Source organism: Pleurodeles waltl, chromosome 1_1 (assembly GCF_031143425.1).
Source record: "Pleurodeles waltl isolate 20211129_DDA chromosome 1_1, aPleWal1.hap1.20221129, whole genome shotgun sequence".
In the NCBI taxonomy this organism is placed as follows: domain Eukaryota; kingdom Metazoa; phylum Chordata; class Amphibia; order Caudata; family Salamandridae; genus Pleurodeles; species Pleurodeles waltl.
Window position 1 is genome coordinate 531192427 of NC_090436.1, and position 72089 is coordinate 531264515.

General features: G+C 45.2%; 1 protein-coding gene across 3 annotated transcripts; it reads left to right on the forward strand.

Annotated features, from left to right (window-relative positions):
• Positions 1–18731: 18731 nt before the first annotated feature.
• Positions 18732–55714, forward strand: RFESD (Rieske Fe-S domain containing). 3 transcript variants are annotated; one of them, XM_069225653.1, is made up of 4 exons: positions 18732–18770; positions 39636–39824; positions 39929–39963; positions 42845–55714. In XM_069225653.1, the coding sequence occupies exons 2-4, from the start codon at positions 39647–39649 to the stop codon at positions 43115–43117; spliced, it is 486 nt and encodes a 161-aa protein (XP_069081754.1). In that variant the 5' UTR covers positions 18732–18770; positions 39636–39646; the 3' UTR covers positions 43118–55714. The 3 variants fall into 3 exon arrangements, with proteins under 3 accessions (XP_069081754.1, XP_069081742.1, XP_069081759.1); XM_069225641.1 differs by lacking the exon at positions 18732–18770 and adding an exon at positions 18775–18848; XM_069225658.1 differs by lacking the exon at positions 18732–18770 and adding an exon at positions 19585–19691.
• The last annotated feature ends 16375 nt before the right edge of the window (positions 55715–72089 follow it).

Consider the following 72089-nt stretch of genomic DNA (forward strand, 5'->3'; position numbering starts at 1 on the left):
GAGGTAAGTAAAACACTTACAAGTCTCAGTTCTGGGGCATAGGCAGCCCACCATTGGGGGTTGAAGGCAACCCCAAAGTTACCACACCAGCAGCTCCGGGCCGGTCAGGTGCAGAGGTCAAAGAGGTGCCCAAAACACATAGGTGCCTATGGAGAACAGGGGTGCTCCGGTTACAGTCTGCCAGCAGGTAAGTACCTGTGTCCTCGGGGGGCAGACCAGGGGGGTTTTGTAGAGCACTGGGGGGGACACAAGTAGGCACACAAAACACACCCTCAGCAGCACAGGGGCGGCCGGGTGCAGTGTGCAAAGCAGGCGTCGGGTTTCAGGTAGAAAACAATGGGGGGACCCGGGGGTCACTCTAGCGGTGCAGGCAGGCACGGGGGCTTCTCGGGACAGCCACTACCTGGGCTAGGCAGAGGGTCGCCTGGGGGTCACTCCTGCGCTGAGGTTCGGTCCCTTCAGGTCTTGGGGGCTGCTGGTGCAGTGTTGGTTCCAGGCGTCGGGTCCCTTGTTACAGGCAGTCGCGGTCAGGGGGAGCCTCTGGATTCTCTCTGCAGGCGTCGCTGTGGGGGTCGTCTCTGGCTACTCACGGGCTCGCAGTCGCCGGGGAGTCTTCCCTGTGGTGTTTGTTCTCTGAATCTCGAGCCGGGGGCGTCGGATGCACAGTGAGAAGTCTCACGCTTCCGGCGGGAAACTTGCAGTCTTTGGAAGTTGCTTCTTTGTTGCAAAGAAGTAGCTGGTTTTGAGGAGGGCTGCTGCTCACGGGAGTTTCTTGGTCCTTTAGTCCAGGGCAGTCCTCTGAGGCTTCAGAGGTCACTGGTCCCTGTTGGATGCGACGCTGGTTGCAGGTTTTCGAAGTTGGAGACAGGCCGATAGGGCTGGGGCCAAAGCAGTTGTCGGCTTCCTCCTTCTCTGTAGGCTTGTAGGTCAGCAGCCCTTCTTGTTTTTTCAGGTTGCAGGAATCTGATTTCCTGGGATCTGGGGTGAATTTAGGGGTGTGTTTAGGTCTGGGAGGGCTGTAGCCAGTGGCTACTGTCCTTGAGGGTGGCTACACCCTCTTTGTGCCTCCTCCCTGTGGGGAGGGGGGAACATCCCTAATCCTATTGGGGGAATCCTTCAAACTCAAGATGGAGGATTTCTAAAGGCAGGGGTCACCTCAGCTCAGGACACCTTAGGGTCCGTCCTGACTGGTGGGTGACTCCTCCTTGTTTTCCTCATTATCTCCTCCAGCCTTGCCGCCAAAAGTGGGGGCAGTGGTCGGAGGGGGGGCATCTCCACTAGCTGGGATGCCCTGGGGCACGGTAACAAAAGGGGTGAGCCTTTGAAGCTCACCACCAGGTGTTGTAGTTCCTGCAGGGGGAGGTGAGAAGCACCTCCACCCAGTACAGGCTTTGTTCCTGGCCACAGCGTGACAAAGGCACTCTTCCCATGTGGCCAGCAACATGTCTGGTGTGTGGCAGGCTGGCAGAAACTGGTCAACCTACACTAGAAGTCAGATTGGTATTCAGGGGGCATCTCTAAGATGCCGTCTGGGTGTATGTTACATCAGTGTGCATTTATTGTGCTGAGAAGGTTGATACCAAACTTCCCAGTTTTCAGTGTAGCCATTATGGAACTGTGGAGTTCGTGTTTGACAAACTCCCAGACCATATACTTGTATGGCTACGCTGCACTTACAATGTCTAAGGTTTTGCTTAGACACTGTAGGGGTATAGTGCTCTTGCACATATGCCCTCACCTGCGGTTTAGTGCACCCTGCCTTAGGGCTGTGAGGCCTGGTAGAGGGGTGACTTACCTATGCCACAGGCAGTGTGAGGTTGGCATGGCACTTTGAGGGAAGTGCCATGTTGACTTAGTCATTTTCTCCCCACCAGCAAACACAAGCTGTGAGGCAGTGTGCAGGTGCTGAGTGAGGGGTCCCTAGGGTGGCATAAGACATGCTGCAGCCCTTAGAAACCTTCCCTGGCATTAGGGCCCTTAGTACCAGGGGTACCAGTTAAAGGGACTTATCTGAGTGCCAGGTTGTGCCGATTGTGGAGAAAAAGGTACAGTTTAGGGAAAGAACACTGGTGCTGGGGCCTGGTTAGCAGGGTCCCAGCACACTTTCAATCAAAACTTAGCATCAGCAAAGGCAAAAAGTTAGGGGGTAACCATGCCAAGGAGGCATTTCCTTACAATAACCTATCCAGCTTTACCCCATGCACTGAAATTGTGTGTGGTAAGATGTCTCAAAGCTTACAAAGAGGTGACGGCTGAATTTTGGCCACCCAGAGAACGACAATTGTTGATTTCGCTGAAGAAACGTTTTAAGGCAGTTTCCTCTCCTTCGATAGCTAGGTTGATCAGATGGATTTTGGTGGAAGCGGGCATCAATGTGTGAGTTTTTGGGGCACACTCCAGTCGGGGTGCTATTGCCTCCAAAGCCATCCAAGTAGGTGGCAGGTTGGAAGACATTATGAATGCCGCTGATTGGTCGTCAGAGTCTACTTTAAAAAAATTATATTTTAAACCTATTCATGAAGCAGCCTCTTTGGTGGTTAGTAAGCTTTAAACTTGCATAATCCTCGCCTCTGGTCCTGACATAGAATGAGAAATTTCCAAGCAGAGAGAAGGAAAGTTACAATTCTATTAAGGACACAGAGGCGAGGATTGTCCCACCCTACACAAGGAATGTGTCTCCAACCCGGAAGCTGTTTGGAGGCATCATCTTTGGAGGTGGTATAGATGCTTACAGTGGATATATAAGAACTCTTGATTTCTTTTGTTACTAACTCGGTAATTGATTCATATACTTAATGTGGTTTGAAGGAGAAATGCATTTTATCCAGGGTATGCTTATTTAATCTGTCTCGTGTTTTCTTTAGAAAAGAGTCTTTCATTTGCTTAATATGTGATGTTGCTGTCGTAGGATCAGAGGCGGCAACAACCTCAGGATATCTGAACTTCCTTCCACAGTGAAGTCAAAGGCAGATGACGGCAGCAAGGGACATTTATAAATATAGTCAGAAGGAGCGATGATTGGACATTGGTTACTATGGGAACGTTGCCCAAGGGTGTTTTTGTTGAACTTTGAACTTGCTGTTAAATAAAGAGTGAAGAAAGATATGCATAATCCTCACCTCCGTGTCCTTAACAGAATTGAAACTTTCCTTCTCGCTAGCTAGGAAATTTCTCATTAACCCTCTGTGCCGCCACAAGTGCAAGCAATTGCATTTTTAAAGGTAACATGAACTCAGATTAAATCATGTGACCCCCATGTTGCATAGAAATGAACAAAATACCAAGTACCCATATAAAATGAATCACATCGAAAATCAAACACTATTATATTGTGCATTAATAACAACAGTCCTGCTCTTCACTGTTATAAACCAACAAATCATATATAATTCTAATCCATCAACCTGAAGTGTATGAAACATGTAAACACTACACAGTTATAAAAAAGCAATATAAATAATATAATATGTACATTGATCTGCTGAAACATTGGCGAATTGAAAGTTGCTCTGCACGGATGAACCACTATTTAAACTTTAATAAATAAAGAATGGCTCCTGCTGGTGTGCTATAAAACCTCAGAATATCGTTGCTTGACAATCCTTTCTGTCAAAGTATATTTGTCCATGAAAGGGTGCTGGATACTGGGTAAGAAAGAAAACAAACGATTCTTGCAAAAGTGGTAAACCACAGTCCTCTAGAATCCAATCTTATCAAAATTCATCTGATGCTCAGTGGCATGGACTTTCGGTGTGCTTTCCTGGTTAGTGCTCTGTGCCATTGCACTTGCAGAAACTTCATAACAAAAGCTGATGCATTAACGTGCAGCATTCCCAGGATGCAACAACCATAATATAATCACCAAACTTCTTTCAATTCAAACCATTTTATTCAACTTCTTCAATTTGTATCCATTCATCATGATTCTGATGTTCAAGTGCATGTAAAATGACCATCAAGGTGTTTTCTACAGCATGTTGAAATTTACAACTCTGCAACCAAACAGGAATCAAGGTAGACCCGAGGAAATCCCACGCCATCAAACAAGTTCGGGGGCCAAAAACAGTAACAGAGGTGAGGAGTTTCCTAGGTATGGCCACATACTGTGGGAGAATTATACCCAATCTGGTCACTCTTTTGGAGCCGCTAAGAGCACTCACTAAATCTGGTGCTCCCTGGGTATGAGGAAGCCGCGAAGATGAACCATTTCAAGCACTTAAAGAAGCCATGCTATCCGAGATGACCATGATATATTTTGACCCCGTGAAGAAAACTGAGTTGGTTCTGGACGCCAGTCCAGTGGGTCTGGGGGCCGTCCTTACCCAGGAACTGGAGCGGGGTCAGTGGGCCCCACTTGCATACATATCGACTGAAAAACGCTACGCCCAAATCGAAAGGGAAGCCTTGCCATCAAGTGGGCTTGCGGACACTTGCCCCTGCAAGGGATTCCATTCTGAGTGATCACAGACCATCAGCCACTGGTGCCACTATTCAAGAGAACAGCACCACATCCTTCTCCACAGACTGAAAGGTGGGCCATCCAGCTTCAGCACTACAGCATGGAAGTATCCTACTGACCTGGCGCAAAGAACCCAGCCGATTTCCTGCCCCGTCACCCGCCAAAGTCAGATGAAAAAACACAGCTGACAACAAGCTTCAAGAGATTGCCGAAGCAGTGGTGAAAGATGCTGTCCTGACAAGGGTAAAGAGGGCCTTCAAAAATGGCTTCTGGTATGAGTTCCTCAAGGATACCCATGGGTGGTCAAGCAGCGAAAAGGGGCAGGGTGACTCAGCTATGAAGAGTTTGGAATGAACTGAGCTCAACCTAAGTTGGGCTCATTCTATGTGGATATCGCCTTGTGATCCCTCAAATCCTGCAGCAGTGACTAATCTTTTTATCACATGGAGGACACCAAAGCACTGCAAAGATGGAAGCCTGCATGAGACAGAAAGTGTGGTTCCCTGGCCTCGAGACTGAGGTTGATAAGTTAGTGAGGCAATGCCCGGCCTGTCAGCTAACGCGCACCTCGGACACCTCGGCACCCATCCTGATGAAAGAACCATGCCCAGGGCCATGGTCCAAGGTCAGCCTTGATTTTGTAAGCTCCCTCGATGGCTGAATCACCCTGGTTATCGTTAATGGGTACTCCAAATTCCCAATGGTTTAAATAATTGACTCCAATGCTTTCAGCAAAGTCACTCTGGTGCTTGAAAAGACTTTTGCCATATTATGACTTACGGAAGAGGTCAAAACGGACAATGGACACCCTTTCATAGAAGTGAATTAAGGGTTAATGGAAATCTTAGTGTTAGACCTGGCAGCTCTTGCTGTGGTTTCCCTGTACTATTTTCTTCAGACCTCCTGGTTTTGGACCCTATGCTATCATTCGTTTTTTGCTGGTTTTGATACTCTGGGCACTTTACCACTGCTAACCAGTGCTAAAGTGCAAGTGTCTAAAAGATATTTGTAATTGGTTTCCCATGATTGGCACATTTGATTTACTGGTAAGTCCCTAGTAAAATGCACTATGGGTGCCCAGGGCCTGTAAATCAAATGCTACTTGTTAGGACATATACTGGTGTGTTTCACATTTCCTGATAGTGAAATACTGTCAAATTCATTTTTCACTATTGCAAGACCTATCCCTCCCATAGGTTAACATGGTGGCTGCTGTTAAATGTCTTTTAAGTGTAGTTTCCCATTGGGAGCAGATAGGGATGTGGAGTTTGGGGTCACTGAACTCACAATTTAAAAATACATATTTTGGTAGAGTTGTTTCTAATATTGTCTGTTTGAAAATGCCACTTTTAAAAAGGGGGCATTTTCTTGCATAACCATTCTGTGCCTCTGCCTGCCTGTGGAAACCACGTCTAGGTCAGACTGACAGTTGGGATTTTTGTAAATTCCCTCTAGACAGTGACACAAAGGGAGCTGAGGTGTGTCATGAATATCCTGATGAGTCTCCTGGGCTAGAGTGGGGAGGAAGGAGCTGACACATGCACCTGAAAGGACTGTGCCTGCCTTCCCACAATGCAGGCTTCAACCCCCACAGCGTGTCTGGGGCCAGGCCTGGGCAAGGCAGGATCTTGTGAACAACAGAAACCTTCTTTTGAAGTTGCCTACTTCAAAGGCAGAAATGAGTATAAGTAGTGGACCCAAAACTCCAGACTTTTTGATTACTTCTGGATCAAGAGGAACCTCTGCCAAGGAGAAGAGCTTAATGCTTGAGGAGGACCTGACACTCTGGGGGTTATTCTAACTTTGGAGGAGTGTTAATCCGTCCCAAAAGTGATGGTAAAGTGACGGATATACCACCAGCCGTATTACGAGTTCCATAGGATATAATGGACTCGTAATACGGCTGGTGGTAAATCCGTCACTTTTCCGTCACTTTTGGGACGGATTAACACCTCCTCCAAAGTTAGAATAACCCCCTCTACCTGTTGCTTTGCCGTGCTGGCCTGCTGCTACTGCTTCTGCCTGAAGAGGGAAAGAACTGGACTTTGCTTTCTGAATTTCTGCTTCGAATGTTTCTCCAAGGGCTTGGACTGAGCTTGCCCCCTGATCTGAAGTCTATGTTACATCAAAGACTTCATCTGCCAGTGCCTGGGCTCTTTTGCTGAGAGTCCTGACTTGCTATGTGGTGCCAAATCCAGTCCCTTAGAAGTGGAAGCTGGTAACCTGCGGGAGAATATCCACGCGCCACTGTGCACGTGTCAGAAAAATCAACAGAGGGCCTGACCCAAGGCTGAAAATTCGACACAGCACCTGCCTTGCGGCTGGAGAATCGATGCAGCGCCTGTTCTCAACGCAGACCCTTCACAAGGAGTGTTGTTATTTTCTACGCATCGACCCTGGGGGTCAAAATCTTCAGCATCCCCTCACAGACCTGCTTGTCTGGAAATCAATGCATCCTTTCCCTGAGAGGAAAGAATTGACGCATCACCTGCCCATCTGAGAAAGAATCGACACACTGGCTTACTTATGAGTAAGGAATCAACGCATAGCTTGCTTTTCTGATGCACACTTGCCCGTGCGGCTTTATTTTTTACACATACCAGGTACTTTGTGCTAAAACAACTCATCCATTAATTTCTATGGATTAAGACTCATTTTAGTTTTGTTTGATTTAGATAAATATTGGCTATTTTTCAAAACTGGTGTGGAGTCCTTTTGTGGTGTTTTCACTGTGTTACTCTGTGTGTTTGTAAAAATACTTTACACATTGCCTCTGAAATAAGGCTGACTGGTTGTGCCAAGCTACCAAGGGGGTGAGCAAGGGGCTATCTAAGCTATAAATCTCTCTTACCCTGGCTATAGTGAGGGTCCGTACTTGGACAGGGTGTAAACTTACTGCCAACTACAGACCCCATTTCTAACACTTAGGTGGTCATTATGAACATGGTGGTAAACACCATCGTCCGCCATGGCAACGGTGAACAGAATACCGCCATTGGTCAGGAACAGAAATCCACCATTTAAAGATGCCAAAAACAGAAACCGCCAACATTTTGTTTGCCACCAGCCACTGCCAGGGCCTTGTCGGCAAAAAAGCTGCACATCCCACCCGCCACCTCCAAGCACACAAATCCCCCGCCCTCCAAATAATGATGCACAAATCACAGCGGTGGTCAGTGGATGCTAAACGACCAATGGCGGTACAGACTGCCACAGCCAGCAATGGGACCCAACAGCAAGAAATGCGCACAATGGCAAGTTTGAAACCCACACACCTGACACACATCCACAACACTATAAAACACGCACAGACACACCCCACAATCCTTTGTACCACCAGTAGGAGAAGCCAGACTGACAGCACTACAAGCACACGCTGAATGCAACAGCACACAACTCACCCACCCAACCATACAACAGCACCCTCACCAATATTCACACAACATACCATCCACAACACACACCATGGCACCCCCTAAGCACCCACGCTTCACAGAAAGGGAGCTAAGAACAATGGTGGATGAGATACTCAAGGTCAAGCCACAAATATTCGGGGCACAGGTCCAGCACACACCCATCGCCAGGAAGATAGAGTTAGGGCAGACAATAGTCAACAAGGTCAACGCAGTGGGAAACCATCCACGCACAAGGGACAACATCTGCAAGAGATGGAGCGACCTGCACAGGAAGGTGAGGTCCATGGCATCGAGGCACAACATTGTGGTCCAGAAAACTGGGGGAGGACCTCCACCAACACCCCCAACTACACTGACTGGGAGGAAAAGGTACTGGCCATCCTGCACCCTGAGGGCCTCACTGGACTCACTGGAGGAATGGACTCGGGTAAGTCATCTACAGTTACCCATATCCACCGCAACCTGTAATGTATGCACCACCTCACCCCTCCAACTACCACCAGGACTACAACCCCACCCAGGCCACAATCACTACATCCAGTCACCCTGCATGCCCATAAACCCACCAACCCCTGTGCACAGCCACCTACCCCTGCAAGGAATCACAATGGCACTACACCACCCACAATGCACCTCCACATTCCATGCTAAATGCAATGGCAAGCTCACAAAAGGACCCTGCATGGCCCAGAAGTGGAAAACCTGCACAAAATAGTCCTGCCCTGTGCACCCCATCCGATTCTGTAAATGTAACATACATGTACATTCCCTCCCACAGGCACCACCACCCATGCCACCCTGACGGAAAGGGCAAGGAGTGCCAGCGCCCCACATGGAGAAAGAGGCACCATTCAGGACACTTGTGAGGGTAGTATGGGCAGTGAGGAATACCCTGGCCCATCACACAGCCCTGGACTGTCTCCATTTAGCAGATCCACCCAGGAAACCACTGACACCCCTACAACCCAGCCACCAACATCAGCTCTGGCCAAACGACCCCACACCAGTGTATCCATGCCACAGACTGGTGGAACACACGGACAAGGGCCAAAGTCACCATCTACCAACAGGCAGGATGGCGATGGCCCCAGTACAAGTGGTACCGCCAGACCTGTGCAGAGGACACAGGCACAGGGGGCTAGGCCCAGTAGGAGGGAATCCGTGGCCACAGGGGAGGCCAAAGGATGGATGCTGCAGCCCAGGAGGTGATCTCTGAGGTCCTGGGAGCATACCACCATACCCAGGACAGGATGGGCCAGGTTTGATCCTTTTACCTAGTGATCTTCCTCACCACTGGGAGGCCTTCGGATAGCCAACTGGACTGGTGCCACTATCTAAGGACACACAGGAGACCAGCACCCTTAACCATACAGTCCAACAACAGGCACTTAAACGGTCCCTCAGGCCCAGATATGGTACTGGTACACCTGCACAAGACCAAGGCACCGTCAAAGAAGTGACTCTGACACGAACTGTCTCCCATGTGTGCCACTGAACCACCATCCTCACCGGCCCATAGCAACTCAACAACCTGCAAGGTACAGATGGACATATTACCACTGCCACCAATAGCTGAGACCATGTAGCCAGTATGGACATCCACCATCAGCCCACTGCCATCACTGGAAAGAACAACATGGCATCCCTGACACCTATTAAAACACATGTACACCAATGTCAATGCCCTCTGTAATTTTGTTGAATCAAATCGAAGTGTGAATGCATTTGCCATTGAAATCCAATAATCAGACCTTTATTGCAAGAATGGCACCCCACGCACAACATGGTGTGGAGTAAACAGAAATGTCTAACTAGTTGTTCATCATGTCACATGACACTTGAAAACCTTGTTACAGTGTAAATGTCTACAGACCCACACCCCCATAGAGAATAAGTCAGACCGACAGTATGCAGTACAGACAACAACATCAGCAAACAGTATCTCTTAGTTACTGGAAGTATAGTTGAATCAGCTAATTCCTGGAGTGTACATCTTCCCGCTCTTCATCATTACCATCACTCTCATCCCCTCTCAGAGGAAGCTGGTCTGGATATACAGCACCCTCCTCCTCCAAGAGGGGAATAGATTTCCTCACAGCCATGTTGTGCAGCATGCAGCAGGCCACCATTATTCTACACACCTTCTCAGGGCCATAGCACAGGGTACCCCAGAGATATGGAGGCAACGGAATCTAGCCTTCAGGAGACCTATGGTGCGCTCAATCACCCTCCTAGTACGCCCATGGGCCTCATTGTAATTCCTCTCAGCATCAGTTCTAGGATTCCTCACTGGTGTCAGGAGCCAATGCATGTTGGGGTAGCCGAAATCGCCTGCAAAAGTGGAAAAAACATGCTGATTCCGATTAGCCGGTCTCAGTGCTGGATCCAGTAATGCACAAAGTTCATGAATAGTAGCACGAGTGAGTCTGTAATTGATAATGATGTGACATTCCACCATGGTCTCCAAATCAACAAGTGGTCTGTACACAGATGGGGCCCTCCCTCGCCACATGGGTCTGTACCTAGGAGGAGTGGAAAACACATGTGAGGTACACAAATTCATTTGCACAACATGTTGTGTATGCAACACTGCTGTCAATCAAGTGGGTGACACATAAGCATTGTAGGATGTTGAACTGTAGTGACATATTCTAACTGATACATCTGGACTGTTGTGGTGAGTAAATTGTCTTTTGGCCATGCTTTTGAGAGCTGGGGTCCATAGGGCCAGCATGGGGCCAATGACCAAATAATAACTGCGTAGTTGTTCGCAAAATGTCAGCGTCCTGTCATCCACATATGTAGCAGTGGAAGTGAACTCATACCGCTATCGGTTGTCGTAATGGCATAAGGCAGTGTTCTCCACCGTGCACCTATTCATTAGTTAACATGGTTGTCAATGGGGAATATGGGCCTATCATGATCGCTGCCGGCGGTGACGGTGCACACCGCCGCGGAGCGTACGCTATTTCGTCACCCCAGCTTCACTTGACTCCCGGATTCCGTGCGTGCAAGTACTCCACTGAGTGTGCTGCTGAGTCCTGACTCTGGTCCTGTAAAATGGCACGAGCCACAGGGGAAAGGGCCCCGGCCTTCACCACAGAGCAGCTGGACAAGCTGGTGGACGGGGTCCTACCCCTGTATGCCAAGCTGTATGGTTGACCAGAGGTGCAGGTGAGTAGGCGGATTGGGGTGCATGGATGTGTGTGATGGTGGTGGATGCCTGTAAACATGTGTGCACGATTTGTAACTGCACAGCCGTTTAATGCAGGACAATCTGCGTGAGTGAGGTGCTGTAATGCTGTCTTAAGTGTCTGTCCCATAGAGGATGTGTGACCAGCGGTATCACATGTGCTTTTTCTGACCTCAGTGTTTCTTTCCTGTGTGTCTACTACAGGTCAGTGCCCATCAGAAGAGGGTACTCTGGCACACCATCGCCAGGGAAGTGCGGACCCTGGGGGTCTACAACCGGTGGAGCACCCACTGCAGGAAGCAGTGGGAGGACCTGCAGCGCTGGGCGAGGAAGACCTGCGAGGCCCAGCTGGGGAAGTCCTCCAACGAGGAAAGGGTGCCCGTCGGGCCCTGACCCCCCCTAATGCGCCGCTTTCTGGCGGTGGCATATCCAGACTTGGATGGGCGCTTGAAGGATGCACAGCAGACACAAGGGAGTGAGTACCAAGACCATGGTATGCCTCCTTGATGGATGTCTGAGGGTGCTGTATTACGTATGCTGTCTAGTGGCATAGACTCTGACTCATGTCATTTAGCATAATGGCCCCTATGGGCAGTTAGATGATAAGGGGCAGGTCTGCAATTCTTCAGGTCCTTCTGTAATGTTGGAGATGGCTGTATACCAGGGTTGTGGCCACTAGTCAGGGGCATAGACATGAGTATAGCTGTAGGCTGCATGTTGGTATATTTGCTGGGTGGGAGTATGTGTGAACCAGATATGTACATCCATTCAGCTATTTACAGATGTCTCTCCTGTTTTGTCTCCCTGTTGTCTGTGTACATCAGCATCATCTGGTGAGGGAGCAGTGGCACCGGCGAGTGGGTATCCAGCGGCTCACGGTTCCAAGGAGGCATAGTCGAGCAATGCCAAGGGAACCAGTGGGTTAGAGGGCGAAGGGAGTATCCCGGGGGAGGCAACTACCACTGGAGGTAGTGACTGATACCTTCTCCGATGGGAGCTCCCTGGTGGTGGTGGACCCTAGTTGCCCCACCCATTCTTTGACATCTTCTGCCACCCCCCATACCATCACAGCCCTCCCAGTTGCGCCCCACCCAGTTGCCCATGCCCACTCGCCCAGAAGGGTGGGCGTCTCCTTTGTCCCAGGCAGCTCATCACCTGCCCCAGTCAGCCCTGCTGCCCTCACGGAAGAGGCTATTGACCTCCTGAGGACCTTCTCTGTAGGGCAGACAACCATTGTGAATACCATCCAGAGGCTAACATCCCAGATGCAGCAGTGCAATGCATACCTGGAAGGCATTCACGGTGCCATGTCTGGCCAACAGAGATCTTTTCAGGCTCTGGCCTCCTCTTTGACAGCAGCCAGTGTCCCTGTCTTTCCATTCCCCCTCCAACCCAACTCTACCCCTTCCAGCACCCCACTCCCTTCACCCATCCCAAGCACACGTTCAGACAGCCATGCTCACACCTCAACACACAAGAAGCACACAGAGAAACACAGGCACCACACTTCCCACCACAGGCATACACACAGCCAACATACGAAGGCACACACAACAACATCTACTTCCTCCAGTGTGTCCACCTTTCCCGTCTCCCTGTCTGTCACTTCTACATGCACACTCACAGTCACTGCACGTTCATTCACTGTTTCTGACCCAATTCTTGCAGTCACCACAACATCAGACATCCAGTCATGCACCCTAGACACCACACCTGCACTCACCACAACTCTCAGTACCACTTGCAGCACACTCGCCAAACTTGCAGACACCCAGAAAACATCCATTTACACTGGCAGCCTTTCTTGTCCCACTGTGTCCGCCCCCCCTCCTCCCATTACACTCAGATGTTCCCAGACACTCACCCAACACACATCCACCACACCTCAGCATACTGTACAGTCACCTGCATCCACGTCATGCACACCTACACCTGTTACGACCACTCTCTCTACCTCCACTCCCACACCTTCCTTCAGGTCCACCCCGACTGCCCCTAAGAAACTTTTCCTATCCTGTGTAGACCTTTTTGAACCCACTGGCCCACCCAGTCTCGTCCCTAAACGTGCATACCTCCTTGCCCTGTCCACTCCTCCCACATCCAAGTCCGCCCCAGTCCACCCTTCCCATTCCCGTGCACCTTCCCCTTTGAGTAAGAGGCCCTGTGCTGGCCCAGGACCATCTGCCGCCCCCGGTCCAAGCCCGCTCCCCAAACCTTCCAAGGCTGAACCCAAACCCCCTCCACCTCCCAAACGTAAGCCCAAGCCCCCCCTCGCAGACTTAAGTCCCCACCCGCCACCCCCTGACCCTGTTCCCTGAGGTGCCTGGCTGCCACATTGATGCCCCTTTATGGTGGAGTACCATGTGCACATGTGGGAGTCAAGTTCGGGCCATTTGGGCCCATCTGCCTTTTTGATATGGACTGGCCAATGGCCTCATTTGGACAATCTGTTGCTCCTGGAGCTTTAATAAAGTTTGTGTGCCCAGTGTTGGTGTTGGCACACTCTGGATCCATGGTTCCTCGTTTCATTGTGTCGGGTATTGTGCACATGTGGGTACTTTCGGCAGGTTGCCTTGTCTTGTGTCGGGCAAGTACCTCTTGCTCAGGAGTGTGTGGCTTGTGATGTTGTGAGGGGTGGTGGGTGGGTTGCGGGGTGGGTGGAGTGGGTGGGTATGTAACTGTACCCTTTCTTCCCTTGTTTAGTAGGTTGCGTTACTTACCGTCGTCGTTGTCGTCTTCGTCGGCGGTCACGGTCGTGGAGGTATATGGCAAGGAGCAGCACTGGCATGATTTGCAACTCTCTCTCTCCATGTCTGCTTCGGCATGTTGTGTGAGCCGCTGGTGAGTGTTTCCTTTTATTTGGTTAGTTTCCACCAGGCTTTGCGTGGCGGTGGTTGCCGCCCTGGAACTGACGGCGGTCTAGTGCCTTCATTATTTGTTGGGCGGGTAGGGCCTTCCCGTCGGACTGTGGACGGCCTCTTCAGTTGTTGACGACACTCCTCTGCTGGCAGTGGGTGTTTTTCAGGCTGCCTGTTTTTCATGTGCTTCATTATTTGGCGGCCCAGACCGCCTGACTGTTGGCAGTAGTTACCGCCGGCGGTGCGGTCTTTCCCGCCCTGTTCATAATGAGGGCCTTAGTCATAAAGCATTGGAATATTACACCTCAGTGGCCCTAGGCCAATGGCGAAGTTGAGCGCTTCATGCATACCCTTAACAAGGTGCTGCGAATCACCACTCTGGAAGCCAGTTACCCTGAACTCAGCCTTCACGATTCTTCTGAGAGTTCAGAGGGACACCTCATTGCACCACAAGGCGGTCGCCTTGGTCCCTGATGTTGGCTGGAGAAAGGCGAAATGCCATCCCTTCTCATTCACGGTGGCAGTCACCTCTCTACTGCCCCGGACAAATGCAGGCTAGAAGAAAGAGGGGCAATGACAAAGCCAGTATGAGGAGGAATGCAGCAACACAGAACCTTCGAGTTGGCGACCAAGAACTCATCAAAGACAAAAGGTCCAACTAGAAGTTCCGCACCCCATATGAACCTGGGGTCTGGACAGTTGCAGGAGTAGCTGGAACCATGGTAACTGATAAAAGGGGAGGTGAGAAAGTAACTAGAAACATCACCTGGTTTTGTAAAGTGGCATTCACGGAGCCTGACAGCGACCTGCCAAGTTGGGACTTTGCACACAAGGATCAGCCTAGTAGTGGGCGTGATACTGGGGAGGAGCGAGAGAGGACTGTGGCAGCTGAACTGGTAAACACTGAGCCTCCCATAGTTGGTCACCTGGTGGACTCAGAAGAGACTGGTTGATTCTGCACCCAACAACATAACCTTCGACCCAATCCAGCGCCCAGCCACAGATTGAAAGATGTTGTATGTAAAGTTTGCCTTGATTATGTTTTGAATCTAGTTGGAGCGGGATGTAATAATGACTGTGTGCCGGTCTAGTGCTCATGGGCACTTATTGTGTGAACATGACTTACATATGGGGCTTCCTATGGCGTGATATTCCGCAGGTCATAAATAAATGGGGGATTGGCACAATTTTAGCCATTCCATACCAACTAGCAGCATGTGTATGTGTGTCACTCATTGCGGCCCCCACTTTCCAGCGGCCTAACCAGTGTTGCCAGATTTTAAAAGCCTTCTGTAGCCCAAAGCTGTTGAACGACCAGCCCAAAGTAAGCCCAAATGAACCGGTCCCAGCCCAAAAAGTAGCCCAAACTTTTAACACTGAACTAATGCAGTCGTAGGCTGAAGCAAACATGTTAAAGCATAAATCTAATTTCTAATGTAAGCAAATATGTGAAACTCACAGTGCCTAGATTATTCATTGCATTACACACGCCGGGTAAGTGATTGGTTTCAGGGCAGACAATTGACTCTTTGGATTTGTCATGTTTTGAAATGAGGAATGAGCCAACGGATGGCAGCTCCTTCGTATTCAAGGTTAAATAAGAGGTATGCTCTAGCTTTCAAACTGGTTTTATAATAAAGCAACAACTCACCGATAACAGCAAAAAGTTATACATCTTAATGGACTACCCCTCATACTTACTCAACTTTTAATGCCAAACTCAAGTTTCTGGAAAGCAGACCCAATGCTGTTTTCCCTTTGCATTTTACAGTTCAAGTCCTGTTAATCCAAATATGTCAGCCCCAACATGCAAAGATAACATTTGCTACATTAGCTCAGTCATTAACCTATGATAATCAACACCCCCCAAATGGATTCAAAGCACAACCTTTGTTCTTTTCACTGCCTTTCAGATGCACATGGTAGATAAAGGTGAAATGCAAGTAGCCATCTAGCATTCCCAGTGTGTATCTGCAGTCTGCTCTACTACTGTTCTACTTTCTGGACTTTTCATTAAATGGGCAGCAGACCAACATTTCACTCATTTCCTGCCTCCTTCGGATGTACTCAGGCACTACCCCTACACTTGTTTTAGCGGGCTACCTCTACCCTGGACAGTGGAGGTCAACAGGGCCCTGCAGAAAAATACATCTTTGTTTGAGGTGAAAAAAGCTGTTTGTGTGAGGCGATAGACACCCTTCTGCAAATTGCTACCAGAGGCCAGAACACAGTGACCCAAACTCTGTGAACTTGAACTTAAATTATTGGTAAAGGCTAGTGTTTTGTGTCAAATGCAAGCAATGGCTACGCTGAGCAGAGCATGACTACAAGTGATGTCAATAATTTAGGCACTAAGAGCACGAACAGAACCATGCAGTGAGGCTGTGCACTGACCATGTACCCTCATTTCGCCTAGCTCAGCCAATGAGACCACATTTGTGCTTGCACTGCCTGCAACTGGAGTGAAATAAATGAATAAATCAGCTGAGCACACAGCTCAAAGTGCATTAAAAAAAGTATGGGAACAGTGATGCTGCATGCAATGGGGCAGAGTCAAACGTGTGGCTAAAAAAATATATATATAGATTCTGTTTCAGGCAGCCACATACATAACTCATGCCTTAAAATAAAAAAGTTAAGTTAATCACTGTATATTATGAAACCTTTATTAGTTAATGCACTGAAAGGTCTGTTTGTAACCAAAAAGCCACAGAATTAAATCTTCACTGCTGCAATGGAGAATTGTGTGTTTTGCAAATGTAAGTCATTAGGTTAAACTTGCATTACTGGCAGTATAAGACAGACTGCTACCAAACGTGCAAAAAGGTTTCAGATAAAATGGTTTAAGTAATACCCAAACTGAATGATTTATTTGTATTTAAATGCCCTGCAAAGCACACACTGCACAACTCAGCTGGTAACCCCCTTGCATTACGAGATGAACACAATAACTCTTTATCATCACCAACCTTCATGTGATTTCACCCAGTGCTTAATTTGTGCTTGTTGTTTCCGGTGCAGAGCGCTGGCACTTATTTTTGAGGGACGGCACTCTTTTTTCCTGCCTCAAGCATTTACTGCAAGCAAAAGACACATATGGGAAAGACGGAGGAATGCAAAAATGAAAAAGAGCGCCAGAAAGGGAGAGAGCAGAAAGCTGCAGGAGTGAGGTGAAATGGCTTAAAATGGACTAAAGAGGCCCAACATGGCTTTAGGATTACACTGCCCTAGTATTCTGTGTTTGCACATTTAATTGCAGCAGCTGCATGTTTAAGAGGAGAGCTATGGACACCGGCACGTTTTTATTTACAAATTAAGCACTGGCTGTGCCACTCATTCTTATTCAATCCTGCCATGCTTTAGATCCTCTGCACTCTCAATCCACAATTAGTCCCTGAATATTAAAAATAAGGAATACATCTCCTCACAACAAGTCACAAAGGTACAAATTGAAGGACACTTACCGTGTCTTACGCAGCTGCCCCTTGGGGTCCAAGGCTGAAGCGCACAACAAAAGAGACTTTTCCAGGGGGGAGGAGGGGCACCATACCTGTGCAGGCTGAGGGCTGAGGCTCACGGCAGGGCCCAAAAAGAGAAGAGCCACACACCAGAGGACACCACCACGTGCGCAGCGCAGCCAGTGAGTAAACAGTGTGCCACACACTGACTGACTCGCTCCTCGCTCACCACGTGGCACCCATCCACGCAGGCATTTTAAATAATGCTGCGGGGGCAGGCCAATACTTCTTGGCAGGGCCATCAATTGGTAGCGCTTTCGCGCGCTACTAGATTGATGGCCCTCTGCCCCCATCAGCTAAACACCGTGGGGCGCGCTGTGCGGCTGGCGGCTGCTGTGTGTGCGCTGCGCAGTGTCGCACCAGGGGGCCGTCAATTGGTAGCGCTTTCACGCGCTATTAGATTGATGGCCCTCTGCCCCACTGAGAGCTCTGTGATGTACATTGGGGCAGAAGGCCGTCAATCTAGTAGCGTGCGAAAGCGCTACCAATTGACGGCCCCCTGGTGTGACACTGCGCGGCGCACACCCTGCTGCTGTGTGTGCGCCGCGAGTCCACGACTCGCTATCTCACGGGGCGGGGCCTGGCCGGGGCAGTATCTCCGGCGCCGCCGCTCCGTAAACAATTTTCCGCACACAGGGCTAAAAATAGCCCAACAATCAGGCTCCCGCAATTGGGTTTTTTTCCCGCACAAATGGGAAAAATATCGCCCATTTGTGCGGCAAATCGCCCAATCTGGCGACACTGGGCCTAACAGTGTGCACTAGTTAGTGTTGAGATCGACACTGCATGTTCAGCTTGGGCACCTCCTGCATTCATTATATTACGTTCAATAAAATTGCAGCTCTTATGTATCAGTGAGATTTAGTGTTATTTATTTTACATTCACTACATGGTTATCATTCCATTAGAGGCACTTGACTTCCTCTGATGTCATCGAGTACTTCATTCAGCACTATAACAATTTTGAAAACGTTAACTTTGTATAAAGTAGAACTGTTTCATCATTGGATTGGCAAATATTTTTTATTGAAGGACAACTATTTTGAAAATGTTTTGTTAAACATTAATTTTTATTTTTCGTTAATTTCACATCATCTCATTGCCAGATGATATCACATCCAATCAAAAGATTTAGTAACCTAGAAGGTTTACGTTCAGGTCACGCCATCTTGGGTATATGTAAACAAGTTTAGGACTATACATTAACCCCTATCAAACATGGCCGGGTCCTTGACGGGCTTAGCTATTAAATGCGCACTCTAGTGTGTAAGGCTGCAGTGGCGGCCATATTGAGTGACGTTCTGTCGACGAGAAACTTGTAAAGAGGTAGATTTGATTATTTAGTTTCACTTTGATGAGCAGCGTTCACTGTACATTTGTAATGCACGTAATTTAGATCTGGTGGTGAGTACCGCTTTGAGACTGATTTTCTTAGTAGGTTCTATTTAAACCATACTTTAGAACGTTTTGTGTGTCTAGTTTGACATACCTTTTTGACATATGATACGCGTTATTATTTGTGTACACTTACAGACATTTTGGTATTTTTGTGTATAAGAAACGGTTGTTACCAACAGTCTCTAACAAAGCATAGCCATCGCGTATGCCGCAGCAGAGCAGGTGACTTACTCCAGTTGTCAACACTCGCCCTCTCGTTTCAGGAACACTGAGACTTGCTGTAGCATTAACTGACTATACAGGTTTATCAGCAACTTCCACTGCGTGAAATCCAATGCCAGCAAATTGCACAGCTGGAAAAGGGAAATGTTTATTGTGGACTCTCTTAAATTGGGCGGCAGAAAAGTGTTTGTGTTGGGGGTGTTACAACGGTCAGCTTGTACATTGTGGTGTTCAGTGGTAAATGATTTTACCATTTACCATGGTAACGCGCCGGCAACAAGGACAGTTGGAGCCGCGTTTGGCAGCCGATGTTTGGGGCGCTGATATTGAATAAAGCTACCTTACCGCGTATCGTGTTGGGTCGATTATTTACACCCTGACACCTTTACATACATTTTTTTTAATTATTTTATATATTTTTACCAAATCTGCCACCAAGAAGATTGCCGCCAAGGAAAATAAATATGACAGTACCACTGATCTGGTTAATTACTTACGTAGTGCTTTTTAAGATAGCTGAAGTGGTTGAGTGCTGTAATTGGGCTGAAAAATGGCGGGGCGGTGGGGCTCCAAAGGGATTTCGGCCGAAGAAAAGTAACAGAAAGCGGCATGGCCTCTGCATTCAAGGTATGACCTTGTATATGTGCTCTAGAATCACGTTGGCTTGCTCCTTTACAGGTCTTCCCCTGCAAACTGGTTCTTGTGCTCCTCCCGTTTCTTGTCCTGGTCATCCTAATTCTCCTGGTCCTGTCCTCCACAAATGTTCATCCTGCTCAGTTCCCTTTTCCCCAGGGCCTCTCACCCCTTTTGCATTTACTTCTGGTGCCCCTCCCTGCCCTCCCTGTACCAGAGTCCTTTTGGCACCTCTGCTTCTGCCCCCCGCTGGTTCTTTTCCTTTAGGTCCCGAACTTTATCCTTTTGGTCCTGTTCCAATGGGTCTTGATCCCTTAAACTCTTGCCCCCTTCCTTCTTCCCACGTTCCTCTTCCTCACTCATCTCCAGGGTCTCCTGTCCATGATCTTGTTAGTTGTGGTTCTCCTTGTTTTGGTCCTAGTCTTGCTCCTGTGCCTACATGTCCTTGGGTCCTTCTTCTTCTGACTCCCCTGGTTTCCACTGTTCTGATCTCCCAGGTCGTCCTGGTTTTGAGCTGCCTGTTGATGGTGTTTTTTTTTTTTTTTGGTTCTGTTCCTCCTGCTTTCGCTGCTTCTGGTCCTCTGTTGGTTCTCTTGATGCCGGGCCCCATGGCTTAGCCCCACTTGTCCCGGTCCTTCTGTTGTCCTTGTCCTTCAAGTAATTTTGGCTTTTCTGATTTTTTTTCTTCTGGTATAATAGTGATAACTTTTTACTGTACTGGGTATCACATTTTACTGGTAACATGTGAGCCATCTCTAGTCAGGTTTGAAGCACCATAAGATAGCACTAAGTTTCAATTTGCCTATTACATGAAGGAGGCGCATAAAGAATTCTTAACAACCTTAAATTATATATGCTCATGGTGAATGGGTACAAAATGAACCACTAACAGTGAGATTAATTACTAACAACAATGGCTTTAATTCTGTAGTACTCTGATAATGTTTTTAACCTTCCTTACTAGTTACAGCAACTAGTACAAAAACCTCAGTACCCATCAAATCAAAGAATGATACTTCTGGTCACAAGGTTAAAACCAAACAGCCATCATAACAGAGCGATGAAGAGGTTTCACATCCTCACAACATCCTCTTCGTATGTTGCAGCCTAGATAAGTAATCTTCGTGTCCTTATTTTAGGTGGTGTTTAATACTGTTTCATAATCTAGCCATTGCTGTTCCCTGGACTTCATTGTGTTTACCCATTGCAGAGGGTGCAGATGCTTCTTGTTTCAATATACACCTCATGCCCATTTGTAGACCTTGTTGGTGGATAGGATTCTGTTCTGGTATGTCCTGCTGTCCAGCCAGGGTGCAGTTGTTACGTTGGGGACAGGAGGTCGTACATTAAGCAACCGTCAATGCTTGTCTTAGACCATTTCAGTGGTCAGGCGGGGACTTATGTAGGCTGAAGTGCATGTTACGAAGGCTTGTCCATGCAGCTGGTGAGTGGAAGCCGATTTGGGCGCAAGGTTATTTCTCACCTACTTCCACGCCTTGCTTTAGCATAGCTTTTTTCTTGTAGTGAAGTCGTGGGGTGCTGACAGAGTTGGTCCATGGAGTAGTGCTTGCTTAGTTATTGTCTAGCTGGGTGTTTTCTCTTCCCGTGCGGGGCTACTATGAGCAGTCACACCCGGTGGATACAGTGAAAAGCACTTTGTTTTTCCTCTGCTATTAACTTGTGTTTAGGGGGTCTTTTATGGCAGAAAACCTTGAATATTACATAAAGAATTGTATTCAAAAGAAGCTTGTACATGAGTTCGCCGTCAGTGTTACTGCTGCCCCATCTTTGTTTTCCTGTGTAAGGTATGGTGTATTTGATTTCTGCCTTTTTTAATACATATTTGTGACAGCAAGTGATGGGGGAGCTTTGAGTGATTTCGAGTTTAATGACAATAAGCCCTTAGCTAGCATCATGGTCAGATCAGTACATTTACTTTTAGTCTTTTTTTATCTCAGCATCAAGCTCAATAAGAACAACTCTGGTTTCAGTAGATTTATTTGATGTTTTACATTCTTTTTTGTGGCAATTCATATATATCTGTACTAATTGCCACCATGTATTTTCTGGTACTTGGGAAGTTCTGTATCACATGCACGAAATCTGCATTTTTACTTCTAGGGCATGTTGTGGAAATGTTAGGGTATATACTGACAGATTGGGCATTTTGCTAAGCTGTACCCTCTGTCTTCCCATAGTGTCTGCCATTGACTCATTACAAAATCCAATTACCAAAGAGCTAGTATCTGGGGACTACTACTGAGAAGTTGGGTCACTAGGTAATAGAAGTCGAAATACAGCACCTGCAGACCTCATTCCTTTGCTGAGGGTCAGAGAATTTAAAGTACAACTCTACTGCTGTCAGAGCTCTATATCCATTCAAGTAATAAATCATTCAGCTCTTTAATTAGGGTAAACCCCGGTATCATAGGCATGTTGACATAGTTGTAAGGCAACAATATCACTGTCTCGGAAAAGTAATCCTGCCCTTAATTTTCCGTGATAATTTCTGCAAAAAAGACACACAGTGCCACAAGACCGAGATCACAGTTCTTGTATTGCCAGCTATCACATTTTCTTCTCTATGATATGTTTGATTGCCTAGACTGCTAAATCTATTTGTCTCCCATTTCAAGGTCTTGTTGAGTAGTTGCGCACTATTTGGTCCTTACTGTATTAATACAAGCTTTGTCTCAGAAAACCTGTAGCGACAATGTGTTGCTAATGTTCTGTTGTACGCCATTATAGACCGTAATATAATATCATCATGCATCTCACTTCAGTTACTTTAATGCCTCTGCTGTCACATTTGCACCTCATTATGCTCACCAGTGGTTCCATGGTTAAAGTAGAGATAACAAGGGGCATCCTTGTCTGTGCCCGTTTTGATGCTCCGGGACTCCGGTATGAACTGCAGTCTTAATACTCGAGCATTGGGTTCTGTGCTTAATAGCTTGATCCAAGCAAGGATACAATCCCCATACCAAATACTTTTAAGACTGTAAGCAGATACCTCTAGTTGAGCATGTCAAACTCTTATTCCATGTCTTTGGAGCACACTATCAGAAAAGGATTTTGTAAGAAGTAAGGTTTTCCGTCAAGGGGGGGGGGTGACTACACACCTTGAGAAATAATCACAATACGTTTTAGGTGGAATCCTCAATAGCACTGAAATCAACCTGAACACAACGCCCCAGTTGTTATGGTACAGAGCAGGCAGTCTTTACATAGGGCAATGTGTGAAGTATGCAGAACCAAAACATTAATTAAGTCAACACATTATGATAAAAATCCCAAACCAAATTTGAAAACTAGTGTACATTTTATTGAATAAAAGTAAAATAATCCAATTAAGGGAATCGGAGATATGTTTTTTCAACGTTTTAAATAAAAATGGCACCAAAAGACTTAAGCACTAGCTGTGGTCAACTGGTCGAGGTAGACTCGGCCCTTGGCTTGATTTGAGGCTGACCTCGATGGAAGGCAGGTCGGATACAGCAACCAGATTCACCCCGTAGGATGTTTTACCTTCAGTCTTAAAGCTGATTCAGATCTACAGAAAACCAACCCGCCTCCTTCGCGATCTGCCCGGCCTGATTTAGATGTTGGTGGAAGCGTAGGTGAAAGTGCCTGAGTTCTGCCTAATTCGCTAAGAATCGAAGAGTTGGTGGATTGGGTGAGAAATTAGGTAAATCATACCTTTTTTTCCCCATTACACTTCTGTTTGCGACTGGACAACACCTTCAGTTGCTACTGCCTCTGGAACACCCCTCCCACCTGTTGCCAGACTGACAGGTAGGTAACCCACTTTGGCTGTGTAGGTTGTGTGGTCCCCGCATATGGACACAGGACCACTGCTGTCATATACATGTCACAGTATTTTTGTTGAATTACTGTGACATGCATATGTTGGGAAAACATTTGTGTGGGACTTGGGTGGTGACACACTGGTACAAGACACATATCACACACATACACAACTGTCATTGAAGTGGCAGTATTCATTGCCAAATGAATGCTGGCACCACAGAGATGTTACATTTAAACCCGTTGCCTAAGTCCATATGTGCACATTTCAAGGGGACCTGTACCTGTAATGTTGTGTATGTGAGTCGGTATGTGTGTGCAATGCGATTGACTGGTTGAGGCGGAGGAAGTTGGAGTGGGTGTTGTGTTTGTATGTGTGCCACTTGCATGTGGGTTCGATGTAGTATATGTTGTGTTGCTGTGTTTAACATTCAGGTGGGTGTTGTGTGGCTGTCGTTGTGACATGTGTAGTTGTGTTTGTGTAGATGAGTGTGTAGTTGATGGTTGTGTTGTGTGTGGGTGCAGTGTCAACAGTGCACGTGTTGTGTCATGAATGTATGGCAATGTGTGTGTTTCCAGGCATGTTCGTGTTGTGGTAGAATGGCACTGGATATAAGTGTACGTTGTGTGCTTTGTAGTGCAGGGGGACACATATGGCTAAGGTACAGTGTGTGTGAGACTTAACTCTATTCCATTGGCAGTGCCACTGTTTGATGTCCATTGAATCCAGCGACTATCTCCGTCTGTAAGCAATCCTCCACCAGTATACCACCTGAAAGACTATGACTTCTATATGGGGTTGGTAGGAATCTGCCAGCCTGACAGCTAGGAAGAGCACTCCATTGTGGCGGTCTTGTGCTCAGCCGCAATAGATCTAAATGCAGTGGGCGGAACACTGTTGACTTGACGGTCTTTTCAGGTCTGCAGCCACTGCGGATTAGCAGTGACCCCACCAAGATCCAAATGGGGCCTTAGTGTCCAAAACTGATGTCCAAAATCTTCAGCAGGGGTTGGTAGCCAAAGAGCCCATGAGGTAAGGTAGCGGGTGGACACAGTCCAGGTGAACTTTTTTTTTTTTGGTTGGGAAGAAATTAAAGTTTTGCACCCAGAGAAGTTCCCTCACCAGTTGAATACCTTTGGTGCCTGCGCTGGGTCAAGATTTCTATGTTAGCGGTTAGTTGATTTTTTTGGAGCTCAGAGTCCTCCAGTGAGGCGGCAGGCTATGCCGAAGAGGGCACCATAAGAACACATACCTTTTCTACAAGATTCAACTGAGTCAGATTTTCTGCTGCAGAGATTCTCAGAGCGGGCGAAACCTGATTCTCCAGCCCATTGCCAACATACCTTGGTCGGAGTGGCTTGACAGGTTTGTCCCGGTCTTATGGAAGTCTTGAAGTTGAAAACATTTCAAAGTCTTAGGTTCTCAGTCTTGATAGGATAAGTCCAGGTAGACATGGCCAAGAGTTCAGGACCTCGGGAGCAATACTTGAGGGGTTTGAGGTGGGGAGAGGTCAGGATTCACTCCAGCAGGGTCCAGGATAGGTCCAGATGGAACTGGACAGTTGCATGAAAGGACTCTTGTAGCTAATTGGATCCAAATAGCTTGAACAGGGGGTCAGCCTATGACCCTTTCAGTCAAATTCCTTGTCCTTGGTACAAGAGGGAGCAGGTCCATTCGTTCAAGACTCTTGTGAGGTCAGAGCCAGCAGGTCCAATATTCTGTTCTTCCTAAAATCCAGAACATGTTCTCCAGGTGTTAACAGGGGATGCCTCATATATGTCTGGCACTAGCTTGCGGGCAGGGAGGTAACTCCTGACTCCTACCTAACCAATCACGTAAATGTTCCCAGGGGAAACCCTACCTACTTTTACAGTAGTTTCTGTCTTCCTACCTTACTGCCAGCAATTCTAAAGAACCCCTCCCTGTGTAAATCCAAGGTGGTGAAACCCTTTTACCCTTATGCAGAGCTTGTGTGCCCACATGTCTGTGTGGGCAGAGGAATGAGCATCCCCTCTGTGGTCACTCCAAACCAGTTCTGGAGACTGCTCCACTGCTGCTAGGACTGGTGTCTCCTGACTGGGGGAACACAAGTAAAAGTCATTCTATATGTCACCTGGCATCTGCCTGTGACAGTGGAGGCTCCTATGAAGTAAATTAAGTTTTGGGCTCAGCCTAAATGGTCATTCAGCCAAAAGAAAAGAAACACCTTCTCGTTGTCTCTGCTCTAGGAGTAGTGTCCCATTTCAGTCCAGGCCATTCAGCAGCTGGGTGACAGTTGGAAGATCAAGGTAAATTAGCCTTTAGGAGTTTTAGGCAGGGAAAAGCTAACTTTCTAAAAGTTGCTTCTTCCTAATATTTATTAAGTCGGCCTTCACCATTGAGTTGGACTTTTAATAAATATAAAAAATAATTATTGAACCCCTGTGCATTAAATGCTACTAGTGAGTCTGCAGCACCAATTGTGCTATCCACTTAAGTAGCCCTTTTAAATGTGCCTGATGTCTGCCATTGCAGCCAGTGTGAACAGTTTTAAACTGCCATTTTTACCTGGCAAAATAAACCTTTTGGCAGGCCTTCCTTTTTTAATAAATATGTCACCTCTAGGGTAGGACCTAAACAGCCCATAGTGCAGGGTACAGTGTATTTAAAATGTTGGACATCTATTTTTAACTTTTACATGTCCGGGTCGTGAAAAACTCTTAAATTTGTTTTGTTTTTCACTACTGCAAGGCCTGTCTTTCCCATTGAATAACATTGGGTTACCTTATTAGATTGGGTAAGTGATAATGTTCCATGGGGAGCAAGTAGTAATGTTGAGTTAGGTGTCTAAAGAATTGTAATTTAATACTCTCTTTAATGGTAAAGGTGGATTTTAAGTCCCTTTTAGAAATTAGGTTTTTTCTTGTTCTATCTATTTGGTGCCTTTAGCCTTTGTCCTGGGCCACCTGACTAGGTGTATTTTGCAGTTGGTCTTTGTCTGGTCCTCGCAGACAGTGAGACACATGGGAGAATAGGTGTGGGCAGAATGGCCATCTCTGACTTGATGGGGGTGGGCAGGATCTGTCACCTACCACACTTGCACATCACAAAGCCTCTGCCTGAGCACACTCAAAGAGTATGACAAGCTGGAGCCAGGAAATTCCAAACACCTCTGGGGGTAGAAATCTCTGGAATCTTATCCTACTTCAAAGCTTGCACCAAGTATAAATATTGTGACCTCAGAGCAAGCTCTTCAGTACACCTCTGGACCTGTGAATACTACGGAAGGACTGCTCTGCTGCGAAAAGAGCTGCCAACCTGCTGCCCCGCTTGCTGAGGACCTGCACCTTTCATCGAAGGTTGAAGTGACTCCAAGGATCAGTTGACTGACCTTTTCTGAGCTACAGGGACATCACAAGCTCCAGAGCCTTCTTGCATCCGCCCTGCTGACCTGGCAACTGGTCCTGTCTGAGTCATGCTGGCCTCTGCTGAAGTGAGTTCCTAATCACCAAGAGGTGCCCCTCAGGTCCTGGACCCTTGGTATAGCATCAGTTGAACTCCCTCTCCAAGAAAAAGAGAAATCCTGACATTTTTGACTCTTAGGACTGCAAACAGGCCTGTTCGTGCCTAGATCTTGCCACCTGTGCTGCCCACCAACGTGATGCTCGTCATTGAGAGATCTACACTTCGCACCACAGCATTGACAGCCCACAGTGCTGCCAGCGCAAATCTCCAGCAACAGCCATCTGCAACACCCGACGGATCTTTGTGCTACAGTGATGACTGCCCACAATACTTTCCCTGCTCATCGCGGTCCCCAGAAGTTTTTGTGCCGGACTCTTGAAGGTCACTCTTTCAGCTGGACTAACCCTGGCCCTGGATCCCGCCCTTGCTCCATCACGGTCAGCCCGAACTTGTGAATTTTACCTAGTCTTGCACAATCAGATGTGCTTTTAGGCGTTTTACTTACCTGAAATCTTTGAAATTCCATATGTCTTGTTCTACTGATTAGATTGTTGTTGTGTTGGTCTCAAATAACATATTACATTTTATCCTGTTTTTGTAAGTTGGTGTGGAATTTCTCTTGTGTTGTGTTTTCACTTTACTACTGTTTGAAGTGCTGCATAAATGCTTTGCACATTTCCTCCAAGTTAAGTTTGACTGGTTTGTGCCAAGCTACCGGGAGTTTAAGCTCAGGTTAATTTGGGGTTGCTTGTGACTTCAACCTGACCAGAAATATGGTGGCTGCTTCAGTAGGGTTTCACCCCGCTCAATCAGTAACCCAGTTTCTTCCAGTAGCCTTTTTGGCAGGTCTGACATTTAGAGGCGTAAATCATGGCATGGATTGCAGCCACAGATCCCTTCGTTTGTGTTTCAGTGTTTAAAATGAGTTCCTTTGGTTTTGAATGGCTATTGTGCAAGCTGGAAATATTACCATTTTGTGGCTTTCTACTGACATAGAAGTATGTGGTCTTGCTCTTTGCAGTATCAGATGTCCGTCTCTAGTATTCAGTTGGTAAGCCACCCCTGGTCTGACTGCCGAACCTGTGGAAGCTCTGGGTGTGTTTAGTTGACATGAATTTTTGAGAGGTCTTTGGGTGCAGCATCTTTGCTTAAACATCTTTCTAGATAGCATTTGCTTGATTCCTCAGTTTGTTCAGGTAAAGTCAGTATCCCTTTTTATTTCAGCCAAATTGTTTATCTCCTTTCTAACATTTGTTGTCTCCTTTCACAGACTCTGTAGCACATCCTCCATCCCATTGGCTTTTTTAAATTAGATTGTATTTGGTTATCTTTCACGATATTCAGTTCAAATGCTACTGATTCAGCTTTGTTCTCCATCACTACTTTTGTGTCTGACCTCTGCCAGAATTTCATCACGTTTATCTAGTATTTTATGTCTCCCTTTGACTGATTGTCAGTGGCAGCAAAGGATAGACTCTTGTAACCAGTGGGATTTTACGATTGCAAGTGTTGTGGTGAGTGTCCTGTCCTTTTGCTGCTTTTGGCTTCTCGTTTTGCCATTGCTGTTTCAGTTGATAAAATCCCTATTTAAAGTGCATGCAATACTGTGTACCAGATTCTGTAGACTGTTAGCATATTTTGGTCTTGTTACCTCAAAATGTCAGATCTGGTATTGTCAGAGGTCACTGGTGCCTAAGTGAAGAGTTTATATTACTGTAAAAGTGTTGTGAACTGGATTCCAGTAATACTTTACGATATCTGCAACACAATTCACAAGTGGAGTATTGTGCTTTGGTAAGGAACCTGTGCTTTCTTGTGCACTTGTTGGTTAATGCAGGCCACTTGGATTTTATGAGTAGTCCCTGCAACCACAGTGGGTGGCACAACATTTGGGAATAGCTATATATAGTATTGTCAGGAAGCATTGTGGTCCAGGGTCCCCTGCCAAGGCCTGCAATCTGTTCTCAGTTCACCTACCCTGTTTTTGTTGCATGTCCCAAAGATGGCTCAGATAGCTTGCATCTACATTGTAGCTTCAAGCAACTCCTGTGCTTCTGCACCCCAGCAACTTCAACCATCCCGTGCCATGTAGAAGCTTCTCTGCAAGCGGGGAGGGGGAATAGTAAGGGATGAGCCTTCCATGGGAAACAAAGTGACTGTCGCTTTCACTTGTGCCCCTCCTGCCACTTTTCTGCTGGTGTCCCTCCTTTCCTCTGGCTGATCTCACCCACTGACCCCACAGATGCTCAGATGTCGCTGTGATAGAGCCATCTCCTACAATCAGTGCTACTGTCTCTCATCAGATCAGGGCTTTGATGCTTTGGCAGGTTGATCTCGCAGTCCTTTTCATCAGGAATCTAATCTGTTATGGGCCTTATTTCAGAAGAGGGCGCAGATTGCTGGAAATTGGTTTCTTCTCTGTAAATAGGTTAGTGTCACTTACATTTAAGCCTTGTAGGGCCTTCAAGGTGCTCTTGGATTTAACACCTGCTGTTTCTGGCACCCTTAAGTTTAAGCAGAATATTTACTGACACGAGCAGCTGGTGGGAGCTGTGATAGTAATCTGAAAACATCAGCTGCTGGCCCTTGTGTTTGCCCTTATAAAATATGCTGTGTGCAAATTTGTACAGTAGAGGCTGCCATGAAGAGATAGCAGGCTTTCCTGGTCCACAGAGTCCAATTATATTTGTTTCTTGCACATATTGTGGGTGTAGACAACTCCCCAATTGCAGTCCAAGAGACCCAGGAGCCTGAATAAAAGGCAAAATCTTTTGTGAAGTTCTGCAGTGTATTGACGGACTGGGCTAGCGAACTCCTGGATTCCTCAGAGGAACAGATAAGACCAAGTGGCTCCCCTCCACCCCTGGCCTCTTCAGCTTCTGACAAAAACAGTAAGGCCACATACTCTGGTTAGTGGAGGTCACTCTTCTGATGCATCCAGAGACTTGAACTAAGGGACCAAAAGAATGAGAGATTGGTATTCCTTGGCACAAAGGTGAAGCAGCCCCCCCCCAAGCTCCCAAATTCTTTTAATTGCTCCCACCATATTGGAGATTTAGCCTTTAGCATGCCCGCTCCAAAAGTATATGACATTCCCAATCGTGTGAACAGGTGACAACACCCAAGGTGTGTACTGAGTCAATGCCAGTTTGCATTGTTCAATAATCAGGGAAGTCAGGAACCACTTGAGGATGGAGCGCCAATGCCCTTCAGTTTATGACAAAGTCACTGTTAAACCTAAACTAGACACTAAAGTTGTGACTTTGTTGGGCATGCACTCTAAGGACTCCAAAATGGGTTCTGGCAAGTCCTGGCATGCATGCCAAACTATTAGACTTGTGACAGCCCCAGATAAAAATTATGCAACTGACTGAGGAGATGAACGAGACTGGAAAGACTGTTGATCCTGGGATTCTCCTGCTTGGGAGAAATGAACCATGTGCCTTTTAGGCAGTGGGAACGGTGCTCTCTTGGCAGAGCACAGACCCAGAGTTGGAGTAATTTGCCACTTTGGAGCCAGGACCAGAACCTTTCGGGTTCCTCTTTGGTGACACTGGGCAGATTTTTACACACATTCACAGTGCTGGAAAAGGCCCAGTCCTCCCTCAAAAGGGTTTTACTCTTCAAGTGTTTTGGAGGAGTTGGGCATCTGGGGCTCTCACTCATCTGTGAGAAGATCTATGGCTGCCAAGGAAGCCAACGCATTAGGAGAGGGAGTTGGCAGGAGAGAAGATCCGATGTTTTTCTTCTGAGTGAAGACAAGATGATGCTTCAACAGAGGGCAGCAGCATAGGACTCACAAATAACGTAAGTGAGCTTTCTTGCTTCTTTCTTTCTCAGTGTAGGCTGGAGTACTCTGATGTGCGGAAGTAAGTGGCTCGAGGTGTCATCAGACACTTGGGCTTTATATATGATGCAGAGGTTTTGGATGTAGTTCTTTGGTCTGTATAGCCTGCAAGACAGAGACCTATCTTTTTTTCACATGCACATTTAGCTCTAGTAGACCGGGAGGTGCCAGCCATGGCTTTGTATCTGCATAATAATCATTCTCTGTTAAGAATTGCAGTATAAATTGGTGTATTGTGTTTCAAAAGATAGCTGTAAGGAAGGTTTTATGCAAATGGCCTCTGAACTGAGGTTTCTTGCTGCCACACACTTTTTGCAGCATAGTAGTTGCATGAGCTGAAAAACTAAGCTGGAGTATTTTAGTAGTTGTTAAAAAGATTTAGGTATTAAAAAGTAATTTAACCGAAATACTCTATTGAATGATGTGTGATGTGCAAATTAATGAATTTTGGGATGCTGCTGGTGCTAGACTTTCAAGGGTGGGAAGTAGGTGTCAATCCTTCATCTCTTTCATAGGGGCTCCGATAAAGGGTGCCTGTTGGAAAATGGGTTATTGGTAAGGGCAGGTAAGTACCTACACTTAGCAATAGGCCATTAACCTCCACCTAGGTCCAGTTAGGTCTCAGTAAATTAAACCCAGCTCAACCCTTGGTAGCTTGGCAACGAGCAACAAGGCTTAACTTAGGAGACATATGTGTAAAGCATTTAAAAATCACACAACAGTAAATAAGTAAAACACAAAACACAATAAAAATCCAACACCAATTTATAAACATTGATTATATTTTCATCTTTAAAATTACACCAAAAGAAATAAAATTGGATAAGGGAAACCAGAGATATGAATTTTTAAAGACTTAATGCTTTCTAGTGCATAGAAACAAAAAGCACCAATCTGGTCATCTGGTCGCACCTCGACTGGGACAAAGTCAAAGTTTAATGCCGACCGCTATGGAGCCCGGCTCGGCTACAGCCCGCGGGAGGCCTCGGTCAAAAGTTTGCCTTTGGACTTAGTCATTTTTCTGGAGATTTTCTTTTCCGGGACCAAGTCGCCAGTCCAATCTGACCTCCTGGAACTCTTCCCCGGATACGTGTCGCGGGAGCCCTCGTGGAGATTTTTACCTTCGGACGTAGTAATTTTTTCGAGGTGAAAATTCTTCGACCGGGGCAAACTGAATCTTGATCCGACGTCCTTGGAGCTCTTTTCGAATACACTGCCTGGGAGGTCCCGGTTAATTTCCTACATTCGGACCTAGGGCCAGATGTAGAAGGCATTTTGCATGGTGCAAACTGCGAAAATCGCAGTTTGCACCATGCAAAATGCCTTTTGCGATGCACATTCACAATTTGCGAGTCAGTACCGACTCGCAAATTGTGAATGCGCCCCGCAAATAGGAAGGGGTGTTCCCTTCCTATTGGCGACTTGCGTCGCTATGCTAAATTGCTTTGTGACCAGGAATGCGGTCGCAAAGCAATTCGTAGTTACCACCAATGTCACACTGGTGGTAACCCATTCGCAAAAGGGAAGGGGTCCCTATGGGACCCATTCGCAAAAGGGAAGGGGTCCCTATGGGACCCCTTCCCCTTCGTGAATGTTGCCAATAAGGGTTTTTCAGAGCAGGCAGTGGTCCAATGGACCACTGCCTACTCTGACAAACCGAAACCAAAAGGTTTCGTTATTTTTTTTAATTTTGCAACTCGTTTTCCTTTAAGGAAAACGGGCTGCAAAATAAAAATAAAAAAACAGCTTTATTTAAAAAGCAGTCACAGACATGGAGTTCTGCTGACTTCAGCAGGCCACCATCCCTGTGAGTGCAGGGACTCGCCATGGGGTCGCAAAATGCGACCCATCTCATTAATATTAATGAGGTGGGTCTTTGCGACCCCATAGCGTCTCGCAGTCGGTGTCTGAGACACCGTACTGCATCCGATTTTGCGAATCAGAAATTGAGAGTCGCACCGACTCGCAAGTTCCGATTCGCAAAATCGGAAATTGCTACATCTGGCCCCTAGTCAATTTTTTAGAGATTTTCTTCACCGGGATGAACCTGCAAGTCAGGCTAGGTCGTGGTTGAGGCAGGCCAGCTAGAGTTGCCATGGGGGTCGGTCCGTTTAGGGAGCTTTTTTCCAAAAGTTCTCCAAACTTCTGGATCTTCTTCCAGATGTTCTTTTGAGGTTATTTTGAGGTCCACAGCTCACCCCAATGTTCCAGAAGCTCTGAGATGCTCCTTGAGGTTGCGGACTACAACTTCAAGAATGCACCTGGTGCAAACTCTTTTTTGGCCACTGGACAGTGGTCCTCTGGTCAGTTTCTTCAGGAGTTGGTGCAGGGGACTCTGGTTAGCAATTTTTCAGCTGTAGCAAACAGGGAGTCCCTCCTTACACCAGTTGAAGCCAGACAAAGTCCTTCTGGTGGTGAAGCCCAAGTGTGCAGCTGGTGCAGTCCTACAGAGTGCAGTGTCCAGGTGCAGGTCAGGGGTCCAGCAGGGCAGTCCTTCTTCTTCTTCTTCTGTAGTTCTTCCTTGTTGGAATCTGATAGGGATCTGGTAGGGAACTGAGGTGTGGGTGCAGGTCTGACAGTTTTATCCTTGCTCCTGGGTGAAAAACAGGGGGGTCCTGGTTCTCCATTCAGGGGCAGGGTCCTTTTCCCCCTGTGATGACCACTTCCTGGGAAGTGTGGCAAAAATCAATCCCAGGGAGCAACAATCCTCAAAAATCCATCATAGCTGAAAGTGATTTTTGAAGGTTACATCTGGCTGAGCCCACCCACTGGTGTGGCTAAAAATCCTAAACACACCCCTCTTCTCTAATCAAGGGGGCACCTAATTGTCTGTTTTTGCAGGATGTGAGGGTGTTGCTGGGTTACTCCAAATGACCTTCCCTGCCTTTGAAGACCAGGTTGGAAGCCCTCCCCCCCTTTTCCTGTTCCCCACCTGCTGAGGGGAGATCTCCTCCCCCAGGCACATCTCTTTGTGTGAAGCCAGGCCACTTCACACCTCATCAAGGCAGCCTGGCCAATCAGAGCAAAACAGCAAAAACACTGCAGGGCTGAAGTTGACAACTTTTCAGGTAAAGTTTAAAACTCATTACCCAAACAAGTTATATTAAATCCAACAACTGGAAGTTGCGGGATTTATTATAACAATTAATTTGATACCAAACTTGTGGTATCTGTTACTTGAGGAGATTTTTTAAATTAAAATAAAGTCTCCCCATTCAAGCCTATGGAGGCCATTCACTACAATGAGGGAAAAACAAATTTGGCTGTTTTACCTCACCAGGGCTTGTAAAACTATTTTTATAAGGTCCCTGCTTATAGTTCCATGGCACCCAGCCCTAGGGGCACATAGGCCACACCTTAGGAGTGACTTATACGTAAAAATAAGGTAGTTTAAGGCTTTGGAACTACTTTTAATTCCAAAGTCTAATTTGCAGGTAACTTTAAATTAAAAGCAGCCAGCAAGGCAGGCCTGCCTTTAAAATGACACTGTGCACCTCAGCAGTGCACCTATGGGTGCACTACCTATGCTGGGGTCCCTAAACCTACATGCCCTACCATATACTAGGGACTTATAGGTAGGTTGACTTAGACAATTATAATTAGCCTAATTTACATACTGATGTAACACAGAGCACATACCCTGGGATTGGTTTGCAGTACCCAGGGCACCGTCATAGTCAGGAAAACACCAGTAAAAAGTGACAAATGGGGGCAAAAAGTGTGGGGGGGCTCTGCAATCAGCCCTGTTTTCTCACAGTGCCCTATTCCCAAAGCCATACTGCCTGTCTATGTCATAACAAAGGTTACAGAGAAGATATCCTTTCTAAAGTATTGCTGATGGCACAAGGAATAATAAGACTCTAAAATGCTGGATCCCCATAGTAGGACACGTCTTGCAATGCTGATGTTTTGAATCTTGTTAAGACCAGAACTGGAGCAGAGCTGGTGTATGAGCAGGACTGCTGCGGAGCTGACAGACCTGAAACACAGAATCTGACCCCAGGAGCAAGCCAAAGCAGGTATGAGACACAGGTACTCTGATCAGATCTATATACTGTTAGGACAGAAACCACCTGATACAAAGGGGCTGGTCTCAGAAAAGAACACACTGGAATGATGTTGAGATTTGGTGGCCATCTTGGAATGAAGTCTCACTAAAGGAGGGTTTCCTTGTACCTTCCTGTCAACAGCAGGTCACTTTGCTGGGCCACAACAGAATACCCCACTTCAGAGCACAGATTTTCTTGGAAATCATGAGAATCAAGGAATATAGGAACTAGCTGTAACCTATATTCTTTTCTACAAAGGTATCAGTGCAGGAATGGAGTTTCAGTGGCGCAAGACACAACTTGACAATAAACAGCGACTTAGCTCCTGATAATCCGAGGGTTGGCTGTTCAGGTCTTCTGGAGTAGGTCAGTAGCTTTTTAAGCTTTCTAGGTGGTTGTCTTTTTCATGCAGAGCTTCAGTATACAGCAGGGGTCTTCAAACGGGAGTGTGGGCCCCCATAGGTGGGCCTCAAATGATCCGGGATGGGGGGGTGGCGTCAGACTATGTCCAAAAGAAGCATTATGCTGATAACAGGGCTTTGTTTTAAGCTGGAAAAAAATGAGTAGCAGCAAACTGCTCTGTAATGGACCATCATTAACATGTTATGTCATTTATATCCAACCTGGGAATATATGTCAAAGGGAAGGGGCTCCAAATACTTATAAAAAACCCTCCCCCATTTCTAATAATCACACTGTGAATACTTTTACATGTTTGTAAGACCTGCATAACCAGAATAGTATGGCATCATGTATTTTGTTGCAGTTAGGTTCTGTTACTGTTTTAAAAATGCAGTTTTTGAATAGTTCTTTACATATTTAAACATTGCCAATTTAATAAAATAATTGTGAAAAATGTGTGGGGGCGACATATATTTTTTCCACTGGAGGCGGTGCTGCTTAAAATATTTCGAAGACCACTGGTTATTTGGATCAGAATGGAACACCTTCAAAATCTGACACTGTGCAAGGAAGTGGGCTTCAATTAAATATTTAGACCCTCATTACGACTTTGGCAGTCTTTTTTCAAACACTGCCGAAGCCGCTGTCGCCATCACACCGCCAGTGCTGGTGGTATGATTGCCACCCTATTAGGAGTTTTCCGCTATGCCAGCGGACGAAAACAACATTTTCGCCTGCTGGCCCAGCGGAAAACTCACCACAACATTGAAGCCAGCTCGTAATTGAGCCGGCGACAATGTTTAGGTGCGTTGGGTGCAGCAGCACCTGTCACGCATTTCACTGCCCGTAATTCGAACAGTGAAATGCGTGACGAGGCTGTGCATGGGGGCCTGCACTACCCATGCCAAGTGCATTGCAGGGGCCCCCCAACACCCACATTCCACCAGCCTTTCCATGATGGTGTTTACCGCCATGGAAAGGCTGGCGGACGGGGACAATCCCCAGGGCAGCCCTGCTTGCAGCGCTGCCCTGACGGATTCCAACCGCCGGGACCGCCAGGGTGCAGGCTGGCTGCAGCCTGGCAGTGTGACCGTGGCAGATCAGCCAGGGTCATAATAGGGTGGTCGGACCGCCCTGTCTGCGACCGCCATCGCGAGGCTGGCAGTGTTAACACCTCCAGCCTCGTAATGAGGGCCTTAGTCTGCAAGTGTCCGTTCATCACAGCAAAACAGTGTACAGGGTAATATTGAGCTTTTATCTAGTTGTTTCACAAGACATCTGTCTACATGGCAGATGGGCTACTCCTAATCTGTATCCACCTTCCACACTCCTTTGGAAAAAGTAGGAAAGCATTTTCACTTTCTAGGCTATCATATTAACCATCTAATTAGCCTTAAAAACTATGCCCAGATGAAATCTTCTACCTGCAAATGACTTAGGGTTGTCATTCCCAGACTCTGATCTGAGGAATGGTGAGGACCAGTAGTCAGCTGACTGCATATAGTGCTCATAACATAAGGTAAACTCATAATTATGATCCTGGGCAACCAATGAATTGAGATGTGGCATAAAAAGCAAAGCAGTCCAAAACTCACAGGATGATTGGGCGTGGCAATGACATCAAGTGAGACTTTTTCCCTATGGTCCCCAAAGGTTACACATAGGGGCTTTGTTTGAATATGTAATGGACCAGAAACTAACATTATGCAGTTTACTTGCTGTGCCAAGTCGTTTTATTTCTTTCTGACAGTAGGGATGGACTGTTGTTTCACCCAAGCGTAATCAATATACATGCCAGCCTGGCACTTGTAAGCTCAACATAGAATCCAGTTGAATGTATTAGTGTACAAGAAAGCGGTAGTACTATTGGCATAGTCTTGCACAGCATCTTCTTTAGATTGTTTGACTGGTTTTACAGGACCCAGATCTTATGTCCTTGCTGATCACAACAAAGACGGAGCCCTAAACAACATCTGAAAGCTCATTTTTCTGCTGATAAGCATTCCCAAGTATTTCCAATTTCTTTAGGTTCTTCAGGTGAAGAGAGGGAAAATCAGGGACTTTGGCTAACTGATAACTAGCTATCATTGCGGTCTGAGACAGAGCTTTATTAACATGCTTTTTTTTTTCTTTTTTGATCTTCTTTCATTGATTTTATGCTGTATCTGTAAAATAAGTTCTGTCAGTAAATCAGAACAGGGCACATATGATAATTCATCCTTCTTCTCAAAGATCTTTTCTGAGAAGTGTCATTTTGGTCCTTTAAACCCACAGTCCCTCTGTGGCTATTTTCTTGAATCAGGTAACTTGTTTGCTTTGACCTGCTGGAGCTCACAAGGTGCTTTTTCTACAGAAGCCGCCACGTCAAGGTAAACAGACATGCTTAAACATAGCAAATGTGGTTGCATAATCATCCAGACAGGACTCATCACTGGGAGTATAGCCCAGGATAAGGATGGGTCCTTTGACTACTTATCCATGCACCCTGGAATGATCTGAGTGAAACTGGACTGAATGAAAAGTAAAGTGAGCCACGAAGGCCTCCAGAAATATTTTCATCTTTCAGGGATTCCAATCAAATGAGGGGTCCCTGGACTAGCCAGAGCAGGGTCCCAAGGTGGATGTTTGGCTAAGGTTGCATGGAGGTGGCGTTTTCATTTTGCAGCATCTTCATCTATGTCTGTTGCTGTTGCATAGAAACAACTAAACCTGGAGTTGTTGAGCTATGGAGTTGGACCAGAAGATCTTTGTTGTTTAGTGTCACAGTCTGTCAAGGACTTGATGTAAGGCTTGACCATTCACCTCTTTTATAGGGGCTTTAGGGAAAGAGGGCAACCAGTTCTTCAAAGTCAGTCGGTTCTGGATTATATAGAGGATGCCTTCTGGAAAAATGTTCCTGACAGTTCAAGGTGGAAAAAGACAACAGCACAAAAAGCTCCCAAAGTTCTGGGTCCCAATATTGGGACAGTTCTTGGAAGATTGCAGCTTTGGGTCCGGATGAGACCAGCACTTGAGCAAAACTGGAGCAGGCAGGCCTGAAGTAGAGCTGGAGTAACATCAACACTGAAGCAGGTGCAAGAGGGAAGAATCCAACAGTAGAACCAACTTGGAGGAGTTGCGATCCACTGACCAGCTGATCAGATACTCTTTGTGCACTGGAGTGACTAGCACCAACTGACAGGAAAGGGCTAGTCTCAGAAAAGAACAAACTCGCAATGATGTTGTAGTTTGGTTGCCATCTTGGAGCGAGTCTGAATATAGGAGAGTTGAGATGTACCTTCTGCCTTACAGCTGTCCCTTTTTTCTTGGTCCAGGACCATAATCTAGATATCCATTAACATTAATTATTTTGTAGAGTGATTTATGGCTTTTTCAGTTGTTGGCTTTTGTGAACTGATTCAGGATTTGTGAAATCTAATGCTTGCTTTTTAATAAAATTAAAGTACCCACCAATGATTACTTCTGAGGTAGTAGATTCTAGCTCTAATACCTGAGTGTACATAGATTTAGTATTGTCTTCATGCCCACCATAGATTGTGAATCATGTATTCCCCCATTCACATATAGGAGTAACTCGGCATCCTTCTTTATCTGAGTTGCGTCTCTTGATTTCATGTTATTAAAGGGCTATTGTCTTTCAACCACATCATTAGACCAGGGCATTTTGTAAATGTATTTAAGCCATTTGAATCCAGTCACATCATTTTAAGTTGTACTACCATCTCCATGGTAGTATTGTTGTTCACAGGTTCCGTTGGTATATGCATTCATTAACAAGGGGTAATGGACCTAATTTTGTTGTTAAAGAAAAATAATCATAAATAAGTTGTTCATAAACATCAAGTTGAATGCAATTCTTTTATCCATATTTCATCATAAATTAGTTGGCTGATTTGTTGTAGAAAATTGGAACTGATTTAGTCTGTGATGTGGCATCCATCAAAAAGCAAAATTCTCCAGTAGCATGTGCATCTATGTAGTTACGATCCTATTTTTACAAACATGTGTTGCGGAAATAAGAAGTGTTTCAGAGGTGGAATATGTTATCAAAGACTTACTGGCTGTGTCTCCTCAGAAAACCTAATATTTGCTAGAAGTTGTTTGAGTGTTTTTTTTTTTTTTCCTCAGTTAGCCTTTGCTCCCTTGTCTGATAATTCTCAGTGCTTAGAAAATTGACAGTAACTGTAATTTATTTATATAACACTGAACTTTACAAGTATGATACACTATTGCTATTAGAAATAAAGCCTGCACACTGAGCCATGCAGTGTGAGCCTTTACATTCTGGCTTATTTTCTATGAGGTGTGAAGTGGATCCTGTTTATTGGTTGTACCAATCAAAATAATGTTTTCATTAAATGTGTTTTATTGCTTCACATACCTTTCAGTTTTAAACAACATGAACCCAACTAACCCAAATAATATAGCTCAGAAGAAGGAGGAACCCTCTGCGATCGGAGTGGGAACAGTTGAAGAAATCAAAAAGTCTAAAAGAGTGACTGCTGTTATTAAAGAGAGAGACATTGTAGTTTTCCACCACGAGGGAATATTTTATGCAATGGATCTTCGTTGTTATCGTAAGACTTTTTGACGCTTACTTAATATGATGCATAAGTAATGCTCTCACTAAGCATGCTTGTTTTTCACACTGTCTCCTGTTGCTTATTGAAATATGTTTCAGATGCAGGAGGGCCTCTGAATCTGGGAGACATTGAGGTAAATTTTGTTAAATTCAGTCATTTGTTCTTTAAAGATCACAATACTTCCTTATTGGTGTTCCACACAAGTAAATCAAATTATACACATTCCTTTTGGCATCCACAAAGATCACTAACTAAAGCACAAGTGTTCTATGACACCAAAGTCACAGCTGAGTAGCCTATGTGCCAGGATGAACATCAGGTTGTCTGTGGAGTAATGTTTTTAAAGTAAAGTAGTGTAATGTTATTGATTCTCAGCTAGACCTCATTGCTTGAGGAGAAACCACCCAACGAGGTATTAGTTTTAAAACATCAAGATGTGACTCTCACATCATAATTCGTGCCATGCTGCTCAGTCAGTTGCATGGAGGACATTACCTGACATGTTTTCCACAAAGCCAACCAGCATTTGTTTCACAGCTTTTTCTTCTGGTTCTTCCTGTGATTCATAGTTCTCATCGTGACTGCGCTGCTTCTTAATCAAAATTTCCTGTTTTGTAGGTAAAACAACATTACACTATTTTTTTAGCTTTTGTTTTTCAAACTAAAGACCAAAGGTGTTTTCTGAATAACCACTACTGATCCAAGGGATCATTTGCTTGCAGCATTAATTTACTTTCTGGAAAGCACGGTAATGTTAGTTTCCCTTTATACTCATTCTGTCCCTGCGCCTTAGCCTAATGGCTGGCTGTGAATACATTTTAAACATTAACAAAGCAAGAACATGGGAGGTTCGTTAAATCAATACCTTAACAATGGAGAGTTTTATTGCGGCAATCTATTTTTCAGTTTCTGTGACTGTAGACCAGTGTCAGGAGTAGGGTTATAGTAATCATAATTTACATCATTCACTATTTAGAGTACATTTTTTACATCATACAGTAAATTATGCAACAAAAAAATCACAGTACTACCTAATAACAAAAAGAAGCAATAGTAACATTTTAAAGTACTAAGGGGTGTAAAAACTAGTAGGGAAGATGTGCAGCGTACTGTCTTTATCGATATTTGAAGCTGTTTGCAGCACAAGGCTGCTTGATTTCAAGCGAGTAAAGTTTAACTCATTGAATATATATATATATATATATATATATATATATATATATATATATATATATATATATATATATATATATATACATATATATATATCCCAACCTTCGAATGCTCAAAAGGAACTCAAATGGCCCAAGAGGGGTGGTGCAGAGACCGGCACGAGCAAGCCGGTATTTATAAATCCAACAAAACAAAAAATTATATATATTGCACGCTCAGGATTCAGAGAAAGTGAAAAACAGGTTTAATCAAAACAACGCGTTTCGGCTGACACAGCAGCCTTGATCACGTAATGTTTAACTATAGTTTAGCCGTCCATGTTCGCTTCTTGACTGATATTACTGTTATCCAGTGCAATGATAGTGAATTTATTGATCTTGGGAAAATGTAAGGATGATTAGCCTAGCTTGTACACACATGTGGGAATTGCAGGTGAATAGTAAGCAGGAGATTACAACCACACCAGTTAGGCCTTCACATTTCCTTACCAAACTAGCAGCCTGTTTACCTTACTCTTGTTCTGATTTCCATTAGTTTGCAATTTGCAAACTTCAAAATTTAAAATGATCTTTATTGAGGGCAATAATTAGCAGATGTCAGTGCTCTGAGCATATCTCAGTGCCTGTAAACATGGATACCTTGTCTACAATTCAGCTTCCCCGATAGCTGTCACAATTCAATTCAATCACCTGTGTTGCTTAGGACACATTTCTCTTCATTATAAGTACATCTGCCTCTCATTTAGACATTTATCCTTGTACACATTACTGCTTCACTGCACATCTAATTCTCTGCACTTTTTTTCCTGTACTAACATTTTCTGTGCACACCAACACTTCACACCTATCTTATTTCCCCTGACTAATCCCAGTCATTTTTTATGTTAAGAATATTTGTTGAGTGCCCCCACTGAAATTCTTTGCCACTAAGAGAGTTATCCAGGCCCCACAATAATCCAATGAAAGCAAAGATTACTGCATGAAAAGCTCGGTTTCCAGATGCTTCCTGAACCTCATCAAACAGTATTCAAAATGAAGATGTTAAACGAACTACAGAAATTGTAGCAGCAACTGAAAATGTTTTGTCACCTATTATTATTGTAGCCATGTCTAGTTAGTAGACCTTAAAGCTCGGTATGGGGGTGTGTTTGTTGCTTTTGGGAGCCACGAAGTGAGAAAATGTTAGTGCTTATCCATGTGAACTATAATAGGAGCTGTAAACATAATTGTTTTTCATAGTTAATATATGATGGGCTCGCAGTATAGTTGTGATAAGGTTTCTTTTTTCTGAGGTGAGTAGGAAGTCTTTCTGCCATGTTCTGTACCAGTTTCAGCACTATATCTGCACTTCCCTCCACAAATCCAAATATCTTCCACTTCCTGTGCCCTGTCTTCTCACATCGTCCCAAAACACAAATCTATCCTTCAGAAGCATCTCCCTCCTCCATGTAGCTCTCCAGACTCCATACGGAACATTTCAGCCAGGTATATAACCTACATACATTTACACATTACTCTTGTTCCCCCCCCCCCCCCCCCACCCCACCAACCAGCTCTTCCGCCAACACATTCTTCAGAACCAACACTGTTTTCCCAGCCATACAGACATAGGGAATAGAAAGATTGATACTGAGCTGCTCTATTGATATGATCAAATGTTTTTTTTTATTGCTAGACTGAGATGGGTTTGTGTTTGCTTTTTATAATCTGTGCCTGTGCACTCCCATGCTTTACAACATGAGTTTAAACTGAAAAGCATATTAATATTTAATTTTGCTGAAGAAAAATATGATCACCTTTTAGAATGGATTCTGCTTTACATCTTTATTGTTTATGTTCTAGGATATCAACGGCCAGCCTTGCATTGTTTGCCCATGGCACAAATATAAAATTGCCTTGGCAACAGGGGAAGGATTTTACCAGTCGATAGATCCTAAATCCCCTTCAACAATGCCAAAATGGTGCTCTAAAGGAGTGAAACAAAGGACCCATAATGTCTCTGTAAGAAATGGAATTGTGTATGTGACTTTATCGAACATGGGTATCAGCTACGACTCTGATTACTATTCATCTGAAAAGTACAAAAAGACAATGAAATTAGTTCAGAAGAAATAGTAGAGAGATGACCCACAACCATCTCACTTTGGGATTGATTGGAATTCAAACATAATTAGATTCTACCTCATCACATATTCTTATGTTATTTGTAGGAAATCTGACTTCAGCATGGTCACTCGGGATTTTTCATCTTTGCTGGGTCCTATTCTTGTTTGCTGCCTTTAAACGTTGTACACACTACCCCTGCTAACCAGTAATACAGGGCTTGTGCTCCCCCCCTTTTAACCTGGTTGAATTGGCATACTCTTACTTGGTATATTTAACTTGCCTATAAGTCCCTAGTGTAGTGTATGTTGAAAAATTTCCTCATGGCCACCAGTAGACAGCAGCACCTATTGTGCCATCAAGTATAGTGGCAGTGTAAAGAGGGCTTCAGGCTTACCCCTGTAGCCTGACTGTAACAGTAGAAAACAGTCTCTGCGACCTATCAGTTTTAAACAACTATTAATAGGTAAAAACCTTCCTTTATTAATAGGTCACCCCTAGGTAGGCCTTGTAGCACATTAGGCAGGATGCACACCATTTGAAAATAGGAACTGTAGAAATGTAAACTTAGCCTGTCCTTAAAGTGACTAGCCCCCAAAAGCTATTTTCACTATAGGAAGGCTGACTGGTCCATGGAGAAACACTGAGAAAACCATATTAAATACTAATAATGTATCACTGGAATCAGACCAGCTAGAAACATAATTAAACCACTGCTTTTAATAGTTACTGAAAATCTAACTCAGTGGTGAACTTTTAGAAAGCTACCATTTCCCTGTGAAACCTTCAGAAGGCTAATTAGCATCGGCCTCTGCCAGCTCTTGGCCTGTGCTTAGGTTGAATAGATGTAAAATTCCTCCCAGGAGAAAACAGTAGGCTGACCTGAATGGGTAAAGATGACTTCTCTAATTTCCACAGAATATGCAGGGTGGGAATTGTGAGGATTCTTTTTTCACACTTCTGTGTCAATTCCTGTTTTCAGGGCTCTATTAAGCCAAATGAAACACTTGAGGCATACTTGAAAGAGAGAGAGCAGGATGCTAAGATAGTTCTTGTGGTCCCCCTTTCTGGTTGCTGAAGGACCCTGCTTTTGTTCTACCATATTTTAGTCCCTGGGTTTGTTGTGGGTAGAGTTCTTGCCTTGAACTGTATTTTAGTATTTGATGATGGAGGAAATTAGGATTACCATATTACTTACACAGCCCTCACAGCTCCAGTTTAGTGTGGTCGAAGACGTTTGCCATTTTGAAAATACTCAAATATGCCATTTTGTGCCTGTTTGCAGTAAGGCAAACACAAACATTTGAAAAAGTGTGTAGAGTTGGCCCGGCAACTTTTACCATATCTGTCAGGGTGTGCCCAGGAGTTACCCACACCCTTTACCTGGTTCCAGACATAAATGTGGTACCCACTTCAGAAAGCTTTCTGGACCTACGGAAGATCAGAAGAGGACCTGGTGTCTGATCTGAGAGGAGCCCTGAAGGAAGGAACCTGCTCCCTCCTGTATCCAGGACAAATAAGTGGACTCCAAGGTTAATTTGACTGATCTCTTGTGTGGCTACAGGGAGACAAGAAGCTGAGAGAGGCGTTTTCCTGGAAGTACCTAGCTGACCAATGGCAGTTGGATCTGGATTCGGACCCTCTTGTTGGCCTCTTCCTGACAGACTGGTAGTCCTTAAGTGCCTCCTGTAGGAAGCTGGCTCTATATATACTATATCAAAATGAGATATAAGGTGCACAGAGTCCAGGGGTTCCCCAAGAGGCTTAACAATAATAGATAATACTAACGCTCTATTTGTGATAATGTGGTCGAGCAGTTAGGCTTATCAAAGGGTAGTGTTAAGCATTTGTTGTACACACAGAGTAAGTGAAAACACACACTCAATGACTTAACTCCAGGCCAATAGGTTTTTATATAGAAAAATATTCACTTGTTTATTTATTTTTAGAACCACAAGATTCATTTAGCAGGTAAGTACATTAAATGAAAGGTACTGTGCACAGTAATAGTTGAGACTTTGAATAGGTTCAATATTGTACACATTAAAATGGCAAAAAGCTGTTTTAAAAGTGGACACTGCAATTTTCAACAGTTCCTGGGGGAGGAAAGTACCACACTTATGGGTTCAGTCTCCGGGGCATAGGTAGCCCACCGTTGGGGGTTTAAGGCAACCCCAACCACCCACCACCAGCAACACATGGCCGGTCAGGTGCGGAGATCAAACAGGAGCCAAAATAACGTGGGTGCCTATGGAGAAAGTGTGTACTCCGGGTTCCAGTCTGCTTGCAGGTAGGTACCCATGTTGTTGGAGGGTAGACAAGGGTTTTTTGGAGGTGTACTGGAGAGGCCCTAAATAGGAACAAAAACCACACCCTCAGCGGCACAGGGGCAGCTGGGTGCAGTGTGCAAACAGGGCGTTGGGTTCTAAATAGAACTCTATAGAGGGACCCGGGGGTCACTTAGGCGCTGCAGGCAGGGCACGGGGGGTGTCTCGGGCAAGCCACCGAAAGGGTAAGGGTGAGGGCCGCCTGCTGGTCATTGCTGTACCAGTGGTCCATTTCTCACAGGCCTGGGAGCTGCTTGTCAGTGCTTCTCCAGGCGTTGGATATCTTCGTCCCGGACAGTCATAGTCCGGGAAGTCCTCGGGATTCGTGGGGGTGCAGAGAGGTCAGCCCAGGGTGGACACGTCGGAGTCGCCTGGGGGTCCTCTCTGGATAGCTGGTTTCTCTGGACATGGGCTGGGGGCATCGGGTGCAGAGTAGTTGGACTCACGCGTCTGGAGTAAGATGAGAGTACTTGTAAGGTTGGTTTCTTAGTCTTTTCTTCGGGCAGGTCCACTGTCCACAGGAGTTTCTTGGTCCTCGGTGATGCAGGCAGTCCCCTGGAGGCTTTTCAGGGGTTGTTGGTCCTGCAGAACACGTTGCTTCTTCTTTTGCGGCTTTTCGAAGCAGTAGATGGGCCGGTAGGGGTGGGGCCGAGTCAGTTGGTGTCTCTTTCTCTTCTCTGCGGGGTTTTCAGCTCAGCAGTCCTTCTTTCTTGAGGTCATCAGGAAATCTGAAGAGCTGGGTTCAGGGTCGCCCCTAAATTCTAAATTTAGGGTTGTGTTGGGGTCAGGGGACAGTAGTCAATGGCTACTGTCCTTGAGGGTGGCCACACCCTCCTTGTGCCCACTCCCTCCTGGGGTGGGGGGGTTGGGGCGAGGGTGGCACATCCCTGCCCCTATTGGTCCTAATCCTCCAAAGCCAGATGAAGGATTTCTCAAGGAGTGGGTCACTTCAGCTCTGGACACCTTAGGGGTGGTCCTGGCTGAGGGGGTGACTCCTCCTTGTTTTTCTCATTATCCCTCTGGACATGCCGCCAGAAGTGGGGGCTTGTCCAGGGGGCGGGCATCTCCACTGGCTGGAGTGCCCTGGGGGCATTGTAGCACCAGGCCTGAGCCTTTGAGGCTCACCGCCAGGTGTTACAGTTCCTGTAGGGGTTAGGTGTGAAGCACCTCCACCTTGTGCAGGCTTGGTTTCTGGCCCCAGAGAGCACACAGGCTCTCACCCCAAGGGGTCAGAAACGTGTCTCTCAGTGGCAGGCTGGCACAGACTAGTCAGTCCTGCACTGAAGGATTGGGTAACATACAGGGGGCATTTCTAAGATGCTCTCTGTGCTTTTTTAAAATAAATTCAACACTGGCATCAGTGTGGGTTTATTGTGCTGAGAAGTTTGATACCAAATTTCCCAGTATTCGGTGTAGCCATTATGGAACTGTGGAGTTTGTTTTGACAAACTCCCAGACCATATATTTAATATGGCCACACTGTACTTACAATGTCTAAAAATGGACTTAGACACTGTAGGGGCATATTGCTCATCCAGCTATGCCCTCACCTGTGGTATAGTGCACATGCCTTAGGGCTTTAAGGCCTGCTAGAGGGGTGACTTACCTATGTCACAGGCAGTGTTTTGTGTGCATGGCATCCTGAGGGGATGCCATGTCGACTTTGCAGACTGTGTGTGTTAGTGGGGAGAAAAAGGCAATGGCAGTGTGCATGTGTTAGGTGAGGGGACCCTTAGGGTGGCAGAACACATGCTGCAGCCCACAGGGACCTTCCCTGGTCACAGGGCCCTTGGTTCCACTGGTACCTTCTAAAAAGGACTTTTCTGTGTGCCAGGGGTGTGCCAATTGTAGAAACAATGTTATGTTTTTAATAAAAGAACACTGATGCTGGGGGCTGGTTAGCAGGGTCCCAGCACACTCTCAGTCAAGTCGGCATCAATATCGGGCAAAAAGTGGGGGGAGATGGGGTAACTGCAACAAGGAGCCATTGTCCTACACCTCCCATGAAGTTCTCTGGGGGAGTAGCTTTATAGGTGTACTACATTGGTGGATTGAAACTTAAAAGAACAAGAGGAGAAAATCTTTGTCCAGTACGAAGATGATGGCGTATCTGACCCGCTCCAACGCAGTCAACCTTGGTGTGCTCCTAGGGCCTTGTCTACCGTGACCATTAGCTTACATTGACCTTTTGTGTTTTCAGAGCTATTTCTACTATGTTAAAAACTAATCTCATCTGTTTCCCTTACTGGATTTTTGTAATCTTGGTTATTAGGTTTTACACTAATTGTCTAATTCAGTTTGGATTTTATTATTTTGCATTTTGACTTTATTACTGTTTTGATGCTGCCTAAATACTTTACCCTAAGTTAAACCTTTCTACTATAGCTACCAGCTCGTTGAGTTCAGGTTAAGTTAGTGACTTTGACGGTTCACCCTGACAAGTTTGTAACTACTCCTTGAGGTGGGTAGTCACCAACCAAAATAATCACATTTCTTACAGTAATTAAAGCATTTTGTCGAGAAACATGTAGATAGTCACAGGGCAGTACTTCAGCTTTTAGGTAGTGGTGGAGGATATTAGTAATGAATAGGACAATGATGTCACGTTATACTACATATAATATACATTACACATTTGGACATTTTATATTACACATATTTATAAATTGGGTTTCTTCTTCTGCCCCTAAAATTTTACCAATTTTAACATCCTCATCCACAATTGGAGAAGTAGGGGCACTCTTGATCTCCACCAAGCAGATGGATAGTGGTCACCTTTGTTTCCAGCTGCTAAATATCAGGACAATCACCATCGCCTTCTGTGCCAAACGGCCATGTTCTTAATGAATTAATTGGTATAGAGCAAGCTGTTTTACTTCCCCAACATGCATTGTGCTCATACAAAAAAGTGTTAGTGTTTCCACCTGCATCCTTTATTTTGACCAAGCGCTGTACATCACCTTACTCACTTCTCTGTCGCCAAAGTTGGCAGTCTGTCAAAAGCAGGGACAGTATAAATGCCAAGTTTTTTTGCACTACAACCCCCTAGTACTCTGTCTTTTCCTTGTTGTCCCCAACTCATATCCCCGTCTGATTTCAGATCTTTCAAACTAATTGGTCTGTTAGAAATGGGGCCTTTGTTTCGCAGTCTGCTTATCCCTTGTCCAAGCAAGGACCTCACTCTAGTCAGGGCAAAGGAGAAACGCACCTGGTTAAACCCTACTCACCCTCTTGGTAGCTTGGCACGAGCAGGCAGGCTTAACTCAGAAGCAATGTGTAAAGTATTTGTACCAACACACACAGTAATAAAGTGAAAACACTAACAAAAGGGACGCCACACTAGTTTATAAAAATAGGTAATATTTATCTAAATCAAACAAGACCAAAACTACAAAATTCCAAAGTACACAAGTTAAAATATGAATTTTCAAAAGAATAAGAGTCTTAATCCATAGGAAACATTGAGAATGCTGTTGTTACACAAAGTATGTGGTTTGCGTCAAAAATAAAGCAGCACGGGCAAGCATGCATCGGAAAAGACAGCAATGCGTTGATTACTTACTCGCAAGTGAGGCCGTGCATTGTTCCTTCTCTGGTCGGGTCGGCGATGCATTGTTTTTCTCCCTCGTAGGAGAGCAATGCGTCGATTTCCAGTCAGGCACCTCGGGTCCAAGCAGGCTTTACATCGATTTTTCACACCCAGCGATGTTCCGTTCAAAATCCGGTCGCACGGGGTTTGCGTCATTATCAGCAGCCGCAAGCGGATATTACACGATGTTTCTTCAGCAGCAATGCATCGATCTTCCAGCTGCGATACAGGTAGAGCGTCGATTTCGGCCGCGAGGCTGGCGGTGGGTTGTTTATTAGCCGCGTTGCGGATGGTGGGTCGAAAATTTCCCTGCACGGTGGTCTGTGTGTGGATTGTCTTCCAGCTTCACCTTTCATGGATGAGGAACCACTTGGCAGGGCAGGAGTCTCGCCAGAGAGTCCAGGTGCTGGCAGAGGAAGTCTGTGATGGTCCCGAGACTTCAACAATAGGAGTCAAGCTCAACTCAAGACCTTGGAGATTCTTCACAAGCAGGAATGCACAACAAAGTCCAGTCTTTGTCCCCTTTCACAGGCAGAAGCAGCAACTGCAGTATAGCCCAACAAAGCACAGTCACAGGCAGGGGCAGCACTTCTCCTCAGCTCTTCAGCCCTTCTCCTTGGCGGAACCCCCATGCAAGCCTATGAGAGAGAGAGAGGCCTTGGAATGGTGAAGACTGAATTTAGCAGTATTTCACTGTTAGGACATGTAGCACACATCAGTACATGTCCCTCTTTGAACATACACCGCACCCTGCCCATGGGGCTACCTAGAGGGCTACCTTAGGGGTGCCTTACATGTATGAAAAGGGAAGGGTTTGGCCTGGCAATTGGGTACACTTGCCAAGTCGAATTGGCAGTTTTAAACTGCACACAGACACAACAGTGGCAGGTTTGAGCCATATTCACAGGGCTTCTAATGTGGGTGGCACAACCAGCGCTACAGGCCCACTAGTAGCATTTGATTAACAGGCCCTGGGCACATCTAGTGCACTTTACTAGGGACTTAATAGTAAATCAGATATGCCAATCATGGGCAAGCAAATTTACACATACATTTTACATAAGAGCACTTGCACTTTAGCACTGGTTAGCAGCGGTAAAGTGCCCAGATCATCAAAAACAGCAAAAACAAAGTCCAGCACACACATCAACAAACTGGGAAGCAGAGACAAAAAACTAGGGGAGACCACTCCAAGGATGCCAAGTCTAACAGTCTCCCTCTCTAGAATGCCTGATCTTACCAGTTCCGAGTCACACCGTCCCTTTACCGAGTTTAGTTTTAATTTTAGTATTGTGTGCCTAAGTGTACTGTAATGATTTACGTTGTTTTCTTACTCTTCAATGTCTGTCACAGTTGAAACTGCTATTAATCTGTTCTACCTATTTGTAAACCTGTTAAAGGCTGTGTACTAAACATCTTGGAAAAGCAAGACACTCTTCAGTCACTACAAATTAAGGCATAGGAGATTAATTTACTGATTATTCATGTTTAACAATGCTAGTTTGATCCTGCAGTTACAATGAGTCAGGTTTGCAAGAAACTGTAGTAGACATGGATGTAAAAAGAAAAAAAAAGATTCAGCTTCTGATCTGTAAAATATACTGTTCAGTCAAAGCTGTGTGTGTATTAGAGAGTTTCTTCTAAATTTGGAGCTGTTTATTATGGAAAATTGATATCGCTTGAAGCAGAAGGAATACTCAGGGCAAGTATTTACATAGTCTGCATTCACTAACCTGACTGATGTGAGCAACAAATGCAAACCTGTTCAATATTTAAAAGTCACGTTGTTTATGGGGTTTAACACAGAACTGTAATTTCACAGTATTGGGGTAGAAACGAGCAAAATGTTGTTGGAGAAAACATGGGCAGACAACAGTGTTCACCTGCATCTGCTAGACAATAGGTCTTTGTGTCTCTTGCAAACCAAAGATAAGGCTGGCTTGTCTGGACCCTTTGATAGGATAGCCCACATTTTTCTTCTCATTGCTCTCAGAAACGGGACTCCGTGCATATCTAGTGACTGCTTATTCTCAGATACAGCCCTTTCTCTACATTTGTGCAGAAGAAGACGAAATACAGTTGCATAGAAAACTGAAAATATACATAATACACGCTTGCACTTTTCTCACCTGGTTAGGGCTCACCAGAAGAAAGTAGTTAACAAAGGAGTAGGAAGTCTAGATGACAAACTAATTGTAATGCGTGACAATGCTTTGTGGCGTGAATGACTTGGGGCTGATTTAAACTTTGGTTTGCCAAATCTGTCAAGGACCCATCCCCTCCTAGAGGACTGCCTGCATTTAGAGATATCCATGCATGTCTGGTGTGGATCTGTGTCAACCAGTATGGCAGATACATTGTAGGTAATTCAGAATGATGAATAAGTTTCATGTTTATGACCCCTCTTCTCAACATTCTTTTTTTGTATTTCAGTAATACCCAAAACAGAAGTTTGTTTATTAAAAACTAAACTTCATTGCACTAATGCACAGGACGTTTGCTTCTTTTGTATTGGGGTCGTTGAGTTTTTCCTGCCTTTCTCATTGCTCTAACCACAAAGGCGTTATTGTCTCTTTGATTCAGCAGCCTCATTATAAATGGACTTCTCGCATCAATGGTTTCCACCAGCAGTTCGGGCTAAGACTCCATTAGCAGAAGCTGTGCGTTCTCCCATCTCTAAATGAGGCAAGGCAACTGCAAGATTGGCAAACAGGCCATTCACCTTTTTTTCACCAGCCTTTAAATTTACATCCTTGTCTAGTGCCATTTTGAAAGTACATTTGTAATTGCTCTTGTGTGCAAATCACCAGTTTATCCTAAAGAACACAGAAAACATACTATATTGCAAATATTTTGTCAACATTGTTGCCATGATTTCTCTCATATCCTCATTCTGTTCACTTTATACAGCAGACTATAAACTATATTATGCAAAAGAAATAATTTTATTCCTCTCATCAGAATACTTAATGGTGCATTTTTGCACTGCTTTCTAAAACATCAAAGGCAAGGAATAAGCATATTATAGTTCTTCAATAGACCAGGTAGTACTTGTTATAAATGGGTGTGGATGTCTTCCATATTTTATCCCATTAGTGTTTTGGGATTTAATTCAACAATTTATCTTGATTCTAATTGGCTCAATCCTCACTCACCAGTGCCACCTCTAATAGTTGACATAATCTATGACAAAATATTGTAAGCTTTGATCCTCACTGTTAAGTTTCTTCTTGAAATTCCCGGCTACAGGATAACTGCTATCCTTATTATTCAGTGCTCTGGCATGCTGTAGTATTCTTGTAGGAGGAAGACCTCCATACACACTTATAACAAGTACTACTTTGGCTTTCTAATGGATGGAATGATTCAGAACACCTCGTTTACATCTATTGAAGGTGGAAAAGATATAACTTGAGTACTTGAAGGATAGGTACTTTAAAAAAAGAATTAAATAAGCAAAAAAATGAATAGTGTAAATGAGATGCACAATTAAAGTGTAAGACATTTAAGGGTAGCAATGAATTTAAAAGTAGTTGTATTTGGTGTACATCAGTAGACAACATAGCATATGTGAAAAACTCTCCAGTCAAAGTCCCCACCCGCTATATGTAAATGAAAAAGCGATACATTTAAGAATAAAAACTTTGTGAAAAAGATGGTCTGTTGGAGAGGATAGTTTGTGCACTAGAGCACTTATAAATGTACTTTCAAAATGGCGCTCTTTGTTATGAACAAGGATGTGTGAGCAGTAGCAACATGTCAAAGCAGGAGAGGGAAAATGCCAAGACACAGATTTATGCACAACTAAGAGTGTTGACTGCCTTGGAATAAAGGGTGAATGGGTTATATTTAGTTTTGTATATTAAATTTAGTTGATTATATTGTATGGCAAAGGATGTTTCTCAGTTTTAAATGTATTACACAGTTTCTTCAATTATAGGGTAGGAGCTCAAACCCCATAGGTAGTCTGTCTCTGCCATTCCGTTCCTTACTAATATTAATGTAAGTACATTTGTGACTTGGAAGTAAAAACTGGGAGCAGACTTGTTCACTTTCTCCTCATGATGTTTGAATTATGGTTTTTTACTAGTTGTTCCTATACTATTTCCAAGGCTGCCTATTTGGTGTTTTTAATATAATGATAATATGTTTGGAAAGTACAATTGAATACCAGGTACTTCTCCCTACAAAAAATTGAATTGAAAGGTTGGCAGTAATTATTGGAGCCCATTAGTGGATATTCCCAACTTATTAAATAATGATTTACTGTATTGCTAGTCATATCGGTTGAGTGAGAGAAGAAAATTCTGTTTTTAGACCGTTTTACCAGCCAGATCAAGTAAAACATGGCTCCTACCTTGAGTGTGAAACATTTTCTTCCATTATTTCAGCCCATCTGGCAAGTTGACCTCACCATTTACATTTGACCTTTATGCAAAAAAATCATGCATTTGAAGTACTCTGAAGATATGAACTCTCTGGACACTAGACCTTTTTCACTGTGAGTTGTCAGTCTGTGATTACCTACACATTCATCCCCCTGTTAGTCATGTACACTTTTAAATAAGGCATTAAGAACACTCAAGAGACTACTGTTTCAATCATATGATGATTTAAACAAAAATACCTTTTATGCCAAACTCTGAATGTGTGATAATTCGAAAGATTATAGGACATGCTCAAATTCAGATGGGCATGAAAACTTTCTATAACAGTCTCCACTTAGTATGCTTGTCTTAGTTTGATTTATCAGGCATAAAATGCTTTAGTTAGTGTCACTATACACATACATATATATTTGAATATAAATCTTGACTTAAGTTTAGTAATAGAACTTGTTAAAGTTAGGAGAGATGTTTGTCATTTAATATGAGGATAATCCTGAGGCCTAGACCTTGTGAAAACTGCTCTATGTTGACCTCACCTTGAAATAGTGGAATGCTGGGTTGACTATGACAAACTATTGGAATGGAACAAATTTCTAACTTCACGTTTATAAGGTATTGTAGCTTCCAAAGTGACATTATTTGATATCCATACCAGATGCTTGAGGCAAAATCTTTTCTAGACTTATTTTATCTAAGATGGGATCATTGGTGGTGGAAGCCACAGTCCAAGGTGCCTTCTTTTAAAATTATTCAGTTCACATTCGGGATATTGTAACATCTGATAAATAATTTCAGTCATGGAGTCAGTCCTTTTGTTGTCTTCAGAATCGTAAAGAATACTTTCAAAAACCTCTTTTAGACACCACTATGGATATAGCTAACATTTAAGAGAATCAATGCAGGTATTTTCCAACCCTATTAGGTAGCATGGCTAACTGTTCTTCTGGGACCAGATGGTTTTCTGCCACACATCTTAATATTTAATTTGAATCATTAGTATGTGGTGTACTCCTGCTTTTCATCTTGTTAACCCCCATTATATTTGAACAGTACTGAAACGTGTAACACATAAAAGCCGGTGGATTAATATTTGATTCCTTTCTTATGTTTAAAAAAAATATTTATTGTTAATTATAGAACAATTTTATGTTGGTATGAAAGGTAAAGTTTGCATGTTATCAATGGGATAAAATGACTAGCATGCTGAAAGTGTGTTACTCTGACAGCATTTCCAATGTATCTAATTTACAAATTTGTCAATATATACAGAGCTACATCAGTAAACATGTTATAATGGTATCACCAAAAGCTGCTATTTAATCAGTAAATAGTTACTGGTTTGGCATAGGGGTTATATTACAATATGAAATTTAGTTGAAGGTAGAATGTGACGTGAAAATATGCCTTTGAGTCCATTCCTTCAACATTAAAAACGTATTTGATGCTTAGCTTTTAAATGTATAATTTTTCAGTGACCTGAAGAGGAAGAGTTTTTATTCTCCATTGTGTCCAAATCTGTTTGATGCTGGTTGAATGCAGTTCTCATATTGATATAGATACCCATTCAGTTTTCAGTTATGAGCTTACAGTTGTCACTTTTGGAATAAGAGTATTACACTGAGCTATGGGAAATTAGACTAAGACAACTATGCTGCAATGGCTATTCAGTCTCCTTTCAAAAGAAATTAGTTTTAGTCTTAACTTTTGAACAAGCATATTGATATAAGAACGTGAATGAATATGTGCTATGCTCCAATTATAATAAATTACTTTGATCTTTGTAAATAATAAGTTTCTATCAGAGAAAATCTTAATATGCCTGCTTCTGTATGAATAAAGGAGGTATTTCAGTGTAGTTTGTTTGAACTTAATAGCAATTAACTCCAGCTGATATCTGCTACAAACTGGCAACAAGAATGGATCATAAAACCCAAAGTACCCATACATATTAGACAAAATGTAAAGTAGAACGGAGTCCATTACCGCTGTGGCAATTCGAGTCTCATGGCTAAATCTAAAGAATGGCAATCAAATGATTTTTCAAGAACTGTGGGGAAAAAGGGTCCTCTTGCAAAGTGCTGCAAAGCCACAAAATCTATTGGTAAAGTCAATGAGATCCCTACTGAGATTGATATTATATTACAGGTGAAGTGTCATGTTAGTGGAGTGAATGAGAGCCACTGTGATCATCATATTGATATTCTTACTCTCTGCTGGATCAGTGTGAGCATGATGATGGAATCTGGAGCCAGATGTTAATCTTTGACAAAGTTTTAAAATTTGATAGATGCAAAGTAATAGGAGACAGTCCAATATGCCATTATGCTTAGAGGTTTCTTTGGAACCATTTTTGTAATAAAAGACTATGTCAATGACACAAAGTTTATGTTCCTGTTGTGGGGGATAATGTGGTTTTATGGCCACATCAAAAGTTATTACCAGATGTAATACCTCAAGTGCAAGTTAATTGATTTGGGAATTGCGATTGTTAAATCTTTTCCCGAGGTATTTTCTAGGAATATTGTGTGTCCTATAGGATATGCCCATTGCATTTAAATTGAAGGAACATGCCACCCTATGTGTCGGTAAGGCTAGAAACATTCCCACGTATGCAAGAAATGCTGTCAATGTGGAGGTTGAGACGTTTTTGGTAAAAAAATATAGAGTCTGTGAAAAGTACTGCATGGTTGACTCCTGTGGTAGTAGCACTCAAGGTCAACAAGGATATCAGACTCTTTATTGACCTTAGAGAACTGAATAAGAGAGTAATTTTAAACAGAGTGCATTTACAACTGTTCCTGAAAGGGTCATCATTCATGCTGGGCCAAAGTATTTTACCATATTAGACCTAACTTCAGCAAATAACCTGGTCCAACTATGGGAGGAGTCCAAAGATTTAACAGCATTTGTCACACCATTTGGGATGTTTCATTTCAGTCACATGACATTTGGTTAATGTTCAGCTCTGTCATTTTTTCAGATACTCATGTTTTGCTTATGTGATAGAGGGGTTGTTGTAAAAGCTCTCTAAGACAACATTTCAGTTTTTATGGTGCACTAGAACAGTGTCTAGTTAAAAATGTCTTGGATACCCTTAGTGGGAACAGTTTGACTCTTAATTCCAGCTAACGTCAATTTACAAAGACAGAAATAAGCTACTTAGGACATGTAATTTCAGGGGAAGGCATTAGTCCTGAAGAAGAATTGACCAAACTATTGAGAATCTTCCAGCCCTAAAGAGGAAGAAAAGAGGCAGGCTTTTCTAAGAATGATTGCGAGTAAAACAGACTCTACGGGTCAGTTGTTAAAAAAAAAAAAAAAAAGGGGGCATTCATTTTCAGAATACTTTGCAATCAAAGAGTGTTTGAAGAAACCTCCCAAACTAAATTGCTTTGAACCGGATGTCCTGTGTGTTCTAGTAACAGATGCCAATGAAAAAAGATTGGGGACAGTGTTATAACAGGTGAGGAAAAGATTCAAGTATACCATTGCATTTGCTTCGGAGGTCTGAGTGTGGCAGAATGTAAGTATTCAACAATTAAGAGAGAATCTCTGGCTATGTTGTGGGCCGTCAGGAAGTATAAGCCCTTAATATGGGGTATACAATTTGAGGTATTGTCAGATCACAAACCTGTCCAGGACCTTTTTAATAATAAACAACTTTATTCAGTTTCATCTACAATTTGTAAGTGGATAGTCACTTTACATGATTTTACCCTGTGCCTTAAATAAGGATGCTGATTGCTTTTCAGGGCTAGTTAGAAATATCAGGTGGTAGATGTTGTTTTGGATAACTGGTGGTCAGATGATAATTTTAAAGTTTGTTTGATCACAGAGTGGTGTATAAAAGAAGATGAATGGCTATCTGAGTTGGAAAGAGATATTACATTAGGAAAAGTATGTGACTTAGTGGCATATGTTCAAAAGCATTTTTGCGGTCAGAAGCGCCCCAATCTACAGAATAGGGCCGTTATAGCTGGCAAACTGGTTTCCCATATGTACAGAACGGAAATTGTGATTGAGTAACCTGTTACTCAATAGCAATTTGTGATTAGCAATTCAGTATTTGGACAGTGTTTGTGTTTATGGTGTCCTTTGCAAATATCAAATTGGAGTGCTATGTATGAAGGCTTTACAACCTAATTACAAAACATTCATATATATATATATATATATATATATATTTTTTTTTTTTTTTTTTTGACACCTCAAAGCCAGATGTTAATCTTTGACAAAGTTTTAAAATTTGCATTCACAAATGAGAAGGGGTCCCCAGGGGACGCCGTGGGGACGCCGGGGACGCCGTCCCCTTTGTGAATGTTGAAACAAATATATTTTTAAGAGGAGGAAGTGGTCCGAGGGACCTTTAAAAAATGAAACTTAATTTTTTGAAATGCATCCATTTTCTATTAAGGAAAACTGGCTGCATTTAAAAACAAAAGGTTGCTTTATAAAAAAGCAATTACAGACATAGTGGTCTGCTGAGCCCAGCAATCCACCATGCATATTCATGGCGTAGCAAGCCTTGCTACACGCCAGTTTGAGGATCGCACTGTGACCCAAACCCTTGATCGGCTGTCTAATGCACCCAGTCATGGAGTCTCAAAGCCTTTTTTTTTTTTTATTGAGGTCTGTCTATACCAGCCGGCCTTTCCCCATGTTTTCCTGTCATTGAGTGCTTTAACTTGGATCCAGATATCACAAGAAGGGATGATTCAGCCTTACAACGAGGACTTCACCCTGAAAGCGCAAACAGTGCACTCAGCCTTGTTAGCAGAGATCTGCCATTTGCTGCACTGGATGTAGCAATTGCTGGGGTGACATTTGCTCCACATAGTTTTAAAAAGGCCACAAATTATAAGCTTGAAACATGTCTACCAATATTCCCCAGAACTAATGCCAAACAAGAAGAAATAATAAAGAATTCTCATTTTGATGTAGACCAGTGTTAACCCCTTCGCTGCCAGGCCTTTCCCCCCCTCCTGTGCCAGGCCTTTTTTTGGCTATTTGGGGCAGTTCGCGCTTAGGCCCTTATAACTTTTTGTCCACATAAGCTAGCCAAGCCAAATTTGCGTCCTTTTTTTCCAACATCCTAGGGATTCTAGAGGTACCCAGACTTTGTGGGCTGCCCTGAAGGAGGCCAAGAAATTAACCAAAATACAGTGAAAATTTCATTAAAAAAAAAAAAAAATGGGAAAAAGTGGCTGCAGAAGAAGGCTTGTGGTTGTTTCCCTGAAAATGTCATCAACAAAGGGTTTGCGGTGCTAAAATCACCAGCTTCCCAGCTTTCAGGCAATCAGACAACCCAGTTTTTCAAAACAAATTTGGCATTTTACTGGGACATACCCCATTTTTACAATTTTTTGTGCTTTCGGCCTCCTTCCAGTCAGTGACAGAAATGGGCGTGAAACCAATGCTGGATCCCAGAAACCTAAACATTTCTGAAAAGTAGACAAAATTCTGAATTCAGCAAGGGGTCATTTGTGTAGATCCTACAAGGGTTTCCTACAGAAAATAACAACTGAAAAAGAAAAATATTGAAATTGAGGTGAAAAAAACATCAATTTTTCTCTACGTTTTACTCTGTAACTTTTTCCTGCAATGTCAGATTTTCGAAAGCAATATACCGTTCCGTCTGCTGGACTCCTCTGGTTGCGGGGATATATAGGGCTTGTAGGTTCATCAAGAACCCTAGGTACCCAGAGCCAATAAATGAGCTGCACCCTGCAGTGCGTTTTCATTCTATACCTAGTATACAGCAATTCATTTGCTGAAATATAAAGAGTAAAAAATAGCTATCAAGAAAACCTTTGTATTTCCAAAAAGGGCACAAGATAAGGTGTTGAGGAGCGTGGTTATTTACACATCTCTGAATTCCGGGGTGACCATACTAGCATGTGAATTACAGGGCATTTCTCAAATAGATGTCTTTTTTACACACTCTCTTATATTTAGAATGAAAAAATGTAGAGAAAGACAAGGGGCAATAACACGTGTTTTGCTAATCTATGTTCCCCCAAGTTTCCCGATAAAAATGATACCTCACTTGTGTGGGTAGGCCTAGCGCCCGCAACAGGAAACGCCCCAAAACGCAACGTGGACACATCACATTTTTTTAAAGAAAACAGAGGTGTTTTTTGCAAAGTGCCTACCTGTAGATTTTGGCCTCTAGCTCAGCCAGCACCTAGGCAAACCTACCAAACCTGTGCATTTTTTAAAACTAGAGACCTATGGGAATCCAAGATGGGGTGACTTGTGGGGCTCTGACCAGGTTCTGTCACCCAGAATCCTTTGCAAACATCAAAATGTGGCCAAAAAAACACTTTTTCCTCTCATTTCGGTGACAGAAAGTTCTGGAATCTGGGAGGAGCCACAAATATCCTTCCACCCAGCGTTCCCCCAAGTCTCTCGATAAAAATGGTACCTCACTTGTGTGGGTAGGCCTAGCGCCCACGACAGGAAATGACCCAAAACACAACGTGGACACATCACATTTATTCACAAAAAACAGAGGTGTTTTTTGCAAAGTCCCTACCTGTGGATTTTGGCCTCTAGCTCAGCCGGCCCTGGGGGGGGTTGAGGTGGGGGGGGGGCAGAAATGGCCTTCCAAAAAAATGCTCCCCCCTGGGAGCGACCCTTGGCCAAGGGGTCGCTCCCTTATGACAATTAAAAAAATAAAATAAAAAAATAATCCCTGGTGTCTAGTGGGCGTTTCAAAAGCGGAGAGACTTCAAAGGGAAGGAAATACATTTCCTTCCCTTTGAAGCCTCTCCGGGCCTCCCCCCACGTGATCGTGCAAAGCATTTCTCTTTCGATCGCGCTGGAAGCTGAGCTGCCAGCGCGATGGGGGAGGCTCTGTGATTGTCAGCGCGCGCTGACGTCACGGTGGGTGGTCGGGGGTGGAAGGGGAAGGGCTTCCCCTTCCATCCCTGCCTTGGGGGGGAGTGCTAGCACTCCCCCCAGTTCCCGGGTGTAGGACGAGGTGACTTGGATGAGGTCACCTAGTCCAAGGCACGGGAAAGGTTAAAGCCACAGTTATATTCAGTTGATTTGTGCACAATATAAACGTGTCTGCCATAAGTTGGCATTCTTATATGGAGACAGCACACTTTTGTCGGCAGTAATAACAGTGTACTGTCCGTATTGCTGTCCTAATGTTCACCTACACATAAATGTTGATTTTCAACATTTTGCTTAATGTATGGTGTTCATAAAGTTATGTGGCACAAGTAAACATTGTGATGTGAACTTTATTTGGTGTTGGTGTTTTTCCTGATTGTGGCACAGCAATGCCTCTAATAATGATTTAACTTTGTTTAATAGAATATACAGGCTTCAATCTTAATGGGTGACTTCAGTCCCAGTGAGGTTACAAATAAGTTTACCTCATTGAGAAATTTCAGTATACCCATCCTGCTGGAGCTGTTTTCCTTTGCTTCTTCACCATCTCTGTGATGGCTGCAATTCCTAATGGGTTGCAAATTGCGACCTACCTCATTAATATGCATGAGGTAGGGCTATTGTTACCCCATTTGGAATCCCTATTTCCAACTTGTACGTTTTGGTACATTTGGAATTGCAATTTTCCAATTGTGATTCACAAGGAATCACAATTAGGAACTTGCAATCCCTAAATTCTCATTTGCTTCCATTCCCAGTACCCCCCTCTCCGCTTAACATACACACACAATGTAGTGATGCGTATTTGTCCCCCGTGAGTGCACAATAACCTCGCTGACATAGGTTAAAGAAGGCACGCTATGGCAATATTACCCTGTATAACTTGTACCATTTGTGGACTAAATGACAGGCGCAAGACATGCCACATGATGATGATGTACTTACAGAGACATGGTGCAGACATCTGCTTCCTACAAGAAATACACCTGGCAGAGGGCATGCTGGGCCGCCTGATGTCCCGCTGGATTAGGGATCGGTACACAGCACACTATTCGAATTATGCATGGGGGTCACCATACAGTACTTTTACAAAAGGACTTGCCCTGGCACATGTGTCAGGTACTTTGCAACAAACAAGACCGCTATTTGATACTGCGGGTACATTGCAGGGTCACCTGCTTAAGCTTCTCTCTATATCCGGCCCTAATGTGGATGATCCTGTTTTTTTTGCAGAGGTTTGGAGGCTGGCAGGGAGAGGGACGGGGGACTTCATTGTGGTCCTTGACCCCCTCAGCAGACAGAATCGAGGGACTCTAGGTAAATGAACTCATTGACTTACAGAGAGCTTGTCATGTGGCTTGCTGTGAGGGAACTTGCATTACTTTGTCCTGCCTCGCCTGGTTGCATATAGACTTCTGGCTAGCCACACGAGATGTGGATACATGGACCATTGAGACTCTACACATGCCATGTACTTTGTCGGACCATGCCCTGGTCCTGCTGCGACTGAGTCCTCCGGACTGTACATCACAAGGCATCATGTGGCGCCTACCCAGACAGCAATAGTGGAATACTTTGGGTGCAACCATGGAACAGTAGATTCATACAGTACCTTATGGGAGGCGTTCACAAATGTAATTTGTGGGATTTGTATAGCCAAACAGGCTAGGGTGCTATGTGTGCTGCGGAATGACCTGCCACGCCTCAAATCTGATATTAAGACATTAGAACTTAAGCTTTTCACTGATAAAAGTGAACTCACATTGGCCTGCATTCACAGCAAATGTAACGACTTCCAGGAAGCTGCCCAGCAGGAGACACAATATTTATGTAAAAAGACAGAAATAGAAGGAATAATCTTTAATTCTCTAGAGTTCCAGAAAAGATGGAAAAAGATGACATTGTGACCTATTTAAGAGCTTCCTTCTAGGACTCACAGGATTATTGTTCAACTCTCCACCTGATGCAAGATTACCAGTACTCATCACCTCAGTGCATAAGGCAGATTTGCAAGCAATAATATAAAAAACTTTCTTCAGTTTGGAACGCCTCAACATGTGTTATACATGACAGCCATAGCTGCAATGCCCCTAACACTAAGGTAATAATATTGTTAATAGGGTTCCCCAATGCCAAATGATTTAGAACTCCAATATCAGTTTTAAATATATTTTAGAAATAAATTTATTAAAAGAAACAAAAAATCACATTATGTATTCTGAAAATGCATACCCTTTCATCCAGAATACATGGTTTCCAATTTTAGAATACATATATTAATTCAAGTAAACAAAAGCCTCTAACTTAGTAGGCTGCACACAACAGAGCTACTTCTGGGTAGCCTGAAAGTTACCAATAGCTCACTAGCTACTTGTTGGAGAAACCTGGTATAAAGACTTCAGACTTCCCATCCTCTGAGCATTAACGACATTGACACTGATATCTGGCTAGACTGAGACACCTGACCCTTTGTCTTTTTATCCTGGCAGATACTGTAGTGTTGGGCGGAAGGAGAAGGGATTGAAATAGAGGCTCACAACATGTCTGTGGTGGATGTGTTTCTGCAGTGTTACATAAGCTGTATCACAAGTTTCTACGAGATACTACGCAGATAAGTGAGCCAATCCTCCAAATTTTCTACATGCAGAATACAGAGTTCAGCAATACCATTGATGCTTATCACACACCGAAATAACCGTGCTTTCCCTTCCTTGTTCCAGTACGAAGAGCCTCACCTAAACCCAGAACACTCCAGACCAGGTACTGTCTGTTTTCACTCGTGAAAAGCCCATTGCATATTTAATACCCATAACCCGTCCTAATAATAGAGAAACGTGCTCCATAAAAAAGGCTACTTAAGGTTAAGAGCCTTACACACTACATCAAAAAGAAAAAAAAACTCCTGTGTCTGAAGTAATCTCTCTACCCTATGCACTCCTGAAGGAGATGTACCTCGCATGTCCAGAAACTAAAAAAAACATATAAAGGAGTGGGTGGGGAAGGTATACTACTCTAAACTTACATCTTCTGCTGCATCAGACAACATTCCCTGGGCACAGAGGAACGGAGGTATAGCTGCACTGGTACAGAAAGTACTCCCAATCCATATCACACTGTCATGGATATACCATGAAGGACATTATGTCTTCCTCAAACGTCACATACACCAGCAAACATCTATAGTCGATCTGTGTGTGCTCCAGTGGGAGACAAAAGTACCCTTTTCAAAGCTATCAGTAGATTACTATTAACCTTTTCACATAGGAAAACACTAATAGGGGTAACTGGAATCTAATACGAGACCCCTACTTAGAGAAGTCTCACCACCACATACTTCCCGACCCTAGAGAATGTTATCTATTAAAAGATCTAATGCAAGATTTTTCTCAGACTGAACCCCTAGCCCCCAACACACCCAGCAGACAAGGACTACATGTTCGTATTGTGTGTGCATGGCACACGCACCTATGTAGGTTTCCACCTGCTGACATTCAGCTTCTTATCTAAGGTCATGATCTCAGACATTGTGCCCTATAGCATAGGGGATCATGACGCATTATCGATCTAAGTAGACCTCCCACTGCAAAAGTCACCACTCAGTAATTGGAGACTAAACATGTCCTACTATAAGTTACAGGAATACAAAAAATGCCTTTAATCCTACCTGACTTCCTACTTAATAGAGATTGAAAGCACCTTCAAATCCACATGGGTACTATGGACATTGGGGAAAGCTGACTGGAGACTTACATAGGAAAGAGATAGCCCTGTAACAGACATTCTTGGAGAAAAAGGTAAAGGACCTCACAAACACTTATAAACACTGCCCTATTAATTAGATGCTGCAGTCTCCCCTTAAATACAAATACAGCCTAAACTGGTTGACATCACAACATCACATGTGGAAAAGGCACTAGTCACATTAGCACCACTATGAAAGGGGTACAGGTAGGATGCCTTTAAGCCCTCAACCTATGACAAAGAGAGGCGTAACAGACCATCCCAGCAATCCTAGTGAGCAAGGCTCTTTACTGACACACCATTGACATTCTAACAGCCTTTCATAATTTTTTATAGAATTTATACACATCTAATGGTTGCAATATCCAGAGGCAAGAGGGAAAATTCTTCTCTTGTCTCAAGTTAAAGACATTGGCCCTCATTATGACATTGGCGGTCTTTTCCGAAGACCGCCGTGCAAGTGGATGCCAAAAGACCACAGTCGCGGTAGTAACCTGCCCACCCAATTACTACACAAAAAAACAAAAACTGCCAGAATACAGCCACAAATCTGACACCGCCAGGCTAAGAGCGTCAGAGAGGTCCCACCACCCACACCGCCAGGACAGAAAAAGACTGCACACCCTAATATGACCCACAAATCAGCACAGCGGTCTTCGATCAGGAGTAATCCATTGGCAGTCTGGACCACAGCAGCTGAAATGGAACCTCTACTACAACACAACACTACATTGGCCAAGTCGAATACCCCACACTTGATACACATACACACCCGCCCACCACTAAAAAACACACACACACACACACACACACACACACACACACACACACAACCCTCAATCCTCTGCTACAACAAACGACTACCATACATTGCACAGCCACTCTGAAGATTGCACTGCATTCAGACATCACAGACACCTGCACACCTCTCAGGCATCACACTACACTAAAAATAATTTTTACTCACATGCACATCACACTCACCATGCCCCTACAAAAGCACCCCCGTTTCACCAATGATGAATTAAGGACCATGGTAGACGAAACCATCAGGGTAGAGCCACCGCTGTTTGGGGCACAAGTCCAGCAAATGTCCATGGCAAAGAAGATGGAGTTATGGGGGGAGGATAATCGACAAGGCGAACTCGGTGGGAAGCCTCCAGCTCACAAAGCACATACGGAAGAGGTGGAATGACCTGAGGGGGCAACGTCCGGTCATGGAACTGGAAGACCTACCTGGCCCATCCGGTCACTCTGGGCAGTCCACCTCCACTAGCCTCACCCAGGACACCATAAAGTCCCCCACAACCTCAGCCACCACAGCACCTGTCGCCCAATGACCCCAAACCAGTGTCACCAGGCCACGCCGATCCATACTGTGCCCACCTGTACAGGGACCTGAGTCAGCACCCACCACACAAGACAATGAAGGTCCTGGTGTAAGTGGGCACACTGAGGCAGAGACACAGGCACAGGGGGCTAGGACCAGTGGGAGGGCACCTTGGGGCCACAGTGTGGGGCAATCCAGAGAGCTACCTGCCCATGAGGCAATAGCACAAGTCCTGGGAGCATCCAACTTATCCCAGGACAAGTTGTGCCAGATTTTAGACCTGCTGGGGGGAAAACCTGAGGCTGCAGAGGGAGTGCCACCAGGAGGCCATGCAGGAGTGGCATTCCCTCTATGCCACCATGGCCTCCATGAAAGGCTTGATTCAGGAGCTCATCACAGTCCAGCGTGACTCCTCCTACCACCAGGCCCCTTCCACTATCCACACTACGGACCAGCCCTCTACATCTGCTGCAGCTAGTGAGATAGTGGCCATGTCTGAGGGCTCACAAGCCACTACTGAGCCACCCCCTGTAGCTGAGGAACCCCCATGCAAATGTGGTCACAGAGCCAGACATCCTGCAGGGACTGAAGCCAAGATCAACCCCACTGCCAGGAAATTGTCCTCTCCAGAACTGTCTCCCTTGTGTGCCACTGAGACACCTTGTTGACTCTCTACTGCTATAGCCCCATTTTGAAATGCCACATGGATACTGGACCTGTGCTACCAACTGCTTGGCCTAACAGACTGATGTTTTTGAACACCATGTTCCCGCTTCTTTGCACCCTATCTACCCTTTGGCATTCACAATAAAGCCACTTACACACAAGTTATGGGGTTCTGTGTTTACTCGTAATAGTGCAACAAAAGTGTGAAATGTTACAGAAATTGAGTATTAATACACAGTGAAGGTGTGAATGTTACATCCTGACATCCAGTTCCCTACTGCAAAGTCAGTGTCCACACATCCCTGGGTCCTAAGGTAGCAGAGAGGGAAGAGTAGTCAAACATCATCCACAGCATTACCGAAAATGATAGCAGAAGGTATATCACATATAAATTGCACAGTTGGCAACAGTACGTACCTGCACATCATGATAGTTAAACAAATGATAATGTAGATTTAGACATTGACTGACAATCCAATGCTATTGCACACATGACCTTAACCCTGTGCAGGTAATATGAGACAAGATAATCGATGCATCCAACAGTAATGAATTGAGTAATACACACTCGTTGTAGTTGTACTACACAGCTCACACCTTTGGGTGCCAAGTATGTACATCAATTGAAGTCATACTAAGCAGCAACCTATGCATGTGATCACAGGATATCAGAATGTAGTAGTCACAAAGGTGTAAATAAGTAGATAGTATATCATAAGTATATGCAACACAGACGGATGAACTAGATGACATCACAGTGGGACTGTTGACCTACCTGACATACCTTTCTTGTAAACACTCATCTGATAGCCAAATGAGATCAAAACCTACCCATATCAGAAATGGATAACAAAGTACACCCAACCTTTACTCCAACATGAGACATGGTAAATGTAGAGATGTGCCTACTAGAATGTTAGCTGAAGTACCGCTGGATAAGCTGTGTCCTTGTGCCTATATCTTCCTCATCACCATCTTTGTCACTCATATTTCCTCCCTCCTCTGCCACCGGATTGTCCCTAACTTTTTCCTCCTCCAGCAATAGGATATTCTTCCTTAATGTCAGATTGTGGAGCATTCAGCAGGCCAACACAATCTGGCACATCTTCAGTGGTGTGTACTGCAGGTAATCCCTAGAGATGTGCAGACACCTGAACCTTGCCTTCAACAGACCAAGGGGGTCATTCTGACCTCGGCGGTAAAAGCCGTTTACCGCCGGTCAGAAGGCCGCCACAATACCGCCGCGGTTAGCCGCTACGGACATTCTGACCCACAACTGCAAAACCTCCAAAAATCCGACCTCCACTGCAGTCCGCCACATCAGCGGGCAGTGGTAAACTGGAGATGACCACACCTCCACCGCCACGCCAACAGGAATACGCCCATGCAATTACGACCCGCAAATCCACGCGGCGGTCTTTCAAACGCGGTAGTCCATTGGCGGTACACACCGCCGCAGTCAAAATACTCACACCTTTACAAAACTCTACCACATTGGACAATGTGAAAGGCACACACCTGAAACACATACACACACCACACCCACACACCCAATACAATATAAAAGACACACCCACATCACCCACAAACCCCTACTAACAAAAATCAGAGACGAAGGAGAGAGAGAAACATCACAGAATAGAGAGCTACATCACACAGATGCACACTACACCATCACACACACCACATAGAAGCACAAAGCACCACACACCAACACACACATCACCACATACAACACCCCACACCTCATACACACCACCCCATGGCACCCCAAAGGCACCCACGCTTTTCGGACCAAGAACTCCGGGTCATGGTGGAGGAAATTATAAGAGTTGAACCGCAGCTCTTCGGCTCACAGGTGCAGCACACAGCATCCCAGAAATAGGGACGACATCCGCAAACTCTGGAACGACCTACGGGGGAAGGTGCGCTCGATGGTCTCGCGACACAACATCGCAGTGCAGAAGACTGGCGGGGGACCACCACCCACACCACCCGAATTCACAGCATGGGAGCAAGAGGTACTAAACATCCTGCATCCTGAGGGCCTCGCTGGAGTATCCGGAGGAATGGACTCTGGTAAGTACAAGCTCAACTACTTCACCCCCCCCCCCAGCATGCTAACCACCACCCCCACCCTCACCCCCAACCCCCCATCACACATCCTCCCTGAGAATGTCTCTCCAGCACAACCCACCCAACACCAACCCCTGCATGCCACCACAAACTATGGACACCCATCACCTAAGCATGACCACTGCACATACCCCCAACCCCCCACAAAACACCCTCACAACACCTCCCCCAAGGGAATGCCAGCACTGGGGGACAAGGGCACCCATAAATTGCACGCAATTGCACACACAGAAACAATAACCATACTCTCTTACCCCATGCAGGACCCGAACGACAACACACCGGTCAGGAGGGACCAGAAATGTCCATCCCACCCCCGGAAGAGGCCCCTAGTGATGACAGCAGCTCTGTCGACCTGGAACCTGATGACCAGCCTGGACCATCGGGGACCTCTGGACAGTCGGTTCCCCTCAGGCAGCCACAGGCCACTGCAGACCCAACCCCCTTTGGGAACAACAGCACAGCTCCCACCCAGCGGGCCCATGCCTCTGTCTCTAGGACAGGTCAATCAGCGGTGTGTCTGCCACTACAGGGCACCGAGGGTAACCCACCACCCCAACAACAACAGGGACCTGGGGGCAGTGGTAGTGGGCACACCGTCCAGGGGACAGAGGCCGGGGGAAACAGGGCAACTCGGAGGGCTGCTGTGCGACAGGGGGGGGAGGAGAGGCCCAGGGAACCCACTCTCCAAGAGGCCCTCACCACCATCATGGCAGCCTACCACCACTCACAAGAGACGATGGCGACGGTACTGGCCAGGTTCCAGGAGATCCAGGCACAGCAGGAGGAACGCTACATGGGGTTCAGCGAACAACTAACCAACATCTCTACCGCTATGGGGAGCATAGTCCAGGCCCTCAACCGTATAGAGGACACGTTTCGGGACCATGTGGCATCACACAGGGCCCCTGTCACTAGCCCGGAACAGGAACAGCCTACCACCTCCGCCGGCGCTAGTGGACAGGAGGCCCCACCACAACGACAGGCCACCAGAACCCCACCTCCTGCTGAACAACAACCACCCCGCAAAAGGAGCCTGAGATCCAAAAAATCGACAGAGTAGGATGTCAAGACCCCCGCCAGCATCAGATACCCCCTGAAGTCCTCCCACTGTCCCACATTGCCACCCTGTCAAACCTTGAACTGCCCCTGCTCCATCCTTCCACAGGCATATGGACAATGCACCTGTGAGACTGAGAACTGGACTCCGCCATGGACATTACTCCACCCCCACCCATCACCGTTTGACTAGAATGTACCATCATCTTGCACTAAAAATAAATCACTCATTGCACTGAAATCAATCAGGACTCAGCCTGTATTATTTACAAATGTATAACACATTACATATCAATTACGTTCTGTTAACTTTGTGCTGAACACATACCGAGGTCACTTAGCATTAGTCCATGGGCTAACCAAGCAGAAGTCACGCAGTGGGTCATACAGCACTGAAAAGGGAACGGAAAATCAAACATCAGTTTTAAAGTTCTGGGGGAAATAGACAAAGTTGAGATGCAGGAGGCTTTCAGGAAATGTAAAATGGCATGGGTGATTCTTACCTGTGTGCTACTGAAAATACTGTTCTATTACTCTGTCCCTGTTGTCTGTGTTGTCTTCTGAGTCTTCCTCCTCTTCACTCTCCGCAGGCTCCACAGCAGCTTCAACACCACCATCTGCACCATCCTCCTGCAGGAAAGGAACCTGACGTCGCAATGCCAGATTGTGAAGCATACAGCAGGCCACGATGATATGGCACACCTTCTTTGGTGAGTACATCAGGGATCCCCCTGTCATATGCAGGCACCTAAATCTGGCCTTCAGGAGGCCAAAGGTCCTTTCTATGATCCTCCTAGTTCGGCCATGGGCCTCATTGTACCGTTCCTCTGCCCTTGTCCGGGGATTCCTCACTGGGGTCAGTAGCCAAGGCAGGTTGGGGTAACCAGAGTCACCTATTAGCCACACACGTTGTCTCTGTAGCTGCTCCATCACATAGGGGATGCTGCTATTTCGCATAACATACGCGTCATGCACTGACCCAGGGAACTTGGCATTTACATGGGATATGTACTGGTCAGCCAAACAGACCACCTGGACATTCATCGAATGGTAATTTTTCCTGTTTCTGTACACCTGCTCATCGTCTTTTGGGGGCACCAAAGCCACATGGGTCCCATCAATGGCACCAATGATGTTGGGGATATGTCCAAGGGCATAGAAATCACCCTTCACTGTAGGCAAATCACCCTCCTCTGGGAAAATGATGTAGCTCCGCATGAGTTTCATCAGGGCAGACAACACTCTGGACAAAATCTTGGAAAACATAGGCTGAGACATTCCAGATGACATGGCCACTGTTGTCTGGAATGACCCACTTGCCAAAAAATGGAGGACTGACAGAACCTGCACCAGAGGGGGAATGCCTGTGGGTTGGCGGATGGGGGACATCAGGGCTGGCTCCAGCTGGGCACACAGTTCATGTATAGTGGCACGGTCAAGTCTGTAGCGTAGTATTATATGGCGTTCTTCCATTGTCGACAGGTCCACCAGCGGACGGTACACGCGAGGATTCATCCTTCTCCACGGAAGTCCCAGCGGACGGTGCCTAGGAAGGACAACATGGAGCACCGAGTCAGGCAAACCACAGGTACGTGCACACGGCTTGCACAGTTAAAGAATCGCAATGCATTGAAAGGCGTGTATGTGTGGCAATGCAAGGCCTAGGCCTGTGTGACGCAGTCAAATTTAAGCCATGTGGGCCCTTGAAATGGCGGCTGCCTGACCTGTGAAGTGGGACAATGGGATGTGAGGTCAATGCGCTGGCGTGGCACACCGTGGCGGTAGGCGGTCGAAGACCGCTGTACGAAGTCGTATTGGTTAACATTGAACCCTATGGGATTCAGGAGCCAATGACGATGTGCGCCGGCGGTCGCGGTACGCACCGCCGCGGACGCGACCGCCATTTTCTATCTGATTAATCACTCGAGACCTGATCATCCACAGGAGAGGACCTATACTGCAAGTGCTGCTGTGAACTCGGTCTGGAAGTGACAATGGCTGCTGCGACTGGGGAAAGGGCCCCTGCCTTCACGTCTGAAGAGTTGGAGAAACTTGTGGATGGGGTCCTCCCCCAGTATGCGCTACTCTACGGTCCTCCAGACCAACAGGTGAGTACACTGAGTGCTCCTTGAATGGTCTATGCCTGTGGGGAGTGGGGTGGCTGTCAGTTGGTGGGGTGGGGAGAAAATGAGGAGTGCAACGCACGACAGATGTGAGAATGGGCCACATGGCAAGGTTGGGGAGGGGGGGGGCATTTACTCCATACATGCAGAAATGTGACGTTTTCTCTTTCCCACCCTGTACATGTCAAACAGGTGAGCGCCCATCAGAAAATCGATATTTGGCGTGCCATCGCCAAGGAAGTCCGGGCCCTGGGGGTCTACACCAGACGGGGCACCCACTGTCGGAAGAGGTGGGAGGACATCCGCCGCGGAACCCGTAAGACCGCAGAGACCCTGCTGGGGATGGCCTCCCGACCTAGGAGGGGTGCCAGTCGTACCCTGACCCCCCTGATGTCCCGGATCCTGGCGGTGGCCTACCCTGAGTTGGATGGGCGCTTGAGGACAGCACAGCAGACACAAGGGGGTGAGTATCAGCACATTCTGCTATCCTTACGCGCAGTTGAGGCGTCTGGGTGGGGGAGGAGGTCTGTGTGTGACAGTAGGCCAGGGCGCTTTCCGTAGTGTAGTCCCCTCCCTTAGACATGGCCCTGTGCCCCCGCCCCCCACCTCTGTAGGGTGCCAAGTGCAGCTATCCATGGTCCTCCATCACCCATGTGCGCGTCTGTTGTCCCTAGACCTGTTGGCCTAGTCAGAAGTACTGAGTAGTATACCCCAAGTTCGCGGCT

Coding starts and splice junctions, on each gene's coding strand:
- RFESD (XM_069225653.1), top strand. CDS start 39,647: ATGAACCCAACTAACCCAAATAATATAGCTCAGAAGAAGGAGGAACCC. Junction 39,825..39,928: donor AATGGATCTTCGTTGTTATC/GTAAGACTTTTT, acceptor AATATGTTTCAG/ATGCAGGAGGGCCTCTGAAT. Junction 39,964..42,844: donor TGAATCTGGGAGACATTGAG/GTAAATTTTGTT, acceptor TTTATGTTCTAG/GATATCAACGGCCAGCCTTG.